This window comes from Papaver somniferum, chromosome 5, assembly GCF_003573695.1.
Source record: "Papaver somniferum cultivar HN1 chromosome 5, ASM357369v1, whole genome shotgun sequence".
Classification (NCBI taxonomy): domain Eukaryota; kingdom Viridiplantae; phylum Streptophyta; class Magnoliopsida; order Ranunculales; family Papaveraceae; genus Papaver; species Papaver somniferum.
The window spans coordinates 213020450-213084769 of record NC_039362.1 but is presented as its reverse complement, the minus strand read 5'-3'; the positions used below and the strand labels follow the sequence as shown (position 1 = coordinate 213084769).

Sequence of the window (64320 nt, the reverse complement as noted above, 5' to 3'; positions counted from 1 at the left end):
CCGAGATACCACTCTCAAGGAAAATACTACTTTTCAATTAATCAAAATCTTCTCCTCTAATATCAAAACATGGAGCTCTTTATATAGATAACTCCTTATCAATTAATAACCAAATATTTTATTTAATTATTAAAAATACTTACTACCTTATCTAATGGATATTTTCTAAACTAATAAAATACTAAAATAAATACTATTAGATACTTCTAAAAGTTACCTAAATAATAAAAGAGAAAATATCTTAATTAATTAAATATTATTTGCTAAATAATAATAATAAATCAAAGAAAAATAACAATAAACGAGTATATTCACTTTCCCTAAATACTCCACCATTCTCCTCTTCTCAAAAAAAATTCGCCCTCGAATTTTGCCAGTATTTGTTGTTGGGTAAATAATTCTTCGATGAAAATTCTTATAATCCTTCAACTTAAATAATATTGACATAATTACTATTGAACCGGAAAATACCTGCGCATCGAAATAGTGAAGTTTATGTCGTTGATCCACCTGATTACATACTGCTTCAAGAGAATATGGACCAACATAACAAGAATATAACATGATCTCATCATCAGGGTAATCATCATAGACCGGTGGTGAATTCCAATCCACGATAACTTCATATTCTTTAGTTCCAGAGAAAGAAAAAATATCATCAAACCTTTGGATTTCAAGCTTTAATCCGGACTCCAACGAATCTCGCGGATCATGTGCAACTCCTTGAAATCCTTTCTCCTTGTCGCCAAAGAGATTTTTGTTTTCATCACCGGTCACTTCCTCCACTCGTTGTAAGCTAGGACCATGATGGGGCTCTTGCTGATGATGCATTTCAGCCAATTGGAGGGTGAGCGCCTTAACCTTCCGTTCTAGATCATCTATTACCGCTTGCTCTTTCTCATCGCTGAGAGTGGCTCTTCGAACAACATCATAATTTCTTCCTCGAAACATGATGCAGGAGCTTTGCCTGTCTCTGAACCAACTGATGCAGGGCGGAAGCGTTGAATAACATTAAAATCTAAAACCACATATTTCCGAGATACCACTCTCAAGGAAAATACTACTTTTCAATTAATCAAAATCTTCTCCTCTAATATCAAAACATGGAGCTCTTTATATAGATAACTCCTTATCAATTAATAACCAAATATTTTATTTAATTATTAAAAATACTTACTACCTTATCTAATGGATATTTTCTAAACTAATAAAATACTAAAATAAATACTATTAGATACTTCTAAAAGTTACCAAAATAATAAAAGAGAAAATATCTTAATTAATTAAATATTATTTGAAAATATTATTTTAATGTTATTCAACGCTTCCGCCCTGCATCAGTTGGTTCAGAGACAGGCAACGCTCCTGCATCATGTTTCGAGGAAGAAATTATAATGTTGTTCGAAGAGCCGCTCTCAACGATGAGAAAGAGCAAGCAGTAATAGATGATCTAGAACGGAAGGTTAAGGCGCTCACCCTCCAATTGGCTGAAATGCATCATCAGCAAGAGCCCCATCATGGTCCTAGCCTACAGCGAGTGGAGGAAGTGACCGGTGATGAACAAAAAAACTTCCTTGGCGACAAGGAAGAAGGATTTCAAGGAGTTGCACATGATCCACGAGATTCGTTGGAGTCCGGATTAAAGCTTGAAATCCCAAGGTTTGATGGCATTTTTTCTTTTTCTGTGGTTGAGAAAAATAATGTTGTCGTGGATTGGAATCTATCACCAATTTATGATATTTATCCTGATGATGAGATCATATTATGTTCTAGTTATGTTGATTCATACTCTCTAAAAGCAGTATGTAGTCAGGTGGATCAACGACATCAACTTCACATTTTCAAAGCGCAAATATTTTTGAGTCCAATAGCAATTATGCCAAGATTATTTAAGTCGACGGATTATAAATATTTTCATCGACGAATTATTTATACAAGACCTAATACTGGCAAAATTCGAGGGCGAATTTTTTCTGAGAAGGGGAGAATGGTGGAGTATTCATGGGATGAAAATATGCTTGGATATTTTCATTATTATTTAATATATTTTAATTATCTAGAAAGATATATTGTAATTAATTAAGATGTTTTCATTTATTAATAATATTTTAGAAATATAATTGTTTATTTAGGGATTTTATATATTAGTTTAGAAATCTCGTATTTTAAGGAATAAGTATTTTGATTATTTGTCTGGAAGTTATCTATATAAAGAGCTCCATGTTTTCATATTAGAGGAGAAGATTTTGATTAATTGAAAAGTAGTATTTTCCTTGAGAGTGGTATCTCGGAAATATGTGGTCTTATAAACCTTATGCTCTTGTCCTTTTACTTCAAAAACTTCTGGTTGTTCAACATACACATCTTCTCGCAATTCACCATGCAAGAATGTTGTCTTAACGTCTAAGTGGTGAATTTCCCATGAGTTTGATGCTGCTTCTGCTATTAAGAGACGAATTATCTCTAGTCTAGCAACTGATGCGAAAACTTCATCAAAGTCCATGCCTGATTCTTGAACGTATCCCTTATCTACAAGTCTTTCCTTATATTTGTTGACAGTACCATCATCATTCCGTTTTATTTTGAAGATCCACTTAAGACCAATCACTTTTACCCCACCTGGCTTATCAACTAGAAGCCAAGTCTTGTTTCTGTTGTTTGAAATAATTTCTTCTCTACATGCTTGTGTCCATTTAGTCGAGACCTTTGCTTCCCTAAAAATTCCTCGGTTCATCATTAACAGAAAGTAGCATTATCTCACATTCTTCTACAGCTTGAAGAACATAATCTTCCAGATACTGTAGCTTTTGTATCTGTCTTGTTGATTTTCGCAGTGGAATGGGTTGAGTAATTTCGTCGATCTCTTCTTCTTCTTCTTCTTCTTCTTCTACTTCTTCGTTATTCTCAGTGTTTTCATTATTCTCTTCTTCTTCTTGATTAACATCATTGTTTCCATTGGTATTGATGATTATGGGTCCTTCGCCTCCATCAATTACTTGACCCCATCTCATGTGAAACATTCCTAGATCCCTACTTGGTCCATCATTAGTTTCTTTCCAGTTCCAGTTTTCTTTTTCATCGAATACCACATCTCGACTCACTATCACTCTTTTCGTTGTTGGATTGAATAATCTGTAAGCTTTGGATCCAGGCTCAATTCCTAGATTCACAAGAGTCTGAGATCGATCATCCAGTTTCTTAAGAGTTGCAGAATCAACTTTTGCGTATGATTTGCAACCAAACACTCTTAAATGATCTATGTTTGGTTTTCTCTTTCGCAAACTTTCATATGGAGTAATGTCTTTCAGAGCTTTCGTAGGTATGCTGTTTATTAGGTATGTGGAGTGTCGTACAACTTCTCCCCATAGATAATTAGGTACCTGCATAACCTTTAAAGAACTTCTTGTCATCTCCATTAGAGTCATGTTTCTCCTCTCCACCACTCCGTTTTGTTGTGGTGTATATGGTGTTGTGAGTTGCCTTTTGATTCCATTTGACTCACAGAACTTGTTGAACTCTACGGAAGTGAACTCTCCTCCTCTATCAGTTCTAAGCATTTTCTCATTGAGTTCAGAAAAGTAGTGTCTCTTACCAGTCATGTGATTGCTGGCTCCATTATCTAAATACCAGATTCCTTCTTCTCCATCCTTTGATTCGTTGTTCTTTGGTATTAGGTTCCCTTTGTTTAAGAATACAACTTCGTGCATGAAAAGAGCTGTATCTGCTTCCCTTGTTTCATTCTTGTTTGTTTCTTCCATCTTTTGTATTCTTTCAGGGCATACAGAGGAGAAGTGTCTTGGTTTATCACATCTGTTACAAATAATGTTTGATCTATCCTTCTTTTCTTTCCCTTGGTTTTGATCATTCTGACTTGTTGTTCTATCTTGTGAGTTAAACCTTCCTCCCCTTCCTCGGCATATGTTTCCTCTACCACCTCTTCCACGACCTCTTCCTCTTGTCGCAGAGTTTTGTTGGTAAGAGTTTGTGTACAAGAGTTTTCCTTGAGTTTCTCCATTGTTTTATTCATCAAGGATTCTCTCTTCATATGATTTCAATCTTCCAATTATATCTTCATAGCTAGTCTTCTTTAAATCTAAGACTTGTTCGAGAGAAGCTATGATATGAATATACTTGGATCTTGGTAAACTATTGAGAAACTTCTTTACCAGTTTATCTTCAACAATGGATTGTCCAAGTGACGCAGCTTTTGAGGCTATCTCTGATAGCTTTCCTACAAAGCTATCAATAGTATCAGTGTCTTTCATCTTCATTCTATCAAATTCAGACATTAAGGTTTGCATACGGGCTTCTTTAACTCGATCATCTCCGAGATTACGTGCCTTTATTTCATCCCAAATTTTCTTTGAAGTTTCCTGTTCACCAACTTGTAGAACAAGACATTCTGATATTGCTTGAAAGAGTAATCCAATGGCAACATTGTTTTTGTTTGGGTCCAATGTACCAGGATCAATTGTTTCCCAAACTTTGTAGATTTTCATCAGTACCTTCATTCTCATGGCCCATACTGTGTAGTTTGTGGCGTTGAGGATTGGATTTTGTATTGATGGTGGCGCGAACTGTTTTGCACCCACAATGGTGGTTTCGTTTTCCATGGCTCAGAAACAAGCTCTGATACCAATTAATGGCAACTGCAAGATGAAACTTAGCTTATATAAAGACAACTCTCTTTATTGATTTTTAGAAAATATCTCAAAACTAAACACAAGCTCTAATCTTGCTCATATGATCAACCACAACTTTGGTGATCAAAAATATATAGAACTATGAATTCCTTTTCCTAATCCTATTACCTTATTACATGTCTTTCCTTTTCTTAGAACTAGATGATTTCTAATTCCCTTAGGATTACATCAATTTCCTAATCTTGTCCTAACCAGCTTGTTAATGACTTCTATGTTGAAGTTTAACCAACATTATCTTGTGATTTGGGTATGTCCATTGCATTTTTGTCGATCTGATTTTGTAAGTATGGTTTCGTGCACAATTTTTTTTAATAAAAATCTGATAGTTATGCTTTGAGCTATTTTGAATTTAAAATTAACTAGTTTTTCTAAACACTGAAATCTTACTGATTGTAAAACACTCTTTCATGTTTGGATAGATTTTTTTTTTTTTTTGAATAAAACCTCTTTCATGTTTGGATCGTTTTCCCGTCAAATGCAAAGGGAGGAGGTGTGGACAATTTCAGTTGAATCATCTCTCCTGGTACTTAACCAATCAGTTTACTGTATTTTCTACCCAAAAGGTGTTGAAATCTCTTCAACTCTTACAAATAAGTTGATCACAAGAAATTAATTTCATAGTGTGTCGCGCCACAAACTTCCAAACTTTTGCACATACATATTGCACGCCACAAACTTCAAAAATTTTGCACATACATATTGCAACTTGCAAGCAACTTAACTTGCAAGATTGAATAAAAACCAACTCGAAAGAAAAATATAGTAATTCATCAACCTTAAGGTAGGGTTACTAGAGATCAAGATATTCAATAGCTAATTAAGAAGTTACTAGATATCCCTAGAGAGAACCGAACTGCCCAAGCAAAGGTGCAATGCAAATATTAAAGTGTTCAATAGTTCCAGTATTTTCACTTATACCACAAAAGGAGAAACACTAGAGAAAAACTGAACAATGTTCGAAGAAACGGGTAAAATGTAAAGACAACATATGGCAACTAAGACCAATTAAGATTCAAGATGTTAATTTGTACACAAAAGGAACATTGAGCGAGAAAAACTGAATAATGTTCGAAGAAACGGGTAAAGGGAAAGTAAATGTAGTGTATTACAACAGCTTGTATTATTTACAATAGCTTTGTATTATTTACACTACAACAGCTGGATATGGCCTGACCATAATTATAACAGTTTTATACTTTCAATTAAATGTCAACAAGGAGATGTGGGACAAAACACCTTGGCTTAAAATATACACAATCCTTGAGGTATGTTCCGCTCAAAAGAACATACTAGAAATCCAATACCTTTAATACTAGAAATCCAATACCTTTAATACTGCCGCAGAAGTTCATATTGAGTCTACTCGGTTCGCGGCAGTTTTGTAAAAGAAAACTTATTCCTGAGTCCTAATCGAGCGACAATATCAATATGAGACGTTAACCTTTTTAAGGATGGACAGCATTGGATCCCATGCATACCCTTGATTGCACTTTCCATTAGATAACAAACTCATCATTGAGCGATGCCCAAACCTTTGCTGACACTCAAAGAGAAACAAAATCGTTTTGCTCGTGTATACCTAATGCAAAACACCATAAGCTGTGGTTCTTATAAGTTAGGGGTTACGAATGTTATTTAATGACCCAGATTAGTTAAGGGACTGTCATTGGCTTAACCAAGAAGTTTACTGTCATAGGCTTGGGTACAGTGTATGATCGAGAATCAAACCTAATAAGCATTCATTCGGGCTAAGCCTATCAAGCATTTTGTTTTTTAGTAGGGTGCTGTAACGGCTGTTAGATTTCATTATTAGGGTTCTCGAGAAGGAGACCAAGAGAGAAGAATGGCGCTGAGAGCAATTATGAAAAGGATTTCTCCAAGTATTCGATTAATGGAAGGAATAAGGATTCCGCGTTGTTTTAACAGTACGGTGGATGATACAAGATATCTTAATAACGAAGCCGTCAACGTTTGTGATTTGGAAGAGCTACTAAAAGATGGGTGGAAAGTTAAGAAAAGAACGTGTTGGTGTGAGAACGAAATCGACAAGAGGTGGGATAGGTGGGTGTATTCGACCCATGAGTTGTGGCAGGAAAAGAATGAAGAGGAACAAAGAAGAGACTTAAATATGCGATGGAAATACTTGAAAGATTTACTACATCGTGAAGGAATTGAAACCAGTCATCATAGATTACTACTGTCAATGAAGGAAGCTGAGGGTTACATCGGCGATGGAATTCTCGAAGTCAAAATAGGTTCACCTGATAGAGGATTAATATTGGAAAAAATACGGTTTTATGTGAATAAAAAGTTATTATAAAACGGTTTTTGAAAATAATTAAAAGACCTTCCAAAATTATTATAAAACGGTTTTTCAAAATAATTAAAAGACCTTCCAAAATTATCTCTTGTTTTTATGGGGTAAGTTTAGCTTATATATATTTGGATTTGCACTAGGGTTTTGATATATATAGAAAAGGGGAAATTAGGCTCAGGCCCAACCCATGGATAACCCATAATATGAGGCCCCTAGATAAAAGAGTTTTATTAGTAGGCCCTGAATTAAAAAATAAATTTAATAAAAGCGAAAAGACTAAATTAGCCTCAAGTATATAAGAGGCGTCACCTACCTTTCTCTCGTTCAGACGCTATTATTTCATTTCCAAGGAGAGAGAAAACAAATCTCACTCACCTGAAACAGAAAGAAATCTAGAAAAAAACCCAAAAAATCAAGAAATCTTCCTGAAATCTGTTCCAAAACAAAGATCGAGATCAAAAACTATTCATCATTTGCTAACCCCTAAATCAGAGAAACAGATCGAAAAAGTTTCAGATTCAAAAACCAAAAAAAATCAAAAGAAACAGTTTCAGATTCAGTTTCAGATTCAAAACCTAAATCGCCGTTGTTACTGATTTCTGTTGATGAAATACTCCGACGATTAATCACTAGGTAAGTTTTGATTTGAAGCTGTTAGTTTTGATTCCTGTTGTTACTGATTCGTGGGTCGAAAATTTCTGAACTAGGGTTTGTAATGAGATTACAACAAACATAACTCATTCTGACTGATAATTCCTTTTACAGATCGGAGAAGGAGAACAATCGTTTGTGCATAAAATCCATGAAATAACTGATTAAATAGAAACAAAGGTAAGTCATGGATGTGATATAACTGATTGATTTAGTGGATTTCATTTCTGAGATGTTACTGTTTGAAAACCCTAGAAACTCCAAGTTGAATTGCAATCAACTAACTTGATTTTATTACTACATCAACTGCAGATTCAGAATCAAATTTCTTTTGGAATAAAAATGGTGAAAGGAAAAATGAATCCCCCTAGAAAAGATGATACAATTACAAGTACTAAGTTGTGAAAACTATTGTTGTCATGGTCTCATGTTTATTTCTCATATAATGCTTGTGAATATGTAATTACACAGACAAGGACATGTGTAACTATAAGTTACACACTCAAAATGTAACCACTGACTGTGTTGTGGTTTGTATATTGATTGTTTTATTAGTAGGCCCTGAATTAAAAAATAAATTTAATAAAAGCGAAAAGACTAAATTAGCCTCAAGTATATAAGAGGCGTCACCTACCTTTCTCTCGTTCAGACGCCATTATTTCATTTCCAAGGAGAGAGAAAACAAATCTCACTCACCTGAAACAGAAAGAAATCTAGAAAAAAACCCAAAAACCCAAAAAATCAAGAAATCTTCCTGAAATCTGTTCCAAAACAAAGATCGAGATCAAAAACTATTCATCATTTGCTAACCCCTAAATCAGAGAAACAGATCGAAAAAGTTTCAGATTCAAAAACCAAAAAAAATCAAAAGAAACAGTTTCAGATTCAGTTTCAGATTCAAAACCTAAATCGCCGTTGTTACTGATTCCTGTTGATGAAATACTCCGACGATTAATCACTAGGTAAGTTTTGATTTGAAGCTGTTAGTTTTGATTCCTGTTGTTACTGATTCGTGGGTCGAAAATTTCTGAACTAGGGTTTGTAATGAGATTACAACAAACATAACTCATTCTGACTGATAATTTTACAGATCGGAGAAGGAGAACAATCGTTTGTGCATAAAATCCATGAAATAACTGATTAAATAGAAACAAAGGTAAGTCATGGATGTGATATAACTGATTGATTTAGTGGATTTCATTTCTGAGATGTTACTGTTTGAAAACCCTAGAAACTCTAAGTTGAATTGCAATCAACTAACTTGATTTTATTACTACATCAACTGCAGATTCAGAATCAAATTTCTTTTGGAATAAAAATGGTGAAAGGAAAAATGAATCCCCCTAGAAAAGATGATACAATTATAGGTACTAAGTTGTGAAAACTATTGTTGTCATGGTCTCATGTTTATTTCTCATATAATGCTTGTGAATATGTAATTACACAGACAAGGACATGTGTAACTATAAGTTACACACTCAAAATGTAACCACTGACTGTGTTGTGGTTTGTATATTGATTGTGTAACTTATAGTTACACATACCAAGTGAGCCTGTCACCACTGACTTGCCTAGGGATGTGTAACTAGTAGTTGCACATAAAAAATTGGTTGTGTTTAGGATGTGTAACTTGTAGTTACACATAGAAAATTGGTTGTGTAAATTAAAGTTACTCATTATATGCATGTGTAAGTTAAAGTTACACCTTGTAGAATGTCTAGGATTGAGTGTGTAACTTGTAGTTAAAATCTACTAACTGAAGAAATTTAAAAGTTTCTAATGTAAGTGATGCTTTTGAATGTATAACTACGCAAACAAGGGCCTGTGTAACTTTAAGTTACACATTCAAAATCTCACCACTATGTTGTGGTTTGTATATTGAGTGTGTAACTTGAAGTTACACATACAAATGAGCCTTGCAGAAGTGGCTGTGTAACTTGTAGTTACACATCTTAACTGTGAGTTACACATTCAAGATGTTACCAATGACTTGCAAAGTGGCTGTGTAACTATAAGATACACATTGAAAATCTAATCACTGACTTGCCAATTGACTGTGTAACTACAAGTTACACATGCATAATAACATAACTGATTTGGCAATTGCCTAGATAACTAAAAGTTACACATGCAAAAATATAACCTATGACTGTATTGTGTTTGTAAATTATAGTTGGACATAAAAAAATGACCCCTTTAAACCTTCATATGCATGTAAGTTAAGGTTACACAACACAGAATAAAATGATTCAGTTTGTGTACTTGGCAAATACACATGGTTTGTAACATGATTTTCATTTTGTAGTTAAAAACGAGTGTATTTGATAAGTACACAACATACTGACTCATGCTATTTTTGTGTGTGATGTGTACAAGAAACCTAAGGCAGTCGTTGAATGCAGTAAAGGATTTAGTAAAGGTGATAAAGCCTATAGGACTGACCGATAGGGCTCATAGATATCTTAGGAGAGCTGCTTACGGAGAACTCGTAATGATGTATTACGATGACTATGATACAACTGTACCAACTACAACAAGACAGATAACTACCAACAAACACGGCGTCTTGAAGCTCTTGAACTGCTTTGACATGGATTGTGAGACACCATGTTCATTCAAGTTTGCTGATGATAAGATTATAGAGTCTACACCGGCAAAGCTGGCTGGTATATTTTGCATGCAGAGGATTGGAAGCAGAAAGGGTCAGAAGCTGTTAAAGTACTATTGTCCTAGTGATTTGACTGACAATGTTTTATACAGCAAATACTTCACCGATATCAAATCTACAAAGCATCAGACGACGGTGACTAAGACAAACATTTTAGAGAAGATAAAACAACTTATGGCAAAAAGGAGAAAAAGTGGGAAAAGAAAGAAAGTTGATGAAAAGGATCTAGTTTGCCTGATAGGTCTTTATCTTTGCTGTGTATTGTTTTTTGGCGACAAAAATGCCAATGGAGTGAACGCGAAATATCTTAGTATCGTTGAAACTTATGATATGGTGCTCAAGGTGTCGTGGCCTGATTTAATACACGAGCACTTGTTTGAAGAGATTCATACTAATCTTAGTTGTTTGTCAAATGTGAAGGCTTGTGTGCAATACCTACTGGTAAAAAGCTTGTGTGTAATTTCTATTCCAGCAGTTTTAGTGTTACGTGATGGATATTTTTGTTCAATCGACTAATTAAAATTTATATGTTGCAGTTATTGTTTGCTGAACACACGCCAGCAGGATTAATCCCGAAAGTTGAGAACCACGAGGAAGATATCCCGAGGGTTGGGAGATGGGATATATACCAGATTTCTGATTACATTTGGAAAACAGACATGACACAGTTTTCGGTAAGTGTTATATGTCAGTTGGTTTAGGTTTTGTAAATTTATGGTAATGTAATTTAGATAAAACTTTGATGTAATCAAAATTGTCATGTGTAGCTATAAGTTACACATTTAAATGTGCTTGTGTAATTTATAGTTACACATGCAAAAGATAACACAAGTGAATGCAACTATAGGTTATGTAACATATATATCCTGTTTGTATATATATCCTGTGCTTATGTAACTATAGGTTACACATTTTATATGTATATCCACTTTACATTAGATATATGTGTAACCTTTAGTTACACATATCCACTTTACATTAGATATATCTAATGTGCTTATGTAACTATAGGTTACACATATAAAATGTGCTTATGTAACTTTAAGTTACACATACAACCGAAAAATGTATATTTAGAATGTTCAACTGTTTTTTGCAATCTCTTTTTAACCTCTCCATCTGTTAATTGCAGCCAACTCCTAGCTTTGTGGCTGAGTTTTCACAGCTTGAGAAGCAGCTGGGTATATCAACCGTGGTACCCAGCAAGGACGACCTGCAAAGTTGGCTGAAAGCGCAAAATATTGAGAATAGCCATCTGAAAGAGCAACTGCAAGAAAAGCAAGCAATGCTTAAAGCAGTGTATGCAATTGCAAGAGAAGGGATATCAGAAGGGGACCTTTCAGGAACAGCGGAATTCAAGGTTCACAAATTTAGTTGCCAAATTATGCAAGCAATGGGTATTGATCCTTACAAAGTGACCCAGGAAGAGTTTATGCAACATGAAGATGATGTACATGGAGGTACTGAGCATGGAGCTACTGAGCATGAAGAAGAAGAGTTACAATTAGTTGAGACAGAGCAACAAGGAGATGGAAGTACTGAGCAAGAGAAAGAGAAAGATGACGCGGAAACTTCCTTCCATGAAGAATGTAAGTAGTTGTTCATTTTTAATATGCTTCTTTAACTTGATAGAGGTACCCAATTAGTTGACACTAAGGTCTTTGAACCTTTTTAATTTCATATTTTACTTGTTCATTTTTAACTTGCTTGTTTAACTTGATTAGACTTAATAAATGTTGAGTAAACTGATCATATGGATGTGTAATTCCTAGTTACACATGCCACATGCATGTGTAACTTCTGGTTACACTAGTTAGATGCATGTGTAACTCCATGTTACACTAGGTATCCATGCCATATTCATGTGTAACATGAAGTTACACTATTAGTTATCCACAGCCAGTCGATTACCATGATATATTCTTCTTGAAATTTTTTAAAAATTTAACATCATCATCATCATCCTAATTCTCGTTTCAATACTTGTGCAGTTCCATGTATGAGCCTTGCAGCTGGAAATACGCCAACATTCTGCAAGCTCAAACTGCTGCAGAGGGGCACAAAAGACCACTCAGGACATATAGTTCGAGTATGAAGAGTGTGACAACTTGCAAGACTCCACCAAAGAAAAGGCCTGTCGCAAAGCAAAAGCCCACTCCTACAAATAATGTTGATGAGGAGCAGAAGAAAGATGTTGAAGAGACACCTGTTACGGATGAGGCACAGAAGAAAGCTGCAGATGGTGGAGTTGTGGATGGGGCAGGTGATGATGTAGCTGCAAAAGCCGTAGGTGATGATGTTACTGCAAAAGTCAATGAGGATACACCTGCAACTGTTGGTGACGGTTTGGTTATGTCTGCTCCAACTCAGCCAACTCCTGGAACTTTTGATGACAGTTCTGCTTCAACACAGTTTGAGGACTCCATGGTGATAACTGCTACAACACCGCAAACACAGCCTGACAATGCTCAGACCTACAGGTTGGTGCAACTAGGAGCTAACCTCGATGATATGACGAATGTTGAAGTGAGTGAAATGATAGATGAGATCGTCAGCAACATTAACAAAACTGAACATGGACCCGCAGTGACGGAGAATGCAGAACCTACCTCAACTGGTAACCACTCTTCCGTTCTATGTTTTGTTTGTAATGGAAGTGTAACTTCAAGTTACACATTGTAAAAGGCATGTGTAGCTTGAGGTTACATATAGTGTGTTTTGTCCTTTGAAAGGTTAATAACTGAGTCTGGATCAACTGGTTGTTCATGTGAGATTATTAGAATCCATGAACTTCCTTTAGCTTCTTCGTACTGGTTGGTGTCGGTAATGGTTGGAGTAGGAGGATTGAAACAAGAACAAGAAGAAATGGTACTGAACTGAAGTAAGATGGGTGTAAATTTTAAGGTTTAAATTAGTAAAAAAAATCGGCAATGCTATTTGGCTCCCTAATCTCCACCCCTATTCTTCTCCCTACAATCTAAACCCCACATTAGATGAATGATGAAAACTTGAATGCGGATATCGATATGGATGTGAGGCTTAGATTGGGAGGTGAAAAATAGGAAGCCAAATAGCATTTCCGGGAAAAAAATACCGCCCTCCAATCATACAAAAAGTACAACCGAACACTTAATCATACAACCAGAAACCAAGAGCTAGCAGAACATAGCTCAAAACAAATCCACAATCTGATGATTAATGTAAAGTGGATATACACATTCTTAAAAAAAAGAACATACAAAGAGAAGAAAAAAGCATAAGAAACCAAACCTTTGACAGGTGCAAGTCTCGTGTTCGAGGTCCACCATGTGAGACCTTTCACTAATAACTTCAAACACGGTAGGACTAGCAACCAATACTTCCCAAGCCAAACCTTCATCTTGAAGAGCCACAAGCTTTTCTTCATACTCAGGGGTTAATGGAGTCATCATATTAGCACCAATTTCACGACGCTCCGCCATCAAACACATTATTTTCCTCCTAATCTGAAAAGGAGAAAAAAACTCATCAATGCATAAAGTGACAAAACATGAAATAAAAAGACAACAAAACAACAAAACAGACACACACACTCAATTAACCTGATCAAGAAGAGCAGATGCAGGCATCTTCTTGTGAACCAGAACCCAGCTATTGACTGATTCTGCTAGAGTACTAGATGTTCGTCCATACCGACAACCTTTGAAATAGGCATTCGCATATGCTTCAGGTGGGATTGTCTCGATGTAATCAGCCACCCAATCGCAGTTCAAATCTCTAATCTTCTGTATGGCTTTCGCATGGTTTTCAGGTGAGAGTGCGTATGTCGCCTCTCGGAAATGGTCCATCACAAGTGAGTACCTAGGATCTGTTGCAGTGATGGGTATATTCTTCGTCAAATGATAGTAGCAGAAGCTGTGGAACCCATCTGGATAAACAAGTGGAACACCTTGCAAGAGTCCTTCATGGCGATCCGAAAGGAAGGTGATTGGCCTCCCATCACCAACAACTTCTTTCAAATTCCTTAAAAACCACTCCCAGTTGTCGATCGTCTCAGAATCGACTAGTGCAAAAGCAAGGGGGAAAAATCCTACAAAAAAAATTGTGCAGAATCGAAAGAATAATAAGTTTCACACATGCTAAAACAAATATGTAACTTAAGGTTACACATGCTAAAACAAATATGTAACTTAAGGTTACAGATGCTGTTTTCTTAGTTACACACTGAGTAAAGTAATGTGTAACTGAGAGTTACACATGTGTAACTGTTAGTTATTTGTCAACTGAAGTTGTTCATAAAAAAAAAACACATAGAAAAAACATACCTTTACCACCATTGATCCCAGTAGCTGCCATCAAGCAACCTTTGAATGTACCAGTAAGGAAAGTAGTATCCAAGTATACCATTGGACGACAAAACCGGTACCCTTTGATGCATGCAGCAAATGCGATGAAAATCCGCTGGAACTGTTTATTTTCACGTTCAAACTTTATCAACTACCAGGGTTGGTTTCCCTTATAGCATCAATATACCATACCAAGTGCGAGTAGGACTTGACATCGTCGCCATAAATCGTATCATAAACCTTTTCCCTAGCATTATATGCCTGGTAGTACTCCATGTTGATCCCATAGTTGGTCTGGAAATCAGCAGCAATTTGCTTGGGCTTCTTGTGAGGATTTTTGCGAACTTCTTCCTCAATCAAACTAGACGAGAAGCTGGTGGAGTAAGTTTGGTTCAAGTTGCGTCCACCAGCACCACAAATGTGCTCAGGGTTATAAGACCTGACCTGAAGAGATTCATACAAAATATAAACAATTCAACCAAAACACAATATGGTGCCAAAAACATCATGTGTAAACCAAAGTTACACATACTGTAACAAAACATAACATATGCTAAGCATTAGATGACAGAACACGGAAAACCTACCTGAAACATTTCGTTCCTTTCATCGATAGAAGCTGCATGGAATTTCCAGCCGCATTTTTGATCTGCACACTTAGCCGTGAACCTAGAACGCTCATTGTGAGTTACAATCATTTGGAAACCAGTGCGAAGACGATACTTGGTAAAAGCAACCCTGACTTGCTTAACTCCTTCAACAAACACATGGCCAATATCACCAAGAACCTTGGGCCAACCATCCGATAACAAAGGTTTCGCTGGCTTACTTTTATCTTCCAAATACATTGCAACAGTAAGATTGTTTGTGGACGAAGACGTACTACTAGACCCATTAGAAATAGAAGAATCTGCCCTAGAGCTAGAGGAAGAGGCCACACGAGGAACATTTTGCAAGAAAATATCAACACTGGTCTTCTGTTTACTATTTGTGATAGATATAAGAGCTTGCAAAGAAAAATCACAGTCAAGCGGAAAATCTTTCCCACTTTCTCGAAAGAAGAAAGTAATACCAAGTGGAGTATACTGCTTCCATTCCTTGCAAACTTGTTCCTTAAACTCATCAAGTTTGATATCAGTATTAACACGCAGGGTAATGAAATCAGAAAAGTAGCGAACAACAGCAATGCAACTAACAGCAGCGCAACTAACAACAGCCATGACAACCTGAAAATATCAAATACACAATAAGAATATCAAAATTTGAAAACGAACGCAATTCACTCGGGGGCGTTGCCCCCTCGTGAGAAGTATATTCTATGCGGCAAGATAAATATAAGTAAAAGATACATATGATACAATTGTTTACAAATAAAACATGTTACAGGACATATATATGTAACTTCAACTTACACATTCTTAAAATACAATAGGATATATATGTGTAAACTAAAATTACACATGTTGTAATTAAAAAAACATCTGCATCTTCCTCACACATGCTTAAAAATACAAAGAGGATATATATGTGTAAAATAAATTTACACATGCTGCAACTAAAAAACATCTGCATCTTCTTTAAGCATGCTTAAAATACAACATGATATATATGTGTAACCTCAAGTTACACATACTGTAACAAAAAAAAACAGCATGTATACAAATCAATTTGAAGTTATTTTTTTGAAACAAAATTGTTTCTTCATACTTCTCTCAGTATCAACAAAAAGTAAAACAACAAATTAACAGATTGCACATGAAAGAACAACAAAATAATTCAAAAAAAAAATTTGAAAACAGATCTGAAATCAAAAACAACATAAAATTCTTACCTAGATTTGTTGTTTTCTTTCTTCTGAAACAATGTTTATTTTGTTCCTCTTCTCAGTATCAAACAAACATGTGTAAGCATCAACAAAAACATGTGTAAGTATCAAAAGTGACAAAAATAGATCGAAACGGTAAAATCAAAATCAATTGAATTTGAAAACTAAATCGAAATCACAATTCGTACCTATTTTGATTTATGTATTCCCAACTGTCTTCTTCCTCTTCTCAGGCTCAACAAATTCGAAACAGAACAAAAATCGTAATCAGTAGAAGATCGAGATTCAAAAAATCGATGAGAAAACTAGTGAATCAAGCAACAGAAAAGCTAAAACCGAACAAACCTATTTGTTGTTCATCAATGCAGCTTCACTATCTCGTCAGATCTGAAAAACAGACGAATACACCTCAACGAATTGAGAGAAAATTCGTTTTCTTCTTCTTCTCGTTTATGTTGTTCTTCTTCTCGTTTTCTTCCTATCAAATTAACGAAAATCAGTATGAAACTATCAAAATTCACGAATTCGTCTGAAGAAAAATCTCCAATTCTGTTTCTGAACGAGAGCGGAGAGAAGAAAGAGCTGAATCTGATTTGGTTTTCAGTTTCTGGTAGGTATAAAACGTCTATAAATAGGGAAGGTTAATTTCGGTATTTTTACTTTTATTAAAAATCCTGATGACGTCAGCAATCCGGGAAAATTGAAAACCAGGCCCCAAAAAAAAAAATTCTGGGCCTAGAAATATCAAAAACGGAAAGTGTGGAGTTGAGGGTGTAAGATCCATTTTATGGGGCTTGTATATGGTTGAACCCATATAGTAGGGGGTTCTAGTATTTTTCACTATAGAAAAACCTCTCTCATATCTCCAGGTGTTGAGTACTTCTTCTTCGTTTTTCTATGTTTGATACGAGGGTTTTAAGTGCTAACGATTCGTGAGTTTTTCCGCTGCCAAGTTCTAGATAGAATAAGGTTTGAGTGTGCTCTTCAAACTTTATTGAGATTGTTGTATCTTGGAGGCAGATGTCCAGTAGGTCTATAACAACATCCTTTTTGGAGTGTAGCAGGGCATTCTTGTCTTAAGGACAATATGTTGAACATGCGCCTCAATCCACCATTACCAGTTTCTTCTTTCTATGGTGTTTAACAGGATGTTCAAGACATCAACAATTAACTGAAGGAGAAGACACAAAAATCAGATAAGTGCCTCTTATATTATTTAGTTGTTTGATCAATTTTAATTGTTATTCTCCAACAATCTTAAGACAAGAGTTTCTTTTTAATAACAATTAAAATTGTTAAATTGGGTTTAATCAGTTAGGACCATTAAAGTGGAGTTTTGGATTTTTTGAACCCTAAGAAGCAAAGATACTTATCACGTATCTATATACAGCGGATAACAACACCTCATTAGTGCTGGGAAGTTTGATAGAAATAGAGAGTCTCCCAAATCCCTGTTTTGCCAAAAAGAGTATCTAGCTGGATGTGAACGTAAAATGAAGCTCTATAGACTACAGTTGAAGTTTCATTATCTATGTGACAGATTGGGTTTGGTTCGTAAATTCAATGACAGTTTTTTTCCAGTTTACTGTTTTTGTGATCATGATGAGCATCTCTTAGTTACTTGTTTAATCAAACATATCTATCGTGTTAGTGGAAACTAAGATTTCTGTTACGTAGCTGTTCGATGACTTGCCAATGCGAATTTTTTTTTATTCCAAATTTGAGACCATAAAATCAATATTGTATCTGTTGCTTTGATTTGGTTTGTCTAGTATTGAAATACTATTATTTGCACCCCTTATTAGGATCAGATACGTGATTGATATCCTGATCTAACCATGTCGATGGATTAATTTGATTATATTTCTTGCATCTCTCTGCTGATTAGGTGCTCGATTCTTGGTCAGGAAAATGCTACCACCTGTCAGGTACGTTCAACAGTTCAACTTGGTACGTTGGAGAAAGAGATGACAACAACAAGCTATCATATGGTCTGGTTACTATACATTGGTATCGACGTTCCGACTTGATATGCATGCTAAGGAGATGACAAGGGAATACCGGAATCAATTGGACTTTGCGCAAGGAGTAAGTCATTGAGTTCCGTTCATTGGTATGACTTTTCTGAGGCACAAATCTATGGTCATTCAACTGCCATAATTGAATGAAGCAACAAGTAGAGTAATCTGTACTCAACTTAGTAGATACCAGTGGTGATTATTAATCTAAAATTGGTTTGAATTGGGAGACTTTACACGTTAGCATAAAGCTTAAGCAGACACCAGTATATAAGAATTTTGATTGTATCTAGTAAAACGTTTTGAATGTTTTATTTTGGAGACTTATATCGAAGACAATCAGAGGGTCAAACGGTGCCACAGTGTTGCTCATAATGGAAAAGTAATACGGTTTTCAGTTTCTCATGAGAAGGGCACTTTCCTTGCTCGTGCTTGATGAGGAAACTTTGGGTAAGAAATGTAGGGATGAATCAGAGAAAGTTGACTGGATTATAGGCAACACAAAGTCTTGGCCAAAGTGATATAAACGTTTGTCAGATGTATATGCGGGAAGCGTTTTGCTGTAGATGTTATTCTGGCAATCACAACTTTTCTTCTTTGTTATAATTTGGTAATTGGATGTGCGGTGGTACACCTGGTAACTATTAAGGAGAAGGTGTTCAAAGTGTAGTTGGTTTCTTGAATATATGGGCTTCTTTAAACAGTAAACGAGGAAGCTAGCAATAGATTAGAACAAATAAATGCCAAGTACTGGACGATTCCAAGTATCTTTAGCATCCACTAGTTTAGATCACCAAGTGCCGATTGACTTAAAAAACAGTACTTGGAGTTAAGGATTATACACTAGAACCCCATGAGGCCTAAGGATATTAAGATGTATGATAACAAACTCCTTTTGTTTTACGGGAACACTAGCTAGAAGCATCAAATGAGGAATGCACTGAGGTGTATATTGCTGAAGTGTATACACTAGTCTCGTAAGCGGTTGAAATTGTACCACATTCTTGAATCATTAATTTTAATAGCTAACTTGGTTGTAAGTGTAAGTTATCCAGGTAAACGATTTCCGTATGAGGATGAGGCGATGAATGCCGGAACCGGAACACTAGATTGTGCCAACAAAAGTGAGCCCTGCATCATGCAAAATTATACCCGGTGGTAGAGTAAGTTAATTTACAATTGATTTCCTACTTTGGAAATCGCGTCAGGTACCAAACCCCATCTGGGTGCGTGTTTTATTTCGAGTTGTGTAAATCTCATGTTGGAGTAGTAGGAATTGGTAAATTATGGTAAACAGACTCATAACAATTATTCAATGTGACTGTCGTTGAGAAGGTATTTAGGTTGTACAACTTTATAGTGAGGCTCTTTTGTGCTGAGATTTTCAACTACAGGAGATGCGGATCATCTTGCTATGATTAATTATCGTATTTGTTGTTGTTGTGTACTTGCTCAAATCAAGAGGTTTGTCTAGAATTCATCATAAATGTGGGGGAAAAGACATGTGATCTTGCAATCCATCAAATGTGAAAGGTATATGATGAATGTATCAAACAACCTTGAAGAAGATAACAAAGACATGTGTTTATGGACCACTTCAGGTAGCCATAATTTATAGAAAATAAGTAATATAGAAAATTGTTCGTCTTATTTGCACATGTCAGTGTGTAATGATACATAAGGGTTTTTGAGAAAGTATCCTTGACAGGTTAATCAGATGATGAATAAACTATAAGGTTTGAATAAAATGAAGTACACCTGATGCCACCTGACTTTACATATATATTTGTATAAGCTTAGATATTAATCTTACTGATTGCCTCTATTATGATATATCTTTTGATACGATAAACATGTTTTACATCTACTAATAAATCGGTGTTGTTTAAGATTTGACAAGAAACTAATGTGCGGTTGACGTGGTCTAAAGGATCAGTAGGTAACCAAAAGAAATTTTGAGGATATAGTTTCTGTCTAAATTGTTTAGTATGTGTTGTAAAACAGATTTGCATGTCCATGTTTACCTTGGGAAATCACAGGGATGCTCTGACTAGAGGACCAGAGATTGGAATGCATGAGGTACATATTTAATTTCAAATATGTGATATATATTGCACTAACCTTAATTTTGAGGAAGCTGTAATGAACGTACTAGTGAATGGTACATGTATTTTTTGTATGCTTTACAACCACTTATGGAATATTTGATATTTATGATTTGACTGAAAGACAAAGTTAGTTGACATGATCTAAAGGATCAAAGGGAACCAGAAGAAATTCTGAAGGAAATGGTCTTTGTAAAACTCGATGCATTTAACGTGTGTTGTAAACATGCAGTATATCAGATGTATACAAATACCCTTGTACGTGTCACAAGAGAAGTATTGGGATGATCTGATTAAAGACTTGCCATACTTGAGGTACATCTTAAATTGTGTATGTAATACATAATGTATTGACCTTAAGAGATGTTGTTGTTTCAGGCTATGTAAAAATCTTAGCCTATGTGTGTATCCTCTTAAGGAGTGTCTGTCTAAGGAAGTCCTTAAAACAGACAAGATGAACTTGTATATTGAAGAAATCAAAGTTCGTGTGCTTTAATTCAAGCATAAGAGGAAGACGAATGATTACTAAGATGCTTCTTAGAAGATATTCCTCTGTGACCGAAGCCTGTGTCCATCATTGCAGAAACTCAATTGACTATGTGAGTCTAACGTAAATGAGCAATGGCAAAGTCTAGACATACTCGGAGAAGGCTAATTCCGTAAGACAACTATACTCTTTAATGAAGTAATTTTAGTGGGTTCGTGAAGTAAAAAAGAGGTCTCAGTAGACATGTAAAGTCAAAAGAGAACCTCACAGACTTAGGGAAGTCAACAGAAAAATTAATGGTCCTTTGACGAAAGGATTTTCTAAAGAGATAGTTCGTAATTATACATTGAGGGGGAATGGTATTTAAGCTCGTATAAAATAAACTTGCCATGAAGGATACTCAACCTTGCTGACTGGAGATCCCAAGATCAAGGTTTCGAATGAGACAACTAATTTATGGCGGGTAAAGGTAAACACTATCAGAGAATTATATTCTCTGTCCCTTCCCTATGGTGTAGATGTGATAATGTGACTGCATGTGAAGGATGACTTTTAATAAGTCTTAATGAGTTCCATAGTTTCAATTTAAGATTGAAGTGGGGTGTAGCAGTGAATACTCTTGATGGAACTCACCTATCTGAATGAGGAAGTGGGTCGCTTCCTATGAGAATATGAGCTAATTCTCTAGAGCATTCTGAGAAACAAGATACGTCCAGGGCCAAAATGGACACAACGGCGGAGCTTGGCAGCAACCTTGGAGATATCATGTGTGGTTGTTATCGCGAGTTACACCAAATGTTAGACAGTTCAAGACCTTATGGACACTGGCTAATAAGTAGTTCAGGTAACCTCTCACTAAGAAAAGATTCAAGACCTTATGGACACCTATGCCTATTCGTGATATTTCCTATTTTCTGTGTTTTATCGTATTTTTATTCATGTGGGGGATTGTTGGAAAAAAAAGGTTTTATGTGAATAAAAAGTTATTATAAAACGGTTTTTCAAAATAATTAAAAGACCTTCCAAAATTATCTCTTGTTTTTATGGGGTAAGTTTAGCTTATATATAATTGGATTTTCACTAGGGTTTTGATATATATAGAAAAACCTCTCTCATATCTCCAGGTGTTGAGTACTTCTTCTTCGTTTTTCTATGTTTGATACGAGGGTTTTAAGTGCTAACGCTTCGTGAGTTTTTCCGCTGCCAAGTTCTAGATAGAATAAGGTTTGAGTGTGCTCTTCAAACTTTATTGAGATTGTTGTATCTTGGAGGCAGATGTCCAGTAGGACTATAGCAACATCCTTTTTGGAGTGTAGCAGGGCATTTCTTGTCTTAAGGACAGTATGTTGAACATGCGCCTCAATCCACCATTACCAGTTTCTTGTTTCTATGGTGTTTATCAGGATGTTCAAGACATCAACAGTTAACTAAAGGAGAAGACACAAAAATCAGATAAGTGCCTCTTATATTATTTAGTTGTTTGATCAATTTTAATTGTTATTCTCCAACAATTAATAAGTATTAACAGATTAGTAATAGATGAAGATCGTGGTTCTTATACACAACATACAATACCAAGACAAACTGTAAATGGTTTGCTATGTTTCGTCACCCACAGGTTTGATACATTTTTCATATATAACCCTATCACTGGAGAAAGATCACCCTGGATCGATGTTAATAAAAACTCGATGAAATTTAGCCACATCGCTTTTGGATATAATCCGCAGAATCATGAACATAAGGTCATCTGCATAACAGGTAATGATTCTTTCTCGGATCAAGTTGTTGAAATCTTCACGGTTGGCAAAAATACATGGAGAAGAATCGATGCGATTCCACCCATACCTATGAGTTTTTTAGTTGATTTTTGGGCAAGTTATGAAAAACCTTTTTATGTAGATGGTTGTTTATATTGGCGGTTCCGGCGGGAACATGAAAACGATGAGCTATAATTGATAATGAGATTTGATATTGTAAATGAAAAGTTCAGAGTGATTCCAATTCCTGATTTCGTCATTGATCCACTGAAATATAGAAAGGCACAAACTGTTGAGCTAACAGAAATTGATGGACGCGTAGCTGTATTAGATTCTTTACGTTCTCTATGGAAAATTCATGAAGGTGCAGATGGTAACATTACGTGGGAACAAGAGATTATCGATATTATGCCTGGCTACTGGAATGGAAAACCAGACCTTTCAATTGAAGCTCTTACTGGGAAAAATCTAATCTTCCTGCGATGCGAATGGCATGACAGCATTTTTATAATTACAATCGAGACACCAAGGAGGCCATAAGGTTTCCAATCTTTCCCGATTGTAACCAAAATGAGTGGGGTAGGATAATACAAGTGTAGTCGAGAGGGGGACTGGCTACGCAGGCTACTGCTCACTTTATCTTGTGATTGGGGTATGTCCATTGCATTTTATTTTTCTTCCTATCGCATTTTATAATTGTCGTTTCGTGCACGGTTTTTTTCATGAAAATCTGATAGTTTTGCTTTGGGCTAGTTGGAACTTGAAAATAACTAGTTTCAGGTTTGGATTGTTTTCCCGTCAATATTTGAAACTGGTTCTTGATCAGAAATCTCTGTTTGATTCCAATTAATTAAAAGTTGGCTGCAAACTAATTGTGGATGCGGCATTAGTTTTTCCTCAAGAGTTGTGTGAACATCTGATTTGGGAGATTGTTTGGCTGCGAGCATTACTTAAAGATTTAGGTTTTTCTGTCACCTCAGCCAGCTAAGATGTTTTGTGACAATCAAGCAGCGATACAAATCGCATCAAATCCCACCTTTCATGAGCGTACAAAGCACATAGAAGTGGATTGTCATTTTGTTAGAGAGATGGTATTGGCCAAAGTAATATGCACTCCCTTCGTTCGTAGTCATCAACAACTGGCAGATGTTTTTACTAAGGGTTTACCTGTCAAGCAATTCAATGGAATTCTATCCAAGTTGGGCTCCATTGATATCTTCGCACCAACTTGAGGGGGAGTGTTGGAACAAAGGAGAATATTTGGTTTCTCTATTTATGATTGGCTTACACTGCAAGAAAATATTCTCTAGATATGTTGCTATCTATACGAATATGTGGCATGTATAGGATATATATATACACGTCTTGTAAAACCTCCATTGATAATAAGAAACCCTAATCATTCTTCTCCCGTGGACGTAGGCTATAGCCGAACCACGTTAAACTGTGTTTCTTCTTTAATCTGTTTTAGTTTACTGCATAACATCTTATGCAGATCCAATATTGACTGCATAACATCTTATGCATACCAACATGTTAGAATACGGGCATCCAACTCAAAACCAATTGGCAATGAGTGGAGAGGCCCAAAGGATTATAAACCGCAGGATCTTAGAAACCCAGACAATGTGGGACTAATAATCTCAACACTCCCCCTCACGTGTAGCCTCGTTGGGTCTAACACGTGGAACAATAAATCGGGTAACGCGGAGTAAAGGTGCGGTCATTTGACTCGACACAAATAGCCTGCTCTGATACCATGTTGGTATGCATAAGATGTTATGCAGTATGCATAAGATGTTATGCAGTCAATATTGGATCTGCATAAGATGTTATGCAGTAAACTAAAACAGATTAAAGAAGAAACACAGTTTAACGTGGTTCGTCTATAGCCTACGTCCACAGGAGAAGAATGATTAGGTTTTCTTATTATCAATGGAGGTTTTACAAGACGTGTATATATATATCTTATACATGCCACATATTCGTATAGATAGCAACATATCTAGAGAATATTTTCTTACAGTGTAAGCCAATCATAAATAGAGAAACCAAATATTCTCCTTTGTTCCAACAGGCATGATAAGATTGGCTTGAATATCATTGGGATGACGCATCACATCGGGTTTTTTATCTGCTTAAAATGAACTCAGGAACAAAAAAGATACAACTGTTCTCATGGTCTCTTAATATGGTCCTAAGCTTGTCGCACCCATCACACAAAGCCTGCAACCCAATATCACATAACTTCTTGCACCCAAATACGTGAATAGTTTCCAAATTCTTGCAATTCCGACCGATAGCCTCCCATCCTTCTAGTTCTACATCCTTACAACATGTTAGGTCCAGTTTCTTTAAAAAAGGACAACCTTTCGAAATCGTTATAACTGCTTCGGTATTGATAGATCCTTCTCCAGCCTTGGCCAATTTATAAGGTGTTGCGAGACTTAGATATTCAAGCCCACCGCCACTAACAATTGCATTAATCCCCTCTGGTGTAAGTTTGCATCCGCTTGCTTCAAGATGCGTTAAGGTCCGTGCACACCCTAGAAAGCCAATACCGGTTATACTGCTGCAAGAGTTTATATGAAGTGAACCCAGTCTGCGGCAATTTTGTATGAGAAAACTTTTTCCTGAATCGGTGATGGACTGACAATCTCTGAGATCAACTGCATTAATGATGAACAACATTTTGCTAGGTCATATGAACCTTCATCAGTAATATGAGTAGATTGCAAACCATACATGTCAAACGAGGGAACCACGAAAATATTAATGATAATTCGGTATCGGAGCAGTAATCTAAGTCCAGACTTTGAACTTTGGAGCTAAATAACTGTGACTTTGATGTAACATAATCCGTTATCTTTAGGGCATCTTCTTAGAGACAAATGTTTGAGATGTTTGAATCGCAACAGCAAGTTACCAAGAACTATAGAAAAGCTTTGAGGACTAATTTTTGGATACCTATGAAAAGGCGCAGACCGGCCGTACCATGAAGAATCTTGATTATTGTTCTGAATATGAAGCCATTGACGACAAGTTAATCCAAAGGAAATACGATCGTCTTTAGTCTGTAGGCACATAAATACAAGAGTTAGGCAGTCAACAGGGAGGTTTGTGATATTCCATCTATTTCTTTCGAACAAGCGATCGTTAACAGTACTATTATTGTTGGCCCCTTCTTGAATTGCTTTGGAAGTTTGGATCTTACCTGAGCCTTGTTTGTACTTATCATCGGAAACAAACTCATCACTAAGCAACGCATGACAGTGACAGGAGCAAAGAGAAACATAATTCTTGCCTGTGTATTCAAAGCGAAATACCATAAGCTTATATCATATCAAAATCAAAGGTTAGCTGTAACAAGACCAATAAATTGCAAGAACGGAGAAAGAAATAAAAAGACAAAAAGAGGTGATAATACCTTTGGCTTCTGACGCAATTTAGGGATTTAAAAAGATTGCTGAGGTTGGAGGTTTCCAAGGGGCTCTTGTGAGTTTTTGTGTTCTTAAAGAAGTACTGAAATCCAACCCTAAACGGTTTTTTGGGTTTGGGTTTCGATGTTTTGTACTCGGTTGAATGGTATTTCATGTCCCAGTATAGTTAAGGGACTGTCTTATTTCAAATAGACAGAGAGGCTCTGTGGATACATGTTTGAACTTATTATGTTGATTTTTAGTAAGATCTTTTTTTTTTCTCATAAGATGATTTTGTTTTTGCCAGAGACAGATTTTTTAGAATTTACCCGCAGAAATATGAACACACCAATATGAACACACCAAAAATAGAAACACAATAAAACTGTTAATAGATTTTTCTTACATTAATTTATATTATAGTTTTAATGATCAACAAAAAGAAACGAAAAATCAAAACTCCTTGTCGACAAAAAAAAATATAAGAGGCCAACGGTTTTTTGTTTGGATAAGGCAAAAATTGGTTTGGATTTTGACAAAAAAGTAAATAAAAACACATCTGCGATCAATAAGGTGGTTCAAATAATAGTGAGGCTATACAGGCAGTAGAACGGTGCGGCTACGGTGTGGTTGGGCCATATACTTCATATGTAATGACATGCAGATTTTTTTTTCTCCAAAACAATGTTATTATCTTTCTTTTTTTTGTCTTAACTACATATCTTTTCTTAAAAAGGGAAATCCAAAGATTTAAAGGGAGAAGGTTTTTAATCAGATTATGTGTCAAAATATTAAGAGGAGCCACATACAAAATACATGTGGCCCGACCACACTTTAATCCGAGCGACAGTAGAAGCTAGAGATTAACTATAACGGCTGTGGTCCTGTTGAGATTTTACAAGAGAGAGAGTTCATGATATTAGGTGCTTGTAGTGATTTATACTACAAATGAGTAATCGGGATCAATCTACAGGATCTACACAGTAAGATTGGAAGGATAAAACCTCAAATGAGGGTAAAACAAACACAAAGATTCTATTCGATAAACTGAAAGAGAGACTCTTTATTTATTAGCGCAATGTTATAACACACATGCCAAACCCATACTCTAGCTAATTACTAACTATACCCAGGATGCCCTTATAACAAGGGACATGACAGCTACCAAGCTCCTCAAGCTTCGAGTCCTCACTCCTCATGGCTCTGGTGTGAGAGTTCCAATTCAAAGTGTGCTCATGAACTGTTAAAGTTCGCGGGCATCCAACTCAAAATCAATTGGCAACGAGTGGAGCGTCCCTTTCATATTATATTTTAAATTAATTATGCATGCGGAAACTAGTGATGTGGGACTATTGTCCTTTCACACCCTCCCTCACGTGTAAGGCCAGTCATTCGGCCTAACACGTGGACCTACGCACATGTGGGTCATGGGTGTGCAGGTGACATTCGGTCACGGTCCACCCCACGTACAGGTCATACGAGTGACCAGTCATTCGGGCACGAGTGCACATGTGACAAATTCGGTCACGGCCAAAATCAGGCCTGCACCTCGCGTACGGGCCTAGCTTTGATACTATGTTAAAGTCTGCGAGCATCCAACTCAAAACTAATTGGCAATGAGTGGAGCGGCCCTTCCATATTATATTTTAAGTTAATTAAGCGGATTATAACGATGTGGGACTATTGTCCTTTCACACGCCCCCTCACGTGTAAGGCCAGTCACTGGGCCTCACACGTGGACCTACGTACGAGTTACCAGTCCATCGGTAACAAGTGTACACGGGTGAGTGACTAAATCAGGGGGTAACACCTCGGCCGGTATCGTCACTGGCCTACACCCCGGGTGTACAAGTGACAAAATTGGTTAAACACTTCGGCCTCTAATTCGGTCTACAACCAGCATACGCAGGTCTGGGTCTGGGGCTTGGCTCTGATACCATGTTAAATTTTACGGGCATCCAATCCAAAATCAATTGACAATGAGTGGAGCGGCCAATCGATTTATAGCGATGTGGAATTATTGTCCTTTCACATGAACGCTAATCTAGTGTGTGTTCATGGTCGAGTTCTGTAGTAGGAATATTCCTTCACGTCAATTAGCTAGCAATTTTGACCTTAGAAATTGTTAACAAGTTTAAATCCTTTGATGTGCTTCTTTATTTGAGTTGGATCCACCAGACCCAGATAAAATACAACCAGTTTTAAATGATTCGATGTATTCCGAGTTCAAATACGGCCAGTTTTAAAAATTAGAAGGTCGAAGACAAGCCACATGCAACAACTCCACCCGCAAACAAGTGACATATATTCACTGTTGATTTATTCAAGCTAAGAACAGTGATATGACATACATTTGTTCAGAAACTTCACGATGAATTTAATTATTCTGCATTTGAGAAGCCACAATGCCACATCTCGCATTCTCGCTCGAGTTTAAACTTTATAATATCACATTCTTTCACCAAGTAAATAAACACATATCTTCGAACAAAGAATCTAAAAGTTATTGCATATACTCAAGAGAGTCATAAAGGACACAATTTAATATATATATAAAAAAAAACATCAATTGATTAAAGAAATAACGAAATAAATTTGGCAGTGTGTTGCACTACAACCTTCTAAGTTATGTACCAGTGCAATCTGCATGTCCGGCATGATAAGCCATCACATCCAGTTTCTACTTTATGCTTAAAAAGCCAGAGAGCATCAGTGCTACAACTATTCTTAGTGTCCACTGATACGGTCCTAAGCTTGTCACACCCGTTAGACAAAGCTTGCAACCCGATATCACATAACTTATTGCACCCATAAATGTAAAGGGATTCCAACTCTTTGCAATTCCGTCCAATAGCTTCCCATCCTTCTAGTTGTACATCCATAGAATTTGTAAGGTCCAGTTTCTTTAATAAAGGACAACCTATCGAAATTGTCATAACCGCTTCGGTATTGATAGATCCTTCTCCAGCCTTGGCCAATTCATAAGGCGTTGAGAGACTTAAATATTCAAGCCCACCACCACTAACAATCGCGTTAATCCCCTGTGGTGTAAGTTTGCACCCTGCTGCTTCAAGATGTTTTAAGGCATGTGCACACCCGAGAAAGCCAATACCTGTTATACTGCTGCAGAAGTTCAAATAAAGAGTACCCAATTTACGGCAGTTTTGTATGAGAAAACTTAATCCTGCATCAGTAATTTAGTGACAGTCTCTGAGGTCAATTGTCTCTAACGATAAACAACATGCTGATAGGGCGTACAAACCTTTATCGGTAATATGAGTGGGTCAATACTCAGAGGGAACCAAGAAAATATTAAGGAGAATTCGATATCTGAATACTCAGAGCAATAATCTAAATGCAGACTTAGAACTTGAGAGCTAAAGAATTGTGACTTCGATATGACAAAATTTATCTTAGGGCACCTTGTTAGAGACAAATATTTGAGGTGTTGGAATCGAATCAACAACTTACAGACAATTACGGAAATGCCTTCGGGACTAATTTTTGAATCCTTAAGAAAAGACGGACACCCGCGGTAAAATAAAGAGTCTTCATTATCGGCACCTAAATACAAGAGTTAGAGAGTCTTCATTATCTGAAGCCATTGGCGGCAAGTTAATCCAAATGATACACGATCGTCTCTAGTTTTTAGGTACCTAAATACAAGAGTTAGACAATCAACAGGAAGGTTTGTGATATCCGATGAGTTTCTAGTTTTTAGGCACCTAAATACAAGAGTTAGAGAGCCAACAGGCAGGTTTGTGATATCTGACGAGTTTCTGAGGGTTTTGCACGGGCGGTCATCATCACGATTATTATTTACACCTTTTTGTATTGCTTTTGAAGGATGGATCTTACGATTCTTACCTGACCCTTGTTTGTGCTTGTCATTGGAAAACAAACTCATCACTGAACATCGTAAGCGAACCATAATTTTTTTCTCCATACTGCAACCCAAAATACCAAAATCAAAGGATAGCTGCAAGATGACCCATAATTGCAAAACTGAAGACGGATGAAGTACTAATACCTTTGGCTTCTGGCGCAATAGGGATTGCAGATGTTGGATGAGCGGCCCATGTCACCTTGTGTATATTCTTAAAGAAGTTGTAAACCCTAATACAGAACGGATCCATTATTTTTTTGCTTGTACCCGTCGATTACTATTGCATGACCCAGTTTAGTTAAGGGACTGTGCATTTGATATAGACAGGCGCCCGGCGGAGAACAAGGGATTGCATGTTTGAATTTATTCAGTTGATCTTCTCCTGATTTCTAACAAGTCCCCTAAGTTTGTATCCTTATAGATGGTTTAGTTTTTGCAAGAGACAGATTTGATAGAATTTACCAGCACAAACATAAACCCACCACAAATTAGAAAGACATGCAATTCCCTTTGTGGGTGTGATGCTGTTCCACTATTCCACTATGCTATTCCCTGTACACAATTTTAAGGTTCAAAACTGCTTGCCTACACGAAGTGTATAAATACTCCAAGGGTTTTTTATTTGTGTGGGACAAAAAAATAATAACACCAGAGAATGCATGTATACAGTATACGTCGAAATTATAAACGGTGATCAAGAAGGAAGGAGTATAACAGTGAGGCTATAATGGCAGTAAAAACTAGAAGTTCTTGTATAATAGTGAGTATAATATTGAGGCTTTAATTACAGATTGATTCCCTATAAGTTCTTGTATGTTAATTTGTAAAACTTTCTGCACCATTGTAGTCACCATCCGAAGTCCATCAACAACACCAAAAAATAAAAAATTACCTAAGAGCCCCATCGGAAGAAGAAAACAAGAAGAAAAAAAAATCCCAGACTAACTCCACCTAAGACCCAAGTCCTAACTAATCTTGCACAAGGATTTTATATATTTCAGATGTACCCAGATAGATCTCTATCCACATGAAAAGAAATTAAAGAATTTTTCCGGACACGAACAAACCTCAGTAGTGTCATTGGTAGTGTGATTTTTAAACATTTTTTCAGCATGAAATAATATTTAGCGTAACGATGAGACTTCAGATTCTGGTTAATACTTTTTGAGTAGGATCCATTGGATCCATTAAACAATATTTAATACTTTTTGAGACTTCAAATTGTGGTTATTACTTTTTTGAGTAGGATCCATTGGATCCATGAAATAATATTTCAGAATGAGACTTCAGATTCTGGTTAATACTTTTTGAGTAGGATCCATTGGATCATCGCTTCAAGAAAACTAACCAGGTCTCTTTGGAACTGATCAACTCAATTTGATGGTGACCACTGATATCGATATTTGACCACTCATGACTCTTCCTCCTGTGTCATTTTCCGGAATTGTGTCTTTGCTTGAGATCAATGGTACTTAAGTTTCTTTTCCCCTTATTAGTTGTGTGGTCTTGCAATTGCATTAATTAATTTGCATACAAACAACCACTGCCGAATTTGGTCTTTGTTCTAATTTTTGATTTGCTTCTTATTAAATGTGATCTTAACTAAATTCGATTGCTGGGTGCAAAAAAGTCTGTGAGTTATTCTTTCGGGTTAGTTCATTAATTTGGTGAAAATTTATTTTTTTACCTACCAATAGAAAAGTTAGAGTCTTAGAGAATTGGTATATCTAAATTTACACCCATAATGGTCAGAACAAAGAAACTCAATATTGGTACATAGTTGGAAGTTAGTACTTTAACTCTCTCTTTTCATTTCATTGATACCACTTCTTCTCTTGGATATACGTTTTTCCTATATAAAGGCGGAGGTCTATAGCAATTAGAGCACACAAATCAATAACCTTCACATGAGTTGTAAGCCTGAGTAAGAGAGAGCGAGTGACGATGAAGATTTCAGTTGTCTGTTTCTTAGCTTTATCGGTAGTAGCTCTGTCTTTCTGTCTTTCCGCCGATGGCTTCGAGAAATATTCTCCAAGAACTTTCTCAGAAAAGTTCACCGAGGTGCTGAATATTTATTACCATGGCTATGATTACCTAGAAAGTTATGATGGTGGCGATTGCAAGGACTGCGAAAACTGCAAGGATTGTAAAGACTGCGAAAACTACAAGGACGACAAAGACTGCAAGAAATGCAAAGACTGCCAAAGCTGCAAGGATTGTTCATACTGCAAAGATTGCCAAAACTGCAAGGATTGTAAAGACTGCAATGATTATCAGGACGACAAAGACTGTAAAAAATGCAAGGACGACAAAGACTGCCAGAAATGCAAAGAGTGCCAAAGCTGCAAGGATTGCTCATACTGCAAGGACTGCCAAAACTGCAAGGATTGTAATGACTGCAAAAACTATAAGGACGACAAAGATTGCAAGAAGTGCAAAGACTGCCAGAAATGCAAAGACTGTTCATACTGCAAGGACTGCGAGGACTGCATGAACTGCATGGATTGTAAATACTGCAACGTCTATAAGGACGATAAAGACTGCAAAAAATGTAAGGATGACAAAGACTGCCAGAAATGCAACGCATGCCGAAACTGCAAGGATTGTTCGGACTGCAAAGGTAGCAAATACTGCACGGATTGTAAAGATTGTGGAAACTATAAGGACGATAAAGACTGCAAGAAATGCAAAGACTGCCAAAGCTGCAAGGATTGTTCATACTGCAAAGACTGCCAGAACTGCAAGGATTGTAAAGATTGCAATGACTACAAGGACGACAAAGACTGCAAAAAATGTAAGGATGACAAAGACTGCCAGAAATGCAAAGAGTGCCAAAGCTGCAAGGATTGCTCATACTGCAAAGACTGCCAAAAGTGCAAGGATTGTAATGAATGCAAAAACTATGAGGGTGACAAAGATTGCAAGAAGTGCTATGATTGTCAGAAATGCAAAGACTGTTCTTACTGCCAGGATTGCAAGAACTGCAAGGATTGTAAATCCTGCAACGACTATAAGGACGACAAAGACTGCAAGAAATGTAAGGATGACAAGGACTGCCAGAAATGCAAAGAATGTCAAAACTGCAAGGATTGCTCATACTGCAAAGACTGTGGGAACTACGAAGAATTGAAAGATTACAACTACTCCGAGGATCGTGAAGACGATTACAACTGTGAAGGTGAGATATGCGATATTTGAAATTGAGTCACCAATGTCTCTCTGGTGACCACAAGTTAAGATGTTGTTGGCATTGTAGCATTTTGACTGCGTTAATATGTATGTTGGTTTGATTTCGATGTACTAGAATATAATGATGCACTACAATAAACATGTGAGACCGAACGCATGGGAGGGTGTCCATGCATAGGCATAAGTTTACATGCATATCTTATGCATGTACCCTTATTAATCATGTAATAATCAATGCCATAATGATATCGTGTGTTGTGTATTACTCTATTAGATTGTGTGCCGAAAAGTGCATTTCTTTTATCTTTTGAGAGGACAGGAAATTTAATTTGAAAATAGAACGACGGTGGAAATGGGAATTAATCAATTAGACGGTAATCAACAGGTTCAACACCTATCTGCTATATCCAAAATAGCAAACTAATTAAAAGGAAATCCTGTTTTTCAACCTTAAAACAAACTGATTTTAGGACATAATAAGATTCTACTCTTCGCAAGGCAGGAGACTTAGTTAATGTCGTTGAGCTCCAAATCTCAAAGTTATTGTCATGTCTATTTTACTAGTTATTGTTAAACAATTTAAACTAAAATTGCAGACCAGAATTTCTATGTAAAGACTGAATAGACAAACACAAACTAAACACGGCCTGAAATTTGTTTGAATATCAAACTGACCTTAGGATATATAATTTAACAACAAAGTGTCGCCGAACATCTCAAAAAACAAAAAAACACAATTGATTAAAGAGGAAATAATTTCTTGCTGTGTGTCGCGCCGGAAACTTTTAGGCTTCATACACGCTGAAAGACAGCAGTTACGTATTGAACCGCACTTTAAAATTGATATCTTTGAGATGGCACATTAGTACGCGTCAAATCTCAAGAGCAGAGTTACTACAATCATTGACATCGTCCACGTGTAATCATACAAAGCTTGCGACCCCGTATAACATAACTCTTAACGAGTTATTGCAGCTCCTTCAATGAAGAGCAACCTTTCGTTTTTGTCCTAACAGCTTTGGTCTTAATAGATCCTTCTGAAACCTTGACCACCCTCGGGCAATTTATAACTTGCTGAGAGACCTAGACGTTTAAGTCCCACGCCACTAATAATTGCTTCAATCCCCTCTGGACAAAATATCCCCGTGTAGGGGCAAAATATCCACAACCCATTTTGTTAGTGCACGAGATTTATTCATTTCCTTAACGCGCGAGAGAACGTAGCACGAGCATGAGAAGATGTTGCACGAGCATGAGAAGACGTAATATGAGTACGTGCGAGAAGATCCAATATGAGTGTGTGAGAATAACGCATGCCAGATCCGAAAATAAGGGTTTTATCAGTTGTACTCCACTACATATTAGCTGTCATCCACTATGTAAACACCTATATAAAGAGAAAGGGAGAGACATATTTTGGAGGAGACACATTTTGGAGAGAGAGATTTTATTTTCTTTATCATCTTCTTCCCCAAAAACTAAATCTAGAGAGCTCCAAATATTCATTAATGGGGATTCTAAATGTAACATTCATGTAATCCCAACAATCATAGTGAAGAACCATGGATGTAGATCACAATGATATAACCATGTAAAAATCCTTGTGTCCATCTTTACAATTTTAACACTTTTACCTTCTTTTTATGATAAATACGTTTAGATCTATGGAAAATATTAAGGGGGATGTTACTTGTAGGATTTCCTGCAACTACATTTTGGCGCTAAAAACAGGGAGGGGCTGAACTTGTGCATGATGGTTTGAAGTAATTTCAACGAAGAAACAAATTTTGAACTAAAAACAAAATTTGAAAGAACAGAAGAAGAGTAAAACCAAGATCCTAACAAAAGAACAGAGAACAGAAGGCATTAAAAGAACAGAAGAAGAGTTGAAGAAATATCCAAGAAATCCAACCGAACTACGTCAAAAATTTGTTCAAAAGGAGAAATCTCTTCCTCATCTTTGTGATTATGTGTTCAATTATTTAGATCTAGAAATTTTAAACAAATATTTCAGAGAATTTTTCATCAAACTAAATTTTATTCTTTGATCCAATTTTCGTACAAAAATGGGACCCAAAATCGTTATCAACCATGAATTTATAATCAATAAGTTATGTTGATCAAACTCTTTTAATAGATTTCGAAAGCATCAAATGCTCAAGTCTCCGATTGATTATCAAAACAGATGTCCTTTCTTTTCTGAAAACAAAGTTAAAACGGATTTCATCAATTGATAAAAAAAATTATTTATTTTTAAAAACCCTATTTATTACTTTCAAGAAAGATGGAATGACAACAAATTATACAGAGTTAGTGGTTGGCAACCTAGCAACAAGCTGGGCACCAACCCCTTTTTGGATAGCAATGTCTAGTCTATGGAAAATAAAACTACCAAAACCACTACTAGCGTCATTATTAACAAGACAATTCTTAGAGCAACCACAGTCATGAAACGGACCAAATACCAAAAGCCAGACTAAAAACCAAAAATTTTTGGTATTTTGGGTGACCCAAGCGCAGTGGGATAACACCAAATTTGGTGAAGCGTAACTTACACTAACGCCCGATGCCAGACGTAACTTATACTCACGTCTGTTGATGAAGCGGATTTTTATTATGCGTTTGAATGAAACGGAGGTATAATGCCCGCTTGATTGAGGCGCAAGTATAACTAACGCCGGATATGGGACGGCGATGGAAAGTGCGTCTACTGGGACGGAGATGAAAAGTGCGTATCACTCGTACGGAGATATAAAGTGCGTATGTTTCGGGCGTTAATGGATTATGCGTATGTTTCGGGCGTTAATGGATTATGCGTCTGGGTGAGACGTTTATAGAAGAAGCGTCTGAGTGGAACGTTTGTAATACCTGCGTCTATGTGGGACGTTTGTAATACGTTCGTGTGAGAGGGACGGTTGTAATACGAGCGTCTGAGTGGGACGTCTGTAATACATGCGTCTGAATCAAGCGATTGTAATACGTGCGTCTGAGTGAGGCGTGCACGGAAAATCCGTCTGGATATAGACGTCATTATCTCTTCTTCTCCTCCTCCTTTTACATAAACAGTTTACAGAAGAAAAAAAAAAAGACGAAAACAGACGAAAAATCTAGGGCAAAACCTAAATCGAATGTGACGGAAATTTGATTGGGTGCGGGGAAACGAGTTCTTGCGAAAGAAACGAGTAATCTTATTCGTTAATTGGGTGCGGGGAAATTTGATTGAAGATTAAAGGTATGATTTGTTTTTGGGTAATTTGTTTTTGGTTGGATTGAAGATTAAAGGTATGATTAATTAGGCTGTTTTTGGGTGGAATGAGTGGATTGCATGTTGATTTCATTAAGCATAACCGTGTTTGTTTGATTTCATTAACCATATAACATGAGGTTACTGTTACTGTTCTTTGTTTGATTATGTTTGATTATGTATAGAATGATTTGAGTGATAGAATATGAATAATTTGTTTGTTTGATTATGTATGAATAATTTTACTGATAGAATACAAAGGGGAGATACAAAATGTTGTTGTTGATCTTCACTGATAGAATAATTTTACTGATAGACTAAGTTCACTGTGTTGCTCACAAAGGGGAGATACAAAATGTTAAACAGTTGTATTATAAAGACGGTGTCTAGATTTTTTCTGTAAATTTTTTTGATCTTCTATACTGTAAGTAAATAAAATATAATCTTGGGGTTTATTTACTGTAAATTTTTTGGATTTTCTATACTGTAAAATTTGATCTTCTATAATATAGAATAGAACATTTTATGGATGCTGTAAACTCAGAAAAAACAATTACTAACTTGTATTTATATCGTGCTCAGATGTTGAGCAGAATAACGTCGAGATTTGCACAAGGAAAAAAGATGAATAATAAGAAACGCAAAGGTAAAGGTCCAATGGAGCCTGAAATAGACCCTAATGTTGGAGATTTGGAAGTTCCAGATACCGGGTTCGATGAAGATAGCGAAGATGAAACAACACCGTCCGTGGTATCCCTAGATAACTACAATTGCCTGGAAGATAGTGACAAACACGCTTCTACAGATATTACATATTCAAGCGATCCAAAATTCAGGTACCAACATCGTGGTTCACTCTTTTCGGTCATTGTTTATTATAAGGAGATAACAAAACATAGTCCAAAAATTAAATACATTATCGACAAGGCAGGATGGGGACGTTTATTAGCCATGGAAATAGGAGAAGCATCACACCCAGTGATTGATTATCTTGTTGAACGTTGGTGGGATACAACGCATACTTTTCACTTCCCTTTTGGTGAAATGGGATTCACGCCGCTTGATTGGGTAGTGTTGACAGGATTGAGTATTGGAATTGGGGATGATGTTCCGTATAACCCAGTCAAGTACAAATTTGATTATGTCCGTGAGCATGTTTTTCCAGAAATAGAAGAACCCTTAGATTATGAAGATCCCCCAATCTCTGGAAAAAAACGCCCCCCGGCACAGTGGATTTCAGATGCAATCACAATTAAATTTTTGACTACGTATTTCAAAGAAGATATCTTGGTTGCAGCTAATTTGGATGACAAACTAGCAGAAAAAGTGGCGAGGGCCTTTTTTATGTATGTTTTGGGAAATTTTTTCTTTTCCAATGCAAAGAACTACATTGATGCGGCTTGGTTAGCTGCTTTTGAGGATCTAAATGCAGTTGATATGTATGACTGGGGTGGTCCTGCTTTTGCAAAATTGTATGTGGCACTCAACGCATCTGGTAGGGGACAGAAGTCATTATCTGGGCCGTTCCAAATATTAGAGGTAAATTATTATTTATTTTTATTTCATTTAAATGTATATTTTTTGGCAGTTGATTTATTTGGTTGGTTATGATGGAGTAGTTTTGGGGATATGAATATCTGGGCATATGTAGACCGTGCGACCCAACTAGTGAAGAAAAATGGCCAAGAACTTCCCGGTGGAAAGCGAAGAAAAAGACTATCGATATTGTTCACTGTAGGAATGCTCTTAATCAGTTGACTGCAGACATCGTGACATGGAGACCGTGGGAATCCGCCATTGGTGTTCTTGACTCTGATGTTGGTCGCAGGGCTGTGGAGCTTTCAAACAAAAGGGTTATATTTACTTGGATTGGCAAGGTCAGTTAGTACTTTGTTTTTATATGAACATTATTACTTCAAAGTTATCATTTTATCCTCAGTTGAAGAACTTATTTTCTCTGATTACTGGTAATTTGACAGAATATGTGGTACCTAGGAGAACGATCTTGGAGGCAAAATCATCCTACTTTTGGAATTCCTAGAAATCCACCATTTAAAATTGGCGAGGTCAGTCATGAGAAAGCAAAACATGTGAAAGAAGCTGGATGGGTAGATGCAAATATGTTTGTGAAAGCTGTTTCATATAATATGTATCTGCGATATTGGCGACATGTAACTAACTTCCATCAATTCGTGACCAAAGTCGATTGGGTAGTTGAATTACACGGGGTTGATGGTGACCGTGTTAAACACCTTATTCAACGACCTGCTCAGCATGTACCTATTCCACCACCACAACAATTATCATACGTAAGTACATCCCGTCATTATATTAAAATATATGGTAATCTCATTTCTTAATTATTTTTTTGATATCGACAGCCTGAAGCTTATAATCTAGTTCAAGAACATGCCGATTTTAATCGTGCGTTTCGCGAGTTTGTATTATATGAAACGGAAGACAGGATGATACGTTTAAAGGCAAAAGATGAAGTAATACGAGGCCTTGCAGCTCGTAACAATTACCTGGAGGATCAGATGCAATTCCGTATGCAACAAACGCCGCGTCCCCCTATTGGATTCGGCAGTTTTTCTGAAACTATCCCACCAGCGGTGTGGGCTCCAGTGAGTCAAGCATCAACAATGTCGTCTGTTAACCCCCATCCGAGAATGACGTTTATCCCACCACGGCAAACACCATCGCATACTCCTACTGATGAATAAGTAACTTTTTAGCCTCCACTTTGGATATGTACTTTTTAGCCTCCACTTTGGATATGTACTTTTTAGCCTCCACTTTGGATACTCCTACAAAGTGCGTATGTTATCTCTATATAGGGTTACTTTTTAGCCTCCATTTTCAGACTCCATTTTCATTCTGACATGTTGATTTCTTTTCAGCCTCCGTTTCGGTACTTGTAGTTTAATTAGTGTTATTTCTTTTTAAGCCTTCATTTTCAATCGGTCAGTGTCGCTTCTTTTTAGCTATAGTCTTAGTCTTTGCAGTGTCAATTCTTTTCACTCGCATTTTCAATCTGCAATGCCATAAGTGTCTATCATGTGTCTATAAAACCAATACTACATATCTCGGTGAATACAAACCAACACTGCAAATATTCTTCTTCTTCGAACTCTCCCAATCACTTCTCAAACTATACATTCCAATGGAATACTGTGACAATAACGCTGAATCTTCTTCTTCTTCGGACTCCGAATTTTCTTCTACTTCTTCTTCTGCGATCTCTGATAACAGCTTTTACTCATCAGATGAAGATGCGGTTGCATTGAGCCGAAATAATCTAGCAGTTAGTTTGGGAACTGCCATTACAAGTATGACATGGTCTCATACTCGTATAAAAATACCAAGAAATCGTGAAGCCGGAGATATACTTCTCTGGAATGACTACTTTTCTGACAACCCCACCTACCCAGCTAACATATTTCGTAGGAGATTCAGAATGCGGCGAGAATTGTTCAACCGAATATTGGCAGATGTGGTGTCTAGAAATCCTTATTTTGCTCAAAAAAAGATGCTTGTGGCATTCTTGGATTATCCCCTCATCAGAAAGTAACTGCAGCAATCCGAATGTTAGCTTATGGATGTGCAGCAGATGCAATAGATGAGTATTTACGCATTGGAGAAACCACCGTTTTAGAAGCAACCCGTCGGTTTTGCAAGACGATTGTGGTATTATATGGGAAAGAATATTTACGCTCACCAACTGCGGGTGATGTTGAACTGTTGCTGAAAGAAAACAAAGACAGGGGATTTCCTGGGATGCTGGGGAGCGTGGATTGTATGCATTGGAAATGGGATAGATGTCCGTCAGCAGAATCAGGAGTATACACCGCGTATAAAGGGAGTGAAAGTATTGTGCTAGAGGCAGTGGTGTCACATGATCTCTGGTTTTGGCATGCGTTTTTTGGTATGCCCGGCTCCTGCAATGATATTAATGTAATGAATCGTTCTTATATTTTTCGAAAACTTATCAACGGGAAAACACCACCGGTGAACTTTGAAGTAAACGGGCATGCATATGATATGGGATATTATCTCGGTGATGGCATTTATCCACAGATTGCTACTATTGTGATGGCCATTAAACAACCAGATACACCGAAAAAATATAAATTTTCATCGATGCAAGAGGGAGCACGGAAAGATGTAGAGCGTGGATTTGGTGTACTGCAACAACAATTTGCCATTGTCAAACAACCTGCACGAATGTGGAACCCGGATGTGCTTGCCTATATAATGAAAACGGTTATTATTTTACATAATATGATAGTGGAGGATGAGCGTCTTCCCGGTGATTGGCCACATGAATATGACTCACGTAGCAGGTCGGCACCGGTGAATATATCGAGGGTAGGTACTGAGGAACTTTCCAGAATGAGAGCTGCACATCGGCGTCATGCTATACACAATAAAGAAACACATTTTCGCTTGCGTCAAGATTTAATCGAACACATATGGTCAAATTTTGGAGATAATTATTAAGTTGGGATGGAAATATGTTGTATCGTATTTCTTCATCGGAAAATATGTTGTAACGTTGCTTACTAATGTACTATTTATCATATAAAAATTAAAATTCACTAAAATTGACTAAAACTCACTAATTTTTTTATTAATGATAAATATTAAGGTTCAACTAATTCGGTCATGCTTTAAGATTGGTTTCTTTTGCGTTGTAGTATTTCCATCTTTCGAAGTTCGAAGTACTCTCTTGTTACAGTGTCCAATGTAGAGACATCCTTCAACATTATGGCCAAGTCATCGTCCGCTTCTTTCTTTAAATCGAGTTTTTCTTGCCTAGCTTGTTTCGCCGCAAACTTTGCCGCAGACTTAGCTTGTATCGCCGCAAACTTTGCCGCAGACTTAGCTTGTATTGCTTCAAACTCAGCTTGTCTCTGTCCCATCTTCATTAGTGATTGTGCTTTGTAATGTTCATTGAAACTTTGCTGCTCCTTAATTATATCCTCTAGCATTTCCTCCTGGGCATTGGATTTTGCTCTCCCTGTTTTCTTTAGTTGTTTCGATGCTTTCTTCCCCAACTGACGCTTACGTGTGTTCTCTATATCTCCAATATCTAGATCATCACTGGACTCGCCTGGAATTGTTTCCTCAATATCAGCGTTTTCCTCACCACTCTGAGAATCTTCCATTTCTTGGCCTGAATCAAACACAAACGTCGACCGTCCTGAATATTTGATACTATCTTTTAGAATTTCGTAGCACTCTTCGTGCTTAAATTTTTGGTTACCATTACTTTCTTTGAATCGCTTTCTTATCTCTTCAACCTGTTATTATTTTCAATACTCATCAGTTCCAATTACATGTATATAATTATTAAGGGTGCAAAAATTGACGATTACTTACCCTCGAGACTTCATTCCATCCGCTATGATATTCACCATCAACTTCCAACACTTTTGCAGAATAAAGTGAAACCTGTCTACTGATTCCCTGAAATCGACTCTGGATAGAAGTCCAAGTACGTTTTGGTTTACAAGGCAGGGCTTCTTCCAACTTATCTTTGATCCGACTCCATAATACTCTTTTGGTTGATCGGTTCCGGTAGCAGAATCTTGAGATATGGCTAAATGGATTCTACATATCATTGTATCTTCTTCTGTTGTAAAATTGGGACCTCGTGGTGCCATTTCTATATTTCTTGAAATAGAAATTATAAATGATAAGATTATGCAGAAATAAGTTTGTCAAATGCTATATATAGATATACGAAAGAGCCGTTGCAATCTATCAAACGGTCGGAAAATCAGAAAACCAAAATCAGAATTCCAAAAATAACCGTTGGCGCGACGTAATACATGCGCCTGGTAACGGACGCTCGTAATACATGCGCTCCGAACAAACGCTCATAATACGAGCGTCCGTCCCAGACGCTCGTATAACATGCGCCCACTCCAGACGGTCCTAATATATGCGCCCATCCCAGACGCTTCTAAAACATGCGCCCACTCCATACGGTCGTAATATATGCGCCTCACTCATACGCCCATAAAACATGCGTCTCACTCATACGCCCATAAAACATGCGTCTCACACAGACGTTAATAATACGTCCGTCTCCTGCATACGGTCATAATACATGCGCCCGGAGCAGGCGCTTGTAGTAACTGCGTCCAAACCAGGCGTTTTTAATAACTGCGTCTGCTATGGGGCGTAGGTTTTATCTACGTATGGCCCGGCGGTGTTTATAATAACGCCTAACTCAAACGCTCTATATACATCCGCCCCATTATCATACGTTATTTATAAGTACGCCCGATGTGGAGCGTCCACTATACTTCCGTCTGAAATCATACGCCCACTATACTTCCGTCCCACTATAATCATTTTAGTCTCGGTTGGCGACCACATTTGGTCGCAAACCCTAATTAACTGGACTAAATATGGTTTTAGTCAGTACCACTGCGGCTGAATTTGGGACCAAATTTGGGTATAGTCCCCAAATTTGGTCATGACTGTGGTTGCTCTTAAGACGTTTAAAGAAACATAAAGTATCTGCACCGAGTTCTCCCAAAGTAGAGAAAGCCAGGACTCCCAAACCATAACCAAGTGAAGTACACTTGTCTAGAAATAGCTTTCCCTGGGACAAAAGAACGTATATCATCACCAGTAAAGGGCGAGACACCAGTGGCATCCATACAAACATCTTTACCGTTTTCCCAGTTGAAAACAAGAATATCTGCAGGCCTCAAGTCTTTATCTTCATCCGAAAGAATACCAAGAGAAACTTCCTTGCGAGCAGGTACACTATCTTTGTAACAAATATCAACAACAATATCACGGACAAGATCATGTCGAAACTTACTTCCAACATCTTTAGCACAATGAAGCGCATGGTCACCAAAGATATCCATAGATTTGTTACAACTAGTGCATAAGGCATTCTCAACAAACAGTGGGATACCAAAATGATAACAAAGCACGTCCTGAAACTGTCTAGGACCGATACACTGATTAATCCCACTGATTGGTACAACTAATAAATAATCTTGAGCGTGCTTGATACGGTTACACTGCCACAAAATAGAATCTCTTGCATACATAGAGAATTGGTCCAGGATTTTCTTCTTAACAGCATCAAAATAAGTGACTGCCAGGGAGTGCATGGAAGGGAGGGCAGTATCATCGACACGGTAAGAAGGAGGTAATCCACATACCTGGATAAAGTTCTGAAGAGCCAACTGATAAGCAGAGCCTTTGTTTGTTGAGAATAAACTACCCAGAATCGTCTTCTGAACTGAAGCAGTCATATTCTGAGAGGCAAGGAAACAATAGGTATGGGTGTCCGCCATGGTGTCGATGCCAAGGAAACCATCTTTGATAGGCAAAGTATCCAATCTCTGATGTAAAGGACCAAACCTAGCACCGTCTCCAGTGATTAAGAGTCTTAAATACTTAAAAAGATGATCGTCAAAAAGATCAGTGGCAGGTTGCAAGGCTGCTGGATTGGTAGTACGCAATGCAAAATATAAACGAGACACACCAGTGCAATTGCGAAGTAATAACATCTCACTCTGAGGATCCTTGAGTTTTTTGATTGCATACTTCGGTTGAACAGTCATATTCACCCTAGTCAACATCATATCACTAATGAAGTTCGAATCCAAACTCACAGGTCCGCCCAAAAGGTTAATGCCATTAGAAGGCCTACCAATGTCAGAGTGGAATACATCATCAAGTGTACTTCTAGGATCAATAGATGGCCAAAAGACTTTGGTTTTTCAAACATTACGGTGTAACCCCCTGCTAGGTCCTTCATCTTATATTATACTCAAGGCCTTGGCTACCTCCATAGTATCCCCAATAATGGTACCGTCATCAAGGTACCAAGCGTGTAAATCAAGTGTACAGCGAGAAGCAATAGTCTTCACAAGAGGATGAAGAGTCAATGCAAACAGCAAGGGACCAAGCGGGTCCCCCTGCTGAACCCCGAGTGCAGATGACAAGATATATTGGTCATAATAGAGTTTAGAAAGTCTCAAATAACAAAATTCTACCCAGCGAGAAATACCTAGACAGTGAAGACGAACCTCTTTGATGAGATGAGATCTGCTTACCATGTTGAAAGCATTGGAAAAATCAACAAGCAGCATTGACATTTTATCTGAGTGGCCTTTCAACTCCAGCAAGCAATTTACAGCATGTAAAATACTCTCCCCATCGACCGGTACACCAACACCAAATTGATAGTCGCCTAAATAAGAAGTCATCTCCTTCCGACTGAAAAAGCAGCAACCTTGGAAACCAGTCTTCGCCAAACCGTGCCAACCGCAATTGGCCTAATACCACCCCCTGGTTTAAGTAATGGAGTCAGAGGAGCACTAGAAATGAACTCGCCCAAGCTATTGGGGCATTTACCGGCCAACCAAAGATTTACTACTCCAATAATCGAAAATAGTAATTTATCCGTCATCGCAGCTGCAGCACCACTCATGACATCAACCAAATGTTGTGCGCGTAAAACATCACGCCCACAAGACGTACCTTTTTGAAATCATCAAGTGTATTTCATCAATTATTTTGATTTTTAGTATCACAAATCGATTTATGAATTTTACTAATAATTATCATCTCACTAAAAGGATTGATTGCTTGCAGTGTCATTAATCAAAAAAGGGAACAGAGTTCATGCTGTACGAAGATAATAACAGCAAGCACGATGAGATGAGAGATTGACAAAACAGACAAAGACAAGCTTCATATATGTAAACAGCCAAACGCAAGGAAACGCTTACGTGGATCACTTCAGCTACACGGGGCGAAAGAATGATATGACTCAAGATTAACCTTTACTTCTCCGGATGTGCAGGCGAAGATATATTTAGCACCGTACAAATCGACATGAAGTAAAGCCTCGACCAAAAGATAGGCGAAGATATATTTAGAGAATGAAGATTTGTACCGGACTGGACTGCACTGTGACTTGCTTACAGGTCACTATGGATGGTTTTCTTTCTTGTGTATTCTTTATTCTTTTATCAAAATATATATATATATATATTTTTTTTTCTGCTGATCAAAAAAAAAGAAAAGATAGGAAGAAAAGAAAGACTTGCTCCGTGCGAAGACAAAGGGAAAAATTCCAGCTGGTAGAAACAAACAAAAGGCACTAAAATGCTATTTTATTATGTAATTCTACAGGTGAGGTAATATACAGGTGCAGGCGAAGGAATCGTCATCAATAACTAGCGCGAAGAAAACGCACAAGTATAAACAGGAGAACAAATTTGGAAAAGAAGAGTAAAGGCTACGCAGAAACAGCAGCGCGAAGATATTGGATGGAACTCCAGCAAAATTAGCATAACATTTTCCTATCTAACTCTCCAGTTTATAGACAGGAAGGAGATTAACCTAACATGTAGCTAAGGAAGAGATGATTGCAAGCCCTAGCACGAGGAGGAATTCAATCTAAAGGTAATCAGCACTACGTGCGGAAGGAAAAGAGATATTGGAGCATACTTATGCGAAGGATTCAAGTTCCATCCGTGACCAAATTACTAATGAGAAGTCATCAGAGATCGTATCTATAAACAGACGAGGGCTACATTGATCGAGGAACAGAACTGGATGATGCGATATATTCGCACAAGACAATTCGAGTTCAACACACAGTACGATAGCAGCTACTTCGAAGGAAACGAGATACCAGCCGGGAATAGCTTCAGAGCAGTAGATCATTGTTGCAAGCAAGGAAAAAGACTCAGGGAATCAAAACCGAGGAACAGATGACGTCGAAACAACAAATCTAGATCTCCAACAAAGCAAGAAATGCATAGAGCTAAAAAAAAGTTATGCCGCATACAGAGGTATTCACGAACACAAAGGGAATATTCCAGAATACATGTGCAATCCTGGGAAGAAGTGTTCGATAATTCAGCTCAAAGAAAAGCTACCCAAAGTCAGTACAACGAGCAAGGGAATTCATGAAGAAACAAGCAACGGGAGAAGAAAAAGGAAGTGGAAGAGATTATACTAAGAGCGATAACATGAAAATAACTTGAGCGAATCTAGCCGCACCATCACAAACAGAAACTTGCACGTCAGTGACTAGGAGTATGAGTTAGATTTCGCGTGGTCAATTCTCACTAAGCTCATGATTTTTCACACTTTTTTGGTTTCTTTCGCACAGACTAGCTGAAGCAGTTGGTTGAGGATGTACCAAAAAAGTATTAGAACGCGTGTTCGAATCTCACTTGAAGCATATTATTTTTACATCATGTGATACTTCCTTTATGCCAAACTTCAACATTAGACCGATCCTGGAGCTTGAGTCATGGAGATTTGGGGTGAGAAAAACGAAAAAGCCCATCTGGTAGAGCGCCTTAGTTGAAAGAGTAAGGTAAGAAGCTCTCTACTAAGGAGTGCAGAAACTCGATCAAGGCGTCGAGATACACGGTTGAGTCAAGAGTTCATGGAGCGTCTGGAGCGTACCTGACCATTCTTGACAAGTCTTGACTGTGATGCACTCGGTCCGAAGAAACCTCACTTAGGGTCCGGTCTTGTAACCATAAAACATATTGGTGGAGGGATAAAAGGCCGCGAAAACAACTGATTGTTGCATTACTTGATGGGAGGATCCCACCCTAACCTGGTAGGGGTACACCTCCTTGAAGGAGAAGTCGGGGGGAATATAAGGACGGCACCCTCCATTAGGGAGCTGAATTTTGCCACGCCAAACCGTGCCCATGGCATGCCAACTACCTTGTCGCGCCATACCATGTCGGCCTTCCCTATGCGGCTACCAAAACGAAGACGTGCGACGATCAACGGCCACCCTTCAATCCTAGATACAAATCCTGGCTGTCCAAGGTCGCCAGAAAATGCATGTAACCTTTGGCCCAAAACCCTAGTTTTGGCACGCCAAACCGCGCCAAGGCATGCCATGCCACATGTGCCAATGGCATGCCAACCACCTTGCCGCGTCATACCATGCCAGCCTTCCCTATACGGCTACCAAAACGAAGGCGTGCGACGATCAACGACCATCCTTCAATCCTAGATGCAAATCCTAGCCGTCCAAGGTTGCTAAACAACGCACGCCTGATAGACGCATTTATGTGTCTAATATAGCCCCATTGTATATTGTGTTAGTACCCATTTTTGTACTTATTATGGCTTTTTATGTCCCTGTAGGTATTTCCGGAGAAATAAGCTTTTGCGGCGAAATTGGCTAAGAAAGTGGTTTTTGCGCTCGTGGGAGAAAATTACTATACGGACTCTCACTTTGGATAAGGGGTAACCTAATTACTAAGGGTGACCCATTTCCAGGCAGCTGCTAAAGGGACACCAGAACTGGATAGGGGGAGGTCTTCTTCAAATTTCAAATACTTGTTTTTGGCGGGAAAGGCCATGCATATCGCTGTTGAATTTTGATCCGATTGTTGGAGCTGTTTTATTAAACACCGGATATTGATTGGGCTGGACATGATATGGATATAAAATTCTAGTATGGATGATTTCATGGGCTTAATTGGGCTAGAATATCCGGGAGAAGCAATCAAAGTTAAAACAGAGAGACGTGTCCTGTTGTGCACTTTCAAAGATTTTTGAGAGATTTATGGAGGACTTTGACGATGGATTAACATGTACACGGTCTTATTCAAGTCTAGGTAAGAGTTTGGTAGCTATTTTATAGCTAACAGCACGTGAAAAAGCTCAACAGAAGGGATTATTCTCTCAACAGCGCAGAGAAGAAAAAGAAAAGAAAAAGTCGGAATTTATACGAGATATTTGGGGTCTGTGGGATATATAAGAGTGGTTTCAAGTCATAAAAAGGGTTATAAAAGTTTAGAGAGAAATAGGAGAGATTTCAGAGCCGAAACAAAGAAGTTACAGGAGATATTGCTGCTGCTGCCATTGAAGATCCTGAAGAACACGAAGAACAGACTCGCATAGGCAGTCGTTCTTTTGCAGTCTTAAATAACAATACCAGTGTCGTTCTTTTACAGCAGTAATGGCTTATCGTTTACAGCAGTCTTAAAAGCACTTACCCCTTTGTAACAGTGGCGCTGTAACACCACTACAGCGTTGCAAATTTCTGTTTCATCTTATATTCATCAATAAAAACACCTATTTTAGCCATGAATTCATCTTGTGAGTGTGTCTTTGGGATGAGGAGCTAAACCCATTAGCCGAGACGACGGAGGAAGCCATTGGTCCATATTGATTGGTATAATTCTAATTTTATTATTTATTTGCAATATTATTATTTGATTATTTGCATGGAATTGAATTTGAAATATTAGTTTTTATTGAATAGCTGTGAATTATTTTGATGAAGCATGCTGGGTTTTAAAAACTTTTGATGTTTTATACTTTGTGATTACAATTATTATTTCAAAAATATATTTGAGGCAAATATTAGAATTATTTTTAAAGATAGAATTGCATGAATATTATTTAGAATTTACTATTTAATTGGTCAATGGTGGAATCCTAGTCTTGGTATTTTCTCTAAAGGTTTGAACTATTTTATTTATTTGCATGTTTAATTTAAATCTAGAAAAATTGTTTTCTTCACAAGTCTGAAAAGACCCTGTTTACCACTACAACTACAATCACTATTTGAAAAAAACATCAAATTTTTGGCGCCGCCGACGCGGACCTGTGTTTAGTTAGCATTTTTTTTTAGATTTTTATTATTTTTGTTCTTCTTTACGTTTTTGGTTTTTTTTTTTCCTTGCAGATTTTTGAAGTTGGAGCGAAGACAATTTGCCAAAGCTTGTGGTGATTTACTTAAAGTTTGGGAGCGAAAAGCAAAGCTAAAGGAGCGAAAGAAGAAGATTTTTTATTTTGTAAAAGAGAGAAAAAAAAAGAGAGACATTTTTATTTTTGTAATTTTTTTTTTAGACTTTCTTTTCTTTTGTATTTTTTTTTATGGACTTTGGACATTAATTTTGGGACATTTTTATTTTTATTTTTAAACCCTACGGAAGGGTACCCTTAAATATAAACTGTTTGCAGGGAAGGACGACGATTACAATATCGTCTCGGCCCCTCGGGTTCGCACACGATAGGAGTCGTGGCCCGAGTCGACTTCAGCGGTTCTTCGCCCGTCTGGTACGGGAGGTAAAATTCTAAACACCCGCGAATCTCCTGCAAGCGGGTTACTGGACTCCTTAAGGTGAATATATGCTGAGGACTTGAATATGGACTGTTTTTAAATTCCTAGTAAAGGGCAAGGACTGGACCATATAAGATAAGGGTTCGGATTTCATCACCGCTCCCTTCTTGCCCGCCTTAGGAAAACGAAACCTAAAGCGAACCTAAGCCTAAAATTTGGACTAGAAAGAGACCTATAGGGTATCGAGCTTAACAGGACAATCATTCGAAAAATATTGGTTACTCTTTTAAGCACACCTTGAAGTTCTTGACGGTTACTGCGAGTTGAATGCGTGACTGCGCCGCATTGGATCGGTGAGGTTTTGGGTATCAAAGCTCCACTGAGCTTCCCTCGCCTCGATTCAACTTGCTTTAACTCGGATTGATTCCAGAGGGGTTTGCTCAAATTGTAACGAATTCCCTTTCGAAGGATTAGAAGCTGGTCTAGAAACAATCTAAGTGGAGCCATCATGCTTGTTGTTTGCTAGAAATCTTTAGGTTTGCTGTGGTAAAGTCGAGTCAGCCTGCTGTGTGATTGCTAGAACCTTCCTGTTAGGATTTTTATTTCTTTTTGAATTCTTTTTAGTGTATGCCCGATTTTTTAATAGGGCTTGGAAAAGAGATACTCTAGGTCGATTGATTAGCGAAAAACCTAGTAGTTCTTCTGATTTAAGCAGGGAGCTCGAAGACTCTTCTTTGGAGAGCCCTGTTTTTGGAAACTTCGTTTTGAGAATCTGTCTCTTTGTGAGGATAGTACCCCTAGTACTTCTGTTGTGCCAGCGATGGCAACTTTGAAAGATTACATGTTCCCAACTAGGACCAACCGAGCTTCATGCATTAAATTGCCAGCCACTACGGCTAATTTCGAGATAAAACCTAGTATTCTTCAAATGATCCCTATATTCTTAGGAAAAGATGATGAGAACCCTTATTTTCATATTAGGGACTTTGAGGAAATCTGTGGGACAATTAGGATAAAGGACCTTACCGATGAAGTCTTGAAACTTAAGATGTTTCCCTTTTCTTTGAGAGACAAAGCCAAGACCTGGCTTAACAACCTACCGTCTGAATCCATAGAAACATGGCAGGAACTTATCGCTGCCTTCTATATGAAATTCTACCCTAAGCATAAAACTGCAGCTGTTAGGCAGAAAATTAGTGCTAGTGTGCAACAAGAGGGAGAGTCTCTTTATAGGTTTTTAGAGCGATTCAATGATCTCCTATCTCAGTGTCCTCACCATGGATTTGATAATATGAAACTTGTACAGATTATTTATGATGGTTTAGACTATTCGACCAAAGCCATGGTTGAGTCTATGTGCGCTGGTGAGTTCACTAGTAAAAATGCTGATGATGCTTTTACCTTCTTAGGAGCTATCGCTGAAAAATCCCAACAGTGGGAATCTTGTGTTGAACCCCCTAAAAGACTCTTGGTCAATAGAAGTAGCACCAATATGGTAGATACGAGTTTTGCGTCAGATGCTAAGTTTGCTTTTCCAGAAGGTTAGAAGCTTTAGAAATGGGTCAGTCTAAAAATAGGTCCCTTGTTGAACCTAATAGAGCCTCTCAAGTCTCTAGTTGTGGAATAGAGCCCGATAATTCATTTTGGGAAGGTCAGTTAGTGAAGAACAAGCCCATGCTGTCTATAACAACTCTAGGTTTGAGAACCGTCAGAAGTTTGACCCATACTCAGAAACCTACAACCCTGGTTGGAGAAACCATCCTAATTTCTCTTGGTCTAAGGGCCAGAGTCAAGGCCAGTCTAGCAATTCTCAGCCTCCCCCAGGTTTTGGTTTTAAGAACTCTTCAGGTCAAACCCAGTTTCAGAACACTTCCGAGAAAAAGATCTCTACCTTAGAGGAACTCTCACTATGTTAGCAAATAACCATGAAATGCTAAAAGAACCACATGAGCTTTCAACAAGAAACTAGGCAAGAATTGAAGAATAATTCCCAGAGTCTTGCCAAATTAGAACTTCAAGTAGGACAAATAGCTAAGTTTATAAGTGAGAGAGAAGATGGAAGGTTCCCTAGTCATACTGATCCAACCCAAAAGGAGAGAAATCGTACAATCATGTGAATGCTGTCACAACCCTAAGTGGAAAGAAAGTTGACAACAAGGTCGCCATGCCTGATAGTGAACATGCTGTAGTTCACCCTGCTGAGCCAGAAAATGAGGAGACTGATAGAGTCTCCAAAGAGACCAATGAGGGTCCTGTTGAGCCTCACTTTGTTCCCAGAGCCCCGTTTCCCCAGCTGCTAGTTCCGACTAAGAGGGAGTCCAACTTTAATGATATATTGGAGGTTTTTAAGCAGGTTAATATCAACCTTCCATTATTAGATGCAATTAGGCAGATTCCCTCTTATGCCAAGTTCCTTAAGGACTTGTGTACGCGAAAGCGTAAGCTCAGTGTCCAGAAGAAAGCCTTCATAGCTAGTCATGTGAGTTCTATTATTCAGAATACCACTACTCCTAAGTATAAAGACCCAGGGTCCCCTACCATTTCTTGTACAATAGGTAAGTACCGTGTTGAGAAAGCGTTGCTTGACTTAGGAGCCAGTGTGAACTTACTGCCATACCATGTGTACCTTAAGCTAGGACTTGGTGAGATGAAACCTACCCAGATAACACTCCAGTTAGCTGATAGGTCCGTTAAAATCCCTCGTGGTGTGATCGAGGATGTTCTTATTGAGGTCGACAAGTTTATTTATCCAGTGGATTTCGTGGTCCTAGATACCCAACCTGTCCCCGACCCAGAGAACCAAATACCTGTGATTTTAGGTCGCCCATTCTTAGCTACGTCTAATGCGATCATAAACTGTCGAAATGGTATTATGAATCTATCTTTTGGTAATATGACTATTGAGCTGAATATTTTTAATGTAAACAAGCTACATTCTGAGCTAGATAGCACATGTATTGAAGAGGTGAACATGATAGGAACCTTAGTTCAGGAGTCATTACCAAACATCGTATCGGAAAATACATTGGAGAGTTGTTTATCCCATTTTAGCCTGGATTTCGACGATAATAGTAACATTGAACAAGTTAATGCTCTGTTGGATTCTGTTCCTATGTTAGATATTGATATATGGAAAATAGGTTCGAACCATTACTAGCTTCTGAGTCTATCTTAATACCTTATTTAAAAGAGCCTCCTGAGTTGGAGTCTAATTATACATTTTTAGGCCCACCCGAGTCTTTCCCTGTGATTATAGCTTCCGATTTGGATAGTGATCAGGAAAGTAGGCCAGAGACCGTGCTTCAAGAAAATAAGGAAGCCTTAGAGTGGACCATAGAAGATATGAAGCAAGCTGAGGATGAACCACCTGATTATGACTTAGAGAAAGCAATTGACCTTTTTCAAGAACCCGATGGTCTAGAAATTAGGAACATTGTGACTAGTCATTGTAGAGGCACCCAAAATTCTAAGTTTGGGGGTAGAGAACTAGAAGAATCTCTTGAGTATTTTAAGGACTGGGAAGATCCGGAAATTCAAGCATATAAAGGTTTAGAGTAGTGAAAACCCTAAGTTTGGGGGTAATGATTGTGATCGTCAATTATCCCCATTAGAAGTCCCTAACTTGGGACTCGAGCCTAGTGAGGTATTCCATGAGTATTCAGACTCCACAACCCGATCCTCCTGATAATGTCCAGGAAAAATCCATATTTAGAGACCCGTTTTTCGGATGAAGCTGTTTGCCGAGACACTCATATGAAGCCCAAGTGGTCACCCGAGATAAATCCAGTTGTCTTGCGAGAAACTTTAGATCAGGTTGTGCTCTTATCTGCTCATTTTTCTGATCTTGAGCATTTGTCTCCTATTCGTGGCAGTTCTATTTGGTCTTATGGACCCACAATTGTTTCGACTATTGGTATACGACTTTGGAAGGTGAAAATTCTTTTTGAGGTATTTGATGTCTAGCTAATGACTATAAATTTAGCATTTACTGGGAGGCTCCCGCGTTCATGTGATACGGTAATATCCTTCCTTATTTCTTTTCCCTCCAGTGGTAATAGTTTCTCCTTGTTCATGCTTTTAATTTCATCTTTAGAACATTGAGGACAATGTAAGATTTAAGTTTGGGGGTGGGGAAGAAACACTTTTTGTCACCTTTTTGCAATAAATAAACTCCAGAGCCTAGAAATTTATGCCTATTGAGGATTGCACTAACTAATCTAAGTGGATGGAAGCATTTTGATTGTAGGAGTTTGAGGAACCAATCTGATTAGATGGAAACATCTAAAGAGTCTATTCATAAAAGCACAGAGCTCAGGTGTTAGAAATAACATGATAGTTTCACCATATCTCGTTGAGTCCTTTTCACTTCTATTTTTATTTTATTTTGTTTTTAAACTATGTTTCTCTAAGTGATAGGTGGGGCCCACGATTCAAGTTGTTACCAATGCTAGGGTGAATTAGAGTGATTGAGATACCATGAAAAAAAAAAAAAAAAAAAAAAAAAAAAAACAACCATTTGACCAAAAGGAATAAATTCAATAAAGTCGACCACTGGTACCCTTGTATATGCCAGTTGTGTTGACCTAGAGTTAGGTTATCGACCACTGGTACCCTTGTATATGCCAGTGTGTTGATGTTAGTCAGACTAGTATCTCAATCCATTAGGATAGGTTCATTTTGGCGGAGGCCTTCAGATAGATATGGGAAACGTCGTTCACTTAGTAAACATCAAAACCATCTATGTTTTCTATATCCATCTTCTTGATCTATCCATGTGATTAGTTTTGACTCCGAATATGATGTCCATAGTGCAACTATCTGAGTAGAGCTCTGTCACTTTATATGAATTTTAGTATGCTTGAGTGCAAACTCGTGTACAGCAATTGGAATTTCGCATCAGGGTACTTCTTCCTGTAGTCAATAAGTATGCCAACCAAGGAGATTCTTTAGTGCCTTCCAAGGTTCTGCGTAGATAGCTAAGGTCTGGAGTATTAAGGTTTTGTAGGTATATCTCTGGTAAGCCCTCCCGAGACTATAACTCGGCCACTAGGGCCACCTAGGGGTTTAAAGGCTTATTGCATACGCTAAATGCAATCGACGATGCCTGCGACAATGAGTTAGGATTTTATTTTCTATTTGATTTGCTCGGGACTAGCAAATAATAAGTTTGGGGGTATTTGATAGACGCATTTATGTGTCTAATATACCCCATTTATATTGTGTTAGTACCCATTTTTGTACTTATTATGGCTTTTTATGTCCCTGTAGGTATTTCCGGAGAAATAAGCTTTTGCGGCGAAATTGGCTAAGAAAGTGGTTTTTGCGCTCGTGGGAGAAAATTACTATACGGACTCTCACTTTGGATAAGGGGTAACCTAATTACTAAGGGTGACCCATTTCCAGGCAGCTGCTAAAGGGACACCAGAACTGGATAGGGGGAGGTCTTCTTCAAATTTCAAATACTTGTTTTTGGCGGGAAAGGCCATGCATATCGCTGTTGAATTTTGATCCGATTGTTGGAGCTGTTTTATTAAACACCGGAAATTGATTGGGCTGGACGTGATATGGATATAAAATTCTAGTATGGATGATTTCATGGGCTTAATTGGGCTAGAATATCCGGGAGAAGCAATCAAAGTTAAAACAGAGAGACGTGTCCTGTTGTGCACTTTCAAAGATTTTTGAGAGATTTATGGAGGACTTTGACGATGGATTAACATGTACACGGTCTTATTCAAGTCTAGGTAAGATTTTGGTAGCTATTTTATAGCTAACAGCACGTGAAAAAGCTCAACAGAAGGGATTATTCTCTCAACAGCGCAGAGAAGAAAAAGAAAAGAAAAAGTCGGAATTTATACGAGATATTTGGGGTCTGTGGGATATATAAGAGTGGTTTCAAGTCATAAAAAGGGTTAGAAAAGTTTAGAGAGAAATAGAAGAGATTTCAGAGCCGAAACAAAGAAGTTACAGGAGATATTGCTGCTGCTGCTGCTGCCATTGAAGATCCTGAAGAACACGAAGAACAGACTCGCATAGGCAGTCGTTCTTTTGCAGTCTTAAATAACAATACCAGTGTCGTTCTTTTACAGCAGTAATGGCTTATCGTTTACAGCAGTCTTAAAAGCACTTACCCCTTTGTAACAGTGGCGCTGTAACACCACTACAGCGTTGCAAATTTCTGTTTCATCTTATATTCATCAATAAAAACACCTATTTTAGCCATGAATTCATCTTGTGAGTGTGTCTTTGGGATGAGGAGCTAAACCCATTAGCCGAGACGATGGAGGAAGCCATTGGTCCATATTGATTGGTATAATTCTAATTTTATTATTTATTTGCAATATTATTATTTGATTATTTGCATGGAATTGAATTTGAAATATTAGTTTTTATTGAATAGTTGTGAATTATTTTGATGAAGCATGCTGGGTTTTAAAAACTTTTGATGTGTTATACTTTGTGATTACAATTATTACTTCAAAAATATATTTGAGGCAAATATTAGAATTATTTTTAAAGATAGAATTGCATGAATATTATTTAGAATTTACTATTTAATTGGTCAATGGTGGAATCCTAGTCTTGGTATTTTCTCTAAAGGTTTGAACTATTTTATTTATTTGCATGTTTAATTTAAATCTAGAAAAATTGTTTTCTTCACAAGTCTGAAAAGACTCTGTTTACCACTACAACTACAATCACTATTTGAAAAAAACATCAACGCCTTCGTTTATGTTAATAGATGGGCTCCTAGTGTCTCACATATTATGTTCGCAGATGATATCATGTTCTTTGGCAACACAGATACCAGCACAATCCAATCTATCTCTACTATTCTTCAGGAGTACTATAAGATTTCAGGGCAGCTGGTGAACTATTCAAAATCAACAATTTATTCCTTTTGCTTTTGATACTTTCGGTTTTTTGGCTCCAGAGATAGTTGGACTACTCAAGAGAGTTCAAAAAATCATGCACAGTAATGTGATGACTCCTGGCTCGAAAGAATTTATTTTTAACAGGATATGTTTTGCAATTCAAAAAGGACTTGCGGCACAGCTTGTTGTTCGCTTGCCTTCTATGCAGTAAAATTAATTTTATTTTCTTATAATAAGAAATTTTCTTGTAATTAAACGCTAAATTCCCTAATTATAAAATTTTTCCACTTATTAATTCTTTGTCAGCCTCCATTTATCTTCCCTCTTATAATACACATTACCGATCAGTCAGGCAGTTTGAGGTTGAGCTTTCAACGGTATGTGTGTTGGTCAAAGGATAGTACACGTAAGATAGTACACCTTACTCCAATCTATGACATGTAAGATCTGGTTTTCATTCACCTTTGTTGTTGTTTATACATTTCCAACGTCAAACATTTTTTTTACTTTGGTTCGTGCGTAACCAAAATCAAAGGACCTGATTGGATGGTCATGAGACCCAGAAAACGTATACTAATTTGCAAAATAATTTAGGATTAGGTTTTTTTAATTAATCCATCCAAGAAAACTACTGCAAGAGAAGTGGGAAACGAAGTAGGAAGAGAAAGATTTTGTAAATATCAAACGGAAGTCGTATAAATTAATGGCGAAGCAAGTAATATGGGAAATGCATATATCTCCAAACATATAAGATTGCTTGCTGATGTTGACTATTGGACTAGCCAGAAGACTAACTACTAAAACTACATCAACCTGATGTCATGATATCCTGATCCTGGTGATCAACAAGTAACCCCTTCATCTCCACGACGATTTCAAGAGAGATGTCGAAATAGAGTTTAAACCACCTTTTGTCTGGTTATAGATGTTGGGGCCAACTTATGGGTGGGTGTATGTGTAAGATCGAAGCATCAATCTTACAATATGGTGCCGGAACTGGACCGGTCTTACAGATACAGGTACAAGTCCAGGTACCGGTACAGATACAGGTACCGGTACAGGTTCTCAAAATGAGGTACCGGTCAACACCAGGTATAGGGACCGGTTTCATAAGAAAACCAAACCGTACCTGCCATTGTGCATCCTTAGTTTTGAATGACGAATTGATATGATTGTTAAGATTTCCAAGATCCAAAGACATAATATGGCAGGCTTGGATTAGACTGTTAACAACATGGCATTTAAGATTTTTCCAAGCTCCAAATTAAAGAAGAGACGAATGGGTACGCAAAGCAAAGACTTTGACTAAATTAAGTTAACATCAAATAAGATGCCGGATGACAAACAGCTAATATCCAAATCTCCATTCCGTCTCCAAAGAAACTCGGAAAGCTACTGGTCTCTGAAAGCAAGATCATGTAGAGTCATTAGTAAAACCTTAAGTGACGGTCTAATAATGTTACATGGATCTTAATCTGTCCATGATTCTACTTTTGACGCCTCATAATTTAAAATGAAGTGAATAGAAATCGAAGTGCACTTGAATTATTAATATTGAAGGGGATGTTGACGTGCATGTATACACTTGTGTATGTCCTGCCCCTAGATGCATACACATCACTATTCACACAGCCCTCATTTATTTTATTTTTCTTTTGAAAATGAAGTCTCGTTAATATTATGTATTCATGTTTATTGAATGTCCCATTTTCTTTGCATTATGTGCCATAGTTAAGTAACCTTCCCGGCAATGACGTCGAGAGAGAGACCTTAAACTTTGGCTTCTTATGTATTATTGTTACATGGCCAAGGTATAGGTGTAGGACCAAAAACCATCAAATAGATGATTATATTGTGACATACTGACATAACTGCGGGGAAGTTGTTAGTAGGTGCAGACAAGGCTTCGATCCAAATTCTTCCTAAAAAAATCAGTCGACATCTCATATTGAATTTTCTATATAAAGCATAATCCTCCCATTAACATTGATCATCATCAAGAGACATGCACAACTTTTTCTTTTACTGAACCAGTATAAACAGCAAACTGAGCTGAAACATGAAGGTACGTCTCTCAATTTGCTATTTCAATTCTCTTATAGTGAATTCGTCTTGATCCTGTCCAACTAATATCCGTAGCTCAATTGTCTGATAATGAACTCTTTTTACATATGTAATGATTTTGCAGCAAAAGATTGTTATCGAGGTACAGATGCACTGCTCAAAGTGCCGGTCCAAAGCTCTTAAAATTGCTGCAGTGGCTGACGGTATGTACACAATTCATATGCCACAAATCTTGCAGCAATCCATCTGTTGATTGGGAAGCAATTAACATGTCCACCCATGTAAACTGCTATTATAGGCTTATTAGCTAAAAATTACACTGATTAATCTAGGTGAACCGCTTACCAACTACTTATGTCAATGGCATACGGATCTTCTCAACAAATTTGTGCACTTGACCTTCACCTTCGTTGATTAATCTTCAATGATCATATTCACCTCCGTCACCCACTAACCACCGTGCCAGCGTCAAATTCTGGCGGCCTTAGAAAATTTAAGAGGTCATGTTGTAGTGTAATTTTATACAGAAGAGTCGTAATACCATCCTTGTCATGAATCAGCTAGCATTTTTTAATGGTTGGATTAAACAATATAATGCAGGTATAGTTGATTTTGTGGGATTGGAAGGTCCAGAGAAGGACAAAGTGGTAGTGATTGGGCACAATGTTGACTCTTCTGGCTTGACAAGTTGTTTGAGGAAGAAAGTCGGGCATGCAAATATAATCAAAATTGAAGAGGTGAAACCCGAAGAAAAGAAGCGAGAAGAAAAGAAACCAGAAGAGAAAAAACCAGATGAAAAAATGCCTTGCATCCAATATCCATATGGACCATATCCGTACTTTGACAAGGTTTTTGTTTACGAGGATGATTATCCAAACAATAGAAACTGTTGTCAAATGTGAGATTTCAGACTCAATGTATTGGGCACAATCAGCTATCTATGTAATATGCATCACTTGTGCTGATTGGTAAAAAGAAATGGATGAAGCTGATGCAAACTGCCAAACCTCAGTTCCGGTATATGATCCGACTACACCAGGGAAAACCATATTGTGCATATGTATTTAAATGTAAAACATGTTATAATTCTAACTATCTCCACAGAAATTTGAATGCGTCATACCAAACTTAGTTTTAATATCATTCAAGAAACAAAAAAAACGGGGTACTGTACCCAGAAAGTGCAGAACATGAGGTTCATAAACATAAACAGAAAACAATTAAAAAGTCATACTGGTAGCAGTTACCATGAAAAAAGAATCTAAAGAAAAATCTATAAGTGAAAATTGAAAGCCTTAAAAACCACCCCTCAAGGCGAGCACCAAATGAAGAACGGAACCTCCCTCGATGTTGTATTCTTTGGCAGTTTTGTCATCAGCAAGTTGTTTTCCAGCATAGATAAGCCTTTGCTGCACTGGAGGGATGCCTTCCTTCTCCTCAACACGCTCCTTGATTCTGTCAATGGTGTCGGTTCAATATCGATTTCAATTTCTTTACCAGTAAGTGTCTTAACCTTGATCATAGTTCCTCCCCTGAGCCTCAAGACCAAGTGAAGGGTGGATTCCTTTTGGATGTTGTAATCCGCAAGGGTACGTCCATCTTCCAATTGTTTACCAGCAAAAATCAACCTTTGCTGGTCTGGAGGAATCCCCTCCTTGTCTTGAATCTTAGCTTTCACATTATCGATCGTGTCTGAACTTTCCACCTCCAAGGTGATGGTCTTTCCAGTCAAGGTTTTGACGAAAATCTACATACCTCCCCTCAGACGGAGAACAAGATGAAGGGTGGATTCCTTTTGAATGTTGTAATCAGCCAAAGTCCTGCCATCTTCAAGTTGTTTACCGGCAAAAATCAACCTTTGTTGGTCTGGAGGAATTCCTTCCTTGTCCTGGATCTTTGCCTTGACGTTGTCGATGGTGTCAGAGCTCTCGACCTCAAGTGTGATAGTTTTCCCAGTCAAGGTTTTCACAAAAATCTGCATTCCACCTCTAAGTCGAAGAACCAAGTGCAAGGTGGACTCTTTCTGAATGTTGTAATCAGCCAAAGTCCTGCCATCTTCAAGTTGTTTGCCAGCAAAGATCAAACGTTGTTGGTCTGGGGGGATTCCCTCTTTGTCTTGGATTTTCGCTTTCACATTGTCAATGGTATCAGAGCTTTCAACCTCCAGAGTGATTGTCTTACCAGTCAAAGTTTTAACAAATATCTGCATACCACCTCGAAGACGCAGGACAAGATGAAGTGTGGATTCCTTCTGGATGTTGTAGTCAGCAAGGGTCCTTCCATCTTCAAGCTGCTTACCAGCAAAGATCAGTCTCTGTTGATCTGGGGGAATCCCCTCTTTGTCTTGAATCTTGGCTTTAACATTATCGATGGTGTCAGAACTCTCAACTTCGAGAGTGATGGTCTTCCCGGTCAAGGTTTTCACGAATATTTGCATCTGCAATACAAATTAACAATTTTTCAGTATTCCTTTCTACAAAAATCAATTGGATAAACTCCACTGCAGCTAAACCCTTATAAGCATAATGCTATAAAACGAAATCCCAATTCACACATTAACCACAACAAATAAACTTAAGGAAATAAAACATCAAACATCAAAACCTCCTACACAGAATAATCATGATGCAATTAAACACAAATTCTTTCTACAAAAATCAATTGGATATACTCCATTACTTAAAACCATAAAAGTATGATCCCTGATAGACTCTTTCGTTTCTAGCAAACAACCTCAACATAGAGTAATCGTGATGCTATAAAACCAAAATCTAAATCAACATTAGCCACAACAGTCTATCGTAACCTCCGATAGACTGTTTCTAGCAAACCCATAATCCAATAGATATAACAAATAGCAAACAAAGAACTAATTCATCTGAAACCCAAAAGCTAAATATCAAAAATCAATAACATCGGTTAAATCACTCATGAAACAGCACCTTAGAACCACAACAAGATTACTTCTGTATAAACCTAATAACAAAATCAAGAGAAAATATAAAATCGGGGGAAACAAAATTGAGCTTGAACCCTCCTCAATCTGAAACTCAAAATCTAATCAAAAATTGAATCAAACACACAACATCATCGGAATCTATAATCGAAACCTAATCTATTCATACAATTAATTCAAGATAAATACAACATTATTAAAAATAAAACCCCTAAATCGGCATCACAAATACAGCTGAAACCCTAGATTAAATCAGGAAACTTCATAATCGAATAAATAAATTATAGTATAAAGAATTGAGATGAAAGCCAGAATCTTACGTTTTCGGAGAGAAATCAAGGCAAGAAATCGAGAGATTAGGTTAAGAATCGTAAAGAGAAGGTTTTCTTCAAACTGAGATATCAAAAACCGTCGATGAGGTCGGTATTTATAATGGTTGTGACGGCACCGCCAATCTGATCAAGGAATCCTTTGTGGCTGTTTTTAAGGAAGTATCCGATTTGGACTTGGATTTCGCTTCGGGTATGGTTTTTGTTAAGGGGTAACCCCTTTAACTTTGCGCTTTTTTTTTAGTACATGTGCACACACCTCCAAATTATTTATTTTTTTCGAAAAAGATGCCAACCCTAAGCGATATATTGATAGTATCGATTCAGAAGATCAGAAACATTAGATATTTTTTTCAAGTTCACCATATAATTTTCAGGTTTATAGTTTCTCCTTTAAATCTTGAACAATCCAATCCTTACAAACATAATAATCAACTCAGTCTTCCATGAGGTCCAAGCCTCAACAAAAGGGCCAAACTGATTTTGAAACAAAATCAATTTGTGTGACTGCATGAAATAGTGACTGGAGAAAAGTCAACCCAATGTTCTCAAACTCATGTACAATTAAGTAACATAATTTTTTTCAAAGTGACGATATGTTCCTAAACCTAAGTAACAGTGACTACAAATAAAAAAAAAAATCTAAAGTAACAAAGGACAACTGAATCGGTTTGTAAACATAATACACAACAGACAAGAAAAGACTGTAAACAAAATCCTATCGAGCAAAATAAAAGTTGTTCATAAAAAGGTGAAAGAAAACCCAAATTAGAGAAACAAAAGGTGCAACTAACCATCTGACCAAGAAAAAAAATATAAAGAATACCAAAGAGGAAGATTAATGATAATTAAATCACAAGAAACAACGAGAAAATCGATCACGAAAACTAAGGTCACTGCATTTAAAAAAATTAGTGCAAAAGAAAATCGTAAATCGGTCTCCAACAGTAAAATTAGGTTTATTTAGCAAAATTTCATTCGAGTTTACCTGATTCTTGTTCTCAACTTTCTAGGGTTTCTACTTGAATCTTCTTAGACTCTTAAAATCTACTGGGTTCGCAAAATCAGGTTATTCAAAGATGGTTTTGATTTCTGAAAAATGGGTTTGCAGATGTGATTTATCACAGGTTTTAAGGTTTATTTTTGGTAGGTTCAGGGGATTCCTGAGTTCCAGTTAAGGAGAGAAAAGATGAGGGAGAAGGAGAAAGAGAGAGGCGAAGAATGAGAGAAAGAGATAATGTTTTTCTCTCTCCGCTTTGAGATAGAGATAGGTTAAGGTGAGGCATTTGATCCAAGCGATACTATTTTTAGATTAAATCCCAACCATACAAGGTGGAATATATTATCAATGAAACGAAATTATTCGCATGTCGTTGTCCAAGTCAACAGAAATTTTTCCACATCGACAACTTGATTTTAGTCAGCAAAGCGGAAGAAGCATCGTTGTCTGAGTCAACAAAAGTCCAAACACAACGACATTTAGACTTTGGTCAACAACATTTTCGGTATGAGGTTATTTCGCGAGTTTTAGTCTGTGTCGTTTCATTGTGTCTCAGATAGCCCTTTTTCCACTAGTCTAAAACAAAATAAAAATATATAGGTATATATATCATATGCTTTTTATGTATAGATTTTTGTATATATACAAAAAGTTTGCACCCTCACCAACACCAAGTAGAGAGAGAGTCTAAAAGTTATTCATCTTTAGAAACTAGAGAGTATAGATAAGTGTAGACAAATTCAAAAATGGCTAACGCAAATGTAAACGGTCAAGGAATAGTTCAGATGTGCCAAATTAAAGAAATCACGGCGAATGAAAAAAGTTATTTTGACCCTGAAGAGAAAAAGCTAGGAGAGAAAGCTTTACTATGTCAATGGAAAATGTGAGAAGAACGGCCTTAAAGGCAAGGTTTTGGAGTTTATTACCAGTCATGAGCTTCGGCTACACAAGACTGTGAAGCGCCCTTCCATCTTAAGAAGAATTAAGAAAAAGATATGAAATAAATTGGTTAGTATGAGTAAAACATATTGAAGACTATATTTATATCCTATATCAATATGAATTTTTTTTGCCAAACATGTTATTATCTCAAAATTCTTCGAATATTTAATATACCCCCGTTTACCAAATCAGAGAAGGGAATTTTCTGAATGTAGCCTCTTATCCACATCCTCCAAATATTCCCAAACCCTATTTTATTGAGAACTTCGTCAATAAAGGACCATTTAACATTATCAAAGGCCTTTTCTATATCAATTTTACAAACTAACTCAGGGATTTTTTATTTTAAACTCGAGTCGAGACATATATTAGCAATCAGTATGCTATCAAGGAATTTCCTCCCTTTTATGAATGCAGATTGAGAGTTCAAAATAAGTTTAGGCAATAATAACTTCAAT

General features: G+C 37.3%; 6 protein-coding genes, 2 long non-coding RNA genes and 1 pseudogene across 8 annotated transcripts; 6 read left to right on the top strand and 3 right to left on the bottom strand.

Annotated features, from left to right (window-relative positions):
- The first annotated feature begins 7619 nt into the window (after positions 1-7619).
- Positions 7620-8061, top strand: LOC113278651. The gene is made up of 3 exons (XR_003325606.1): positions 7620-7653; positions 7786-7851; positions 7984-8061. It is a non-coding gene; the product is annotated as an uncharacterized LOC113278651 (long non-coding RNA).
- Positions 8062-8599: 538 nt separating this feature from the next.
- On the top strand, positions 8600-9035 carry LOC113280838. Its single transcript, XR_003325760.1, has 3 exons — positions 8600-8633; positions 8762-8827; positions 8960-9035. It is a non-coding gene; the product is annotated as an uncharacterized LOC113280838 (long non-coding RNA).
- Positions 9036-24989: 15954 nt separating this feature from the next.
- Positions 24990-30414, bottom strand: LOC113280733 (F-box/LRR-repeat protein 12-like). Its single transcript, XM_026529320.1, has 6 exons — positions 30309-30414; positions 28913-29462; positions 28035-28110; positions 26074-26163; positions 25854-25933; positions 24990-25431 (listed from the first exon to the last, which is right to left on the bottom strand). Exons 1-6 carry the CDS (start codon positions 30412-30414, stop codon positions 24990-24992), a joined length of 1344 nt encoding a protein of 447 aa, XP_026385105.1.
- Positions 30415-37221: 6807 nt separating this feature from the next.
- On the top strand, positions 37222-38266 carry LOC113280732 (protein MAINTENANCE OF MERISTEMS-like). The gene is made up of 2 exons (XM_026529319.1): positions 37222-38136; positions 38249-38266. The coding sequence occupies exons 1-2, from the start codon at positions 37222-37224 to the stop codon at positions 38264-38266; spliced, it is 933 nt and encodes a 310-aa protein (XP_026385104.1).
- A 429-nt stretch (positions 38267-38695) lies between these two features.
- Positions 38696-39489, top strand: LOC113278573. The gene is made up of 2 exons (XM_026527382.1): positions 38696-38906; positions 38979-39489. Exons 1-2 carry the CDS (start codon positions 38718-38720, stop codon positions 39318-39320), a joined length of 531 nt encoding a protein of 176 aa, XP_026383167.1. The 5' UTR covers positions 38696-38717; the 3' UTR covers positions 39321-39489.
- A 1065-nt stretch (positions 39490-40554) lies between these two features.
- LOC113280731 lies at positions 40555-41097 on the top strand. Its single transcript, XM_026529318.1, has one exon. The coding sequence runs from the start codon at positions 40555-40557 to the stop codon at positions 41095-41097; it is 543 nt and encodes a 180-aa protein (XP_026385103.1).
- A 43-nt stretch (positions 41098-41140) lies between these two features.
- On the bottom strand, positions 41141-42140 carry LOC113278571. Its single transcript, XM_026527381.1, has 2 exons — positions 41980-42140; positions 41141-41900 (listed from the first exon to the last, which is right to left on the bottom strand). The coding sequence occupies exon 2, from the start codon at positions 41763-41765 to the stop codon at positions 41268-41270; it is 498 nt and encodes a 165-aa protein (XP_026383166.1). The 5' UTR covers positions 41766-41900; positions 41980-42140; the 3' UTR covers positions 41141-41267.
- Positions 42141-58569: 16429 nt separating this feature from the next.
- LOC113284574 (heavy metal-associated isoprenylated plant protein 16-like) lies at positions 58570-59746 on the top strand. The gene is made up of 3 exons (XM_026534067.1): positions 58570-58636; positions 58760-58838; positions 59236-59746. Exons 1-3 carry the CDS (start codon positions 58631-58633, stop codon positions 59535-59537), a joined length of 387 nt encoding a protein of 128 aa, XP_026389852.1. The 5' UTR covers positions 58570-58630; the 3' UTR covers positions 59538-59746.
- Positions 59747-59748: 2 nt separating this feature from the next.
- On the bottom strand, positions 59749-62034 carry LOC113284572 (annotated as a pseudogene).
- Positions 62035-64320: the final 2286 nt, after the last annotated feature.

Bases quoted from the DNA above. Each gene is read 5' to 3' on its own strand.
- LOC113280733 (XM_026529320.1), bottom strand. From the start codon at position 30,414: ATGGATCCGTTCTGTATTAGGGTTTACAACTTCTTTAAGAATATACAC. The intron at 29,463-30,308 runs GTATTAGTACTT...TTACTGATGCAG, and splicing joins TATTGCGCCAGAAGCCAAAG to GATTAAGTTTTCTCATACAA. The intron at 28,111-28,912 runs GTACATAACTTA...CCCGGGGTGTAG, and splicing joins CGGACATGCAGATTGCACTG to GCCAGTGACGATACCGGCCG.
- LOC113280732 (XM_026529319.1), top strand. From the start codon at position 37,222: ATGAATAATAAGAAACGCAAAGGTAAAGGTCCAATGGAGCCTGAAATA.
- LOC113278573 (XM_026527382.1), top strand. From the start codon at position 38,718: ATGTTTGTGAAAGCTGTTTCATATAATATGTATCTGCGATATTGGCGA. The intron at 38,907-38,978 runs GTAAGTACATCC...TGATATCGACAG, and splicing joins CACCACAACAATTATCATAC to CCTGAAGCTTATAATCTAGT.
- LOC113280731 (XM_026529318.1), top strand. From the start codon at position 40,555: ATGAATCGTTCTTATATTTTTCGAAAACTTATCAACGGGAAAACACCA.
- LOC113278571 (XM_026527381.1), bottom strand. From the start codon at position 41,765: ATGGAAGATTCTCAGAGTGGTGAGGAAAACGCTGATATTGAGGAAACA.
- LOC113284574 (XM_026534067.1), top strand. The intron at 58,839-59,235 runs GTATGTACACAA...AATATAATGCAG, and splicing joins AATTGCTGCAGTGGCTGACG to GTATAGTTGATTTTGTGGGA.